Here is a 61,512-nt window from a genome sequence, read left to right as displayed (position 1 = left end):
TCCCAGCTACTCAGGAAGCTGAGGCAGGAGAATCACTTGAATTGGGGAGGACGAAGTTGCAGTGAGTAGAGATGGTGCCACTGCACTCCAGCCTGGACAACAGAGCGAGATTCCATCTCAAAAAACAAAAACAAAAACAATACAATGAAATATTATTCAGCCACAAAAGGAAGTACTGATACATGCTACTATATGAACTTTGAAAAACACTTGCTAAGTAGAAACCAGACACAAAAGGCTACACATTGTATGATTCCATTTATACAAAATGTCCAGAATAGGGAGATTTATAGAGACAGAAAGTATTAGATTAGTGTTCTGGGGCTGGGGAGAAGGGGTAGTTAGGACTGATTGCCAGTAGGTTTCTTTTTGGAGTAATGGAAGTGTTCTGGAATTAGATAGTGGTGACAGCTGCACAACTTTGTGAATAACTAAAATCTACTAAATTTTACTGTTTAAAATGGTACATTTTCTGTTTTACAATTTTTTTTTTTTTGAGACAGGGTCTCACTCTGAATAAACAAACAAATCCAGAATCACTGTGTCTAGCACTGGTTCCACAAACAGATAAAACTTTGAGCCCTTTCCTATAACTTACTCCCTCCCCACAATTGTTTTCTTTTTTTTTCTTTTTTTTTTTTTAGAGACAAGGTCTTTGTTACCCCAGCCAGAGTGCAGTGGTGTTATTAGAGCTCACTGTAGCCTTGACCTCCTGGGTTCAAGTGATCCTCCTGCCTCAGCCTCCTGAGTAGCTGGGACAACAGGCACACACCACCCCACCCAGCTAATTAAAAATAAAAAATTTAGTAGAGACAAGGTCTTGCTATGTTGCCCAGGCTGATCTCAAGCTCTTGGCCTCAAGTAATGGAACCCCCACCTCAACCTCCCAAAGTGTTGGGATTAAGGGTGTGAATGAACCACCTCGCCTGGCCTGTTATACAAACTTTATCTCAATTTTAAAAACTAGTTTGGTTAAACACACACACACATGCCCCACTGTGCCTGCAATCTAAGGATCAGAAAGTCACCCCTGCTGCTGCCAGCCCTGCTTTTCAGCCTCCACGAAGCTAGTGAATGGACGCTAGAATTCGCAGCTCAACTACTGCTGCTACTGCACCTGCCTCTTGACACCCACAAAACCAGTGAGTGGACACTGAGCTGCTGCTGAAGAGTAACCTAAGGTTGTAACAAACCTGCAGCAACAACCGCACAGCTGAGAGATGTCTTTGCTCTCACTTTCTCTTCCCAACTTTTACATAAATGGATGCAGTTGGTCAAGCTTAATTTTTTTAGGTTTAATTAAATTAATTAATTAGGTCAGGTGTAGTGGCTTGCACCTGTAATCCCAGCACTTTGGAAGGCTGAGGCAGGCAGATCACTTGAGCTCAGGAGTTCAAGACCAACCTAGGCAACATGGCAAAACCCTGTCTCTACCAAAAAAAAAAAAAAAAAAATTAGCCAGGTGTGGTGACATGTGCCTGTAGTCCCAGTTACTTGGGAGGCTAGGGTGGGAGGATCACTTTGAGTCCATAAGCCAAGTTTGCAACCCTGGCCCTCTGGCCTGGGCAATAGAATGATAAACTATCTCAAAAAATAATGATTTTAAATTTTCATTGTGAATAGACAAATTACAGTTGTATATATTTATGGAGCATAAAGTGATGCTATGATTTTGAATACAATGCAGAATAATTAAATCAAGTTGATTAATATATCACCTAAATACTTATCATTTTTGTGCTGAGAACATTTGAAATTTACTCTCAGTGATTTTGAAATGTACAATCGGCCGGGCGCGGTGGCTCAAGCCTGTAATCCCAGCACTTTGGGAGGCCGAGACGGGTGGATCACGAGGTCAGGAGATCGAGACCATCCTGGTCTACACGGTGAAACCCCGTCTCTACTAAAAAATACAAAAAAAAAAACTAGCCGGGCGAGATGGCGGGCGCCTGTAGTCCCAGCTACTCGGGAGGCTGAGGCAGGAGAATGGCGGGAACCCGGGAGGCGGAGCTTGCAGTGAGCCAAGATCGCGCCACTGCACTCCAGCCTGGGCTACAGAGCAAGACTCCGTCTCAAAAAAAAAAAAAAAAAAAAAAAAAAAAAGAAATGTACAATCATATACTATTGTATTAGGCCATTCTCAAATTGCTATAAAGGAATACCTGAGCCTGGATAATTTATAAAGAAAACAGGTTTAGGCCGGGCGCGGTGGCTCAAGCCTGTAATCCCAGCACTTGGGAGGCCGAGACGGGTGGATCACGAGGTCAGGAGATCGAGACCATCCTGGCTAACACGGTGAAACCCCGTCTCTACTAAAAAATACAAAAACTAGCCGGGCGAGATGGCGGGCGCCTGTAGTCCCAGTTACTCGGGAGGCTGAGGCAGGAGAATGGCGTAAACCCGGGAGGCGGAGCTTGCAGTGAGCTGAGATCCGCCACTGCACTCCAGTCCGGTCTACAGAGCGAGACTCCGCCTCAAAAAAAAAAAAAAAAAAAAAAAAGAAAACAGGTTTAATTGGCTCATGGTTCTGTAGACTGTGCATACATGGTACCTGACATCTGCTGGGCTTCTGGGGAGGCCTCAGGGAGCTTTTATTCATGGCAGAAGGCAGAGCACTTAATAGCGGTGAAAGCAGGAGCAATAGAGAGGTGGGGGAGGTGCCACACACTTCAACCAATCAGATCTCCAGACTCACTATTGTGAGGACAGCATCAATCCGTGAAAGATCCACCCCCATGATCCAATCACTTCCCACCAGGCTCCATCTCCAGCACTGGGGATTACAATTTAACCTGAGATTTAGGTGGGGACAAATATCCAAACTCTGTCAACTATTATTAACTATATTCACCATGCTATGCTATAGATCTCAAAACAAACAAACAAACAAATGTATTCCTCCTGGGGCCTTGTACCCTTTGACCATCACTTCCCCTATTCCCCTCAGCCCTCAGCCGCTGGTAACCACCATTCTACTTTCTGCTTCTATGGATTCAATTGTTTTAGATTCTACATGCAAGTGATAACGTGTGGTATTTGTCTGTGCCTGGCTTATTTCACTCAGCATCATGTTCTCCAGCTCCCTCCATGTTGTTGCAAATAACAGAATTTCTTTCTTTTTCAAGGTTGTGTAGTATTCCATTGTTTATAGATACATTTTGTTTATTTGTTCATCTGTCGATGGGGTAGACTCCAACTTGTATGCGGAATGTTAGCTGCATGGGAGTCGGGGAAATAGAGTGCTTATCTCTGCAGCCTCTGCAGTATGAGGAAGTGTTTGGAATGGATGCTGAAAGTCAGTTCACCATGTCTACACCAGTCTATCTTTTTGGACTTTTAGGGACCTAAATCTGCTCCTTAAAATAAGAGACCCCAAATCCCATCAGTCACACAACTGATCCACCCTGGGTGATTATCATTCTAGTTCAGTTACAATTCTACCTTAACAGCATATAATCTAAACACTAAATTAACAAGTTACCAACAAGAATACATCTCATTATACTAGGGAAAATATGGGAGGGGAAAATGAGTTAATATCTATAAATTAACACAATAGAGCAAGGAAGAAAATATGAAATACTAATATAATGCCCATTTCTCAGCTTTTCATGAGTTAGTTGTTTATATTTATATATTTCTTTCTCCACTATCCAGTCCATGATCTTTCTTCCTCAGCCAGTACATAAACTGGATTAAGTCCTTTTTTTTTTTTTGATACGGACTCCCTCACTCGCCCAGGCTGGACTGCGGTGGCGTGATCTCCCCTCACTGCAAGCTCCACCTCCTGGGTTCACGCCATTCTCCTGCCTCAGCCTCCCAAGTAGCTGGGACTACAAGCGCCTGCCACCACGCCCGGCTGATTTTTTGTATTTTTAGTAGAGACAGGGTTTCACCATGTTAGCCAGGATGGTCTCGATATCCTGATCTCGTGATCCACCTGTCTCGGCCTCCCAAAGTGCTGGGATTACAGGCGTGAGCCACCGCGCCCGTCCAGATTAAGTTATTTTTCTGGTGGGGTGACCCAAATCACAGAGGTAGACATTCTCTTAATTTCCACAGGGATTATCTCCTATCTTTAGAACACATGTTTTTCCAGGGCATTTGGACACCTGCTACTTCTTGCTTACGAGGTTCCAGAACATGTAGAGAAATGTTCTGGGAGATGTGAGATGATTAAAGTGCCTGCAGATTAGATTGCAACAGAGCTGCAAGGGTGGTATAACCCAGATGCAGGGCACTGTAATGTACTGTTGACCCTGACAAGTGAAAGTAATCTGTTTTTGATGCTTTCTGCTATTTGGGCTAGAGAAAAAAGCATATTCCAGGTCAGTACTCATATTGTTGCCTGACTGCAGGTGCCAGGGGCAGGTGTTGATTTGCTTCATAAAGAGATTATATCTAAAATCACAGCTACAAATCAAGTCCTGCATAGGCCAAACAAGTAAATTAAATGTGGATATGATAGGAACCATCATTCCTGAAATTTCTGTCTTTGATGTGGACACTAATATCCATCATTCCCTTAGGGATGCACTATCACTTTTGGTTTACGTTTTTGGTGGGAAAGGGCAATTCCAAGGCTTCCCTTTGCTCTTCTTACCACAGTAGCTTTCAATCCATGAGTCACTCAAGGTGCAGATTCTATCAGTCGCCGAGTGCGTCTACTACAACTGTGCCTACAGGAACTGGGAATGAGTATGTGAGATTGATGCAGGCCAGAACTCCTTTTTATCACCTGACCCCCATATATTAGTTTGCTAGGGCTCTCATAAACTGTACCATAAAACTGGGTGCCTTAAGTAACGAAATTTATTATTTCACAGTTCAGGAAACTAGAAGTCCTAGATTTTGGCAGAGTTGGTTCCTTCCGTGGGCTGTTGGGGAGGATCTGTTCCTTGCCGCTCCCAGCTTCTGATGGTTTGCTGGCAATCCTTGGCATCCCTTGGCCTCTGCTGTATCACCCCAGTCTCTCCCTTCATCTTCACATGGTGCTTAGCCTACGTGCATGTCTTTGTGTTCAGATTTCCCCTTTTTATATGTACAACAATCGGATTGGGGGCCACCCTTCTCCAACATGACCTCATCTTAATTCTATCTGCAACAACCCGCTTTTCCAAGTAAAGGCGCATTTTGAGGTAGTAGGGGCTAGGACTTCAGCATATGATTTTTGGTGGAGGGGACACAATTTGACCCATAACACCACGAAAGCCTCTATTCTAACCAGTGGACCACAAAGGCTTTAGGTCTTGGGATTTGTGCTGGCTTAGGGCCAATCTCCAAGTAATCCCTGAAAGCCTGGGTATTTCCATTTCCCTAAGCACACATGCGTAAATGGCTTGAGATCCCTTTGGGGAAAGCTAGAAGATTTATGGTATAGTTACGGTGGTGCTGCTGGGTGCTTCCTCCAGGGCATCCTGCACCCCCTCTTTCAAGGGCTTCAGCTCTGAGGAATTGAGTGTATGTAAATCTTCATTTTGGTGACTCAAAACAGGCCTCTATTTGCCAGATCTGAAGCTTTGTTTTGTGTACTATAAGCCAAATAGAACCTTGGTAGGTAATCCATATTTTCATCACTCCAGCTTTGTTGCCTTGGTACTAGCCCTTGGCCCCTGGCACTGCAGGATTCCATCATCCCTACTGATATCAGGGATTCCTTTACAATGGTAACATCTCTTAGCTTCATTTCCAGCCTAGGGAAGGTACACACTACACACTTTTCAAGATAAAGTGTTTCCCTTATTTAATGTAGTTTTCAATTCCTTGCTGAAAGGAATAACCTCTTGGCAATGCTGAAGGGCAAAATTAGGAGGTAAGCATATCACACCTATGATAAATCTACACATCAATGTTTTCAGTGTCATATTTTGAAATTAATTTATTTGAGAGAGTCTTGCTCTGTCACCCAGGTTGGAGTGTAGTGGTGCGATCTCGGCTCACTGCAACCTCTGCCTCCCGGGTTCAAGAGATTCTCATGCCTCAGCCTTCCAAGTAGCTGGGACTACAGATGCGCACCACCATGCCCGGCTAGTTTTTGTATTTTTAGTAGAGATAGGACTTCACCATATTGGCCAGGCTGGTCTGGAACTCCTGGCCTCAAGTGATCCACCCACCTCAGCCTCCCAACATTCTGGGATTACAGGCATGAGCCACCATGCCCAGCTGATTCTCTTTTTTGAGATGGGGTCTAGCTGGGTTGCCCAGGCTGGAGTGCAGTGGCACGATCATAGTTCATTGCAGCCTCAAATCCCTGAGTTCAAGGATCTTCCCACTTCAGCCTCCTGAGTAGCTGGGACTATGCAGGCACACACTACCATGCCCAGCTAATTTTTAAACTTTTTGTAGAGATGGGGTCTCGCTATATTGTCCAAGCTAGTTTCAAACTCCTGGCCTCAAACAGTCCTCCCCCCTCAGTCTCCCAGAGTGCTGGGATTACAAGCATGAGCCACAATGCCTGGCCTTGATTCTTCTTCTAATGCTACACTAAGGAATTTTGCCATCTCTGTATAGGCCACTTTTAAGTCCAGGTTTCATCCAACAACCTGTTAAGAGCCATTCTTGGCTGGTCGCAGTGGCTTACTCCTGTAATCCCAGCACTTTGGGAGGCCGAGGTGGGCAGATCACCTGAGGTCAGGAGTTCAAGACCAGCCTGGCCAACACGGTAAAACCCTGCCTCTAGTAAAAATACAAAAAGTAGTCGGGTGTGCTGGCATGTGCCTGTAATTCCAGCTACTAGGGAGGCTGAGGTGGGAGGATTGATTGAACTTGGGAGGCAGAGGTTGCAGTGAGCCGAGATTGCGCCTCTGCACTCCAGCCTGGGTAACAGAGCAAGACTCTGTCTCCAAAAAAAAAAAAAAATTCTTAGCTGCTAAAGCCAATATGCTGAGTCCAGAACCTCTAGTATCCCCATATTGATAAATTCAACTCAAGTGAAAATAAATATATATTCCTATCTTCCTGGTCCAACATCTTTGGAATACACTCTACACATTTTCCCCTTGTTTCTGCTGATACAAATTAGCAAAGTCTTACAACTCTTCTGTAAGTTTTCTCTCAGATCAGACTTTGGGTTTGCCTTCCAGAAGCATACTGGGATCTGACTCTAGTTAGAGCTGGTAGCAAGAAGGGGTAGAGGGTAGGACATGAGAAGTGTCAGTATTCCCTTTTAGGACAACTACCCCAAGATCTTCAAGCAGCAGAACCAGCCATATGTATGAGGGGAAGAAGGGCTGCTTCTGCTGCTTAAGAGAAGTGGAGTCCGTGAGCTGACAGCACTAGAATTTATCCAAATCCACTCAAGGGTCCCCATTGCTCATTTCAGGGCCCCACTTTCACATAAGAGGCCTGGTAAAGCTACGAATTCAACTTATGTTGTATGTAATTCAGTGATCCAGAATCTCCCTTTGATTTTGATGTACCTCTGCCACCAAAGGGGAGATGAGGAATTAGGAGGCCACTACAGGTTGACTACAAGAAAACATCACAAACTGCTATCTATGGATCCAGACACCCTTCAACACCCACAAAGCTACTGATGGATATTAGAATGCAGTTAAAGAGAAACCTACATCTTGCAGGAGCAATAGCCAAAGTAGCTAAAGATAACCCCTGAATCACTCCTTCTTCCACATCTTGTTTGTGCATCTAATTGGCAAAACTCAACCTTAGGTTACCTTCAGAACCTTGGTTTCAAGGAAATCTAAGACATGAAGGTTTTAGTTTTCCAGCCTCTGCAGCATAAGAAGGTACCTTAGGTGAAAATAAATGAGTATTCATTTACCATATCCACAAGCTTCTTCACATTGGCCTGTCCAAGTAGTACTAGTGATCAGACATGCCCCCTCCCAGTTTCAGCCCCTTTGAAAGCTGGCTGCAAGCACTGCATCTGTCTGGCATTGAAGACTACCTCTTCCTGGCCCAGAGAAATCTAACATTTCCTTGTCTTCAGAGTTGTTTGGCTAATCTACACAATCTTGCCCCAGCTACATCTTTGACCTAATCCACTTCTCTCCCCATCTTGGTCCACTTTGTTCCAGCCATATAGGCCTCTATACTGTGCTTTTTTGGAAACACACTAAGGATGCTCTACCAAAGGGCCTTTGTACTTTATTCCTCATGTCTGGTATGTGCTTCCCCTAGATATTCACACAGTTATATCTTCGTTGCTCCATTAAAGGCTCTAATAATATGGAACCTTATCAAGGAGGCCCAACCTGGTCATGTCAAGTAGCACTATCTACCACTCTGTCTTCCGTTTTTCTTCAGAGTACTTACCCTCAATCCAGATTATATATCTGATTGCTTGCCCCCACTAGAGTCTAAGTTCCATGGGGACAGGAACTTGGAATTTTAGTCATTGCTACATCTTATACCTGAAATGCAGTAGGTATTTCAGAATGAATGAAGGCTGTATGAAGAGGAAATTAAACTTTCCCCATTTTCTAAGCTACTATAACTTTTCTAATGCATGACTTGTGTTCGCCTCTAGGTGGTGATGATGGGCCGTTTCATCTGCTAATGTGTTGCTAAGGATTAGAATGAATTTAAATGTTTCATAGCCTCCGGCCTAGAGGTCTAGGCTTCCTTTCTTATTTGATATCTAAAATCTCCTTTAACTCATTTCTTCTTATTCCTGCAGGAGGAAAAAACATGGGCCTTTACCAAAACATTTTCAGTATACCATCTCAGTCTTTACAACCCCATAACTAGGATCATCATCTCCATTTTGGCTAATTGAAAACAGACTGACAGTAAACTGCCCAAATCTCACAGCTGTAGTAAGTGGAACCCAGATAAGAAATACAGGTTTGGCCATAAACTACTGCCCCTCCAACAGACTTCTTTGATTTATCAAAGAAGTGAATTGTTCTCTTGAGGCTTCAAGAGAATTCCAAGTTTTGAGTTGATAATTCGTTTCAGAGATCTCCTGGCTGTCTGCCTCTTTTTCCAACAAGTTCTCTTTTTCACACAAGTACACGCCCCCTTCAGGGAACATTCTTCCAGAAATCCAAAGTCCACTAACAACATTTCCTGTCCTAGGTGCAGGGAAACGTGTGAAGTCTGGGTGCAGTGCCCAAGAGATAAGAATCTTCCAAGCTGGCTGTTGTCCAGACTTGCCCTCCTCATTGTAGTAAACCACTGCCCAGGAAGACAAAAGTGCATCTGTGAAAGGAAACAGAAAGCCATCTGGTCCTCAGGGAAAGGAGGATTTCAATTTTTCCTCTGGGCCCAGGGCTAAGGTGATAGAGGTCTGACACTGGAAGCTCTTTAAATGCAATCTGAGGGCTGGGTAAGGTGGCTCATGCCTGTAATCCCAGCACTTTAGGAGGCCGAGGGTGGGGGAATCACTTGAGGTCAGGAGTTCCAGACCAGCCTGGCCAAAATGGCAAAACCCCGTATCTACTAAAAATACAAAAATTAGCCGGGCGTGGTGGCACGCACCGGTAATCCCAGCTACTCGGGAGTCTGAGACTTGAGAATCACTTGAACCCAGGAGGCAGAGGTTGCAGTGTGCCAAAATCATGCCACTGCACTCCACCCTGGGGGACAGGGCCAGATTCCATCTCTAAATACATAAATAAGATCTAAAAGTTGGGGAAGTTAGGGGCATGAAACGGACTCATGTAGTCAAAGTAAGTCACTGCAAGGTTTGGAATCTGACATCAGGTTTCATAAGTCTTCTAATTTTCTTGCTATAGTGTATATAAGCTTTAATTTCTAAGGATATTATTTTATTTTTTCAGACAGTCTCACTCTGTCGCCCAGGCTGGAGTGCAATGGCGCAATCTTGGCTCACTGCAACCTCTGCCTCCTGAGTTTAAGTGATTCTCCTGCCTCAGCCTCCTGAGTAGCTGGACTACAGGCACCTGCCACCATGCCCAGCTTATTTTTGTATTTTTAGTAGAGACAGGGTTTCACCATGTTGGCCAGTATGGTCTTGATCTCCTGACCTTGTGATTCACCCGCCTCAGCCTCCCAAAGTGCTGGGATTGCCCACATGAGCCACTGCCCCTGGCTCATTATTTTTTTATTTTATTTTATTTTTGAGATAGTCTCCCTCTGCCGCCCAGGCTGCAGTGCAGTAGGTGATCTCAGCTCACTGCAACCAGCACCTCCCAGGTTCAAGCGATTTTCCTGCCTCAGCCTCCCGAGTAGCTGGAGTTAGACACATGCCACCAGGCCTGGCTAACTTTTGTATTTTTAGTAGAAATGGGGGTTTCACCATGTTGACCAGGCTGGTCTCGAACTCCTGACCTCAGGTAATCTGCCTGCCTCGGCCTCCCACAGTGCTGGGATTACAGGCATGAGCCACTGTGCCTGGCCAGGACATTATTTTACACAGAGCCAAAACTCCTCGTAGTACAAACTTAGCTCAATTTTGACAAATTTGTAAGATCAGATAAATACGTTTAGAGATTTTGAGGGCATATCCCCTCCTTTCATTATAAATCTCACATTCCTTAGTCCCTTTTATTTAAACTAGATTAGAAAACCTGAGAAAGTTTTTTAGAACATGGAGTGGTATACCTGAGAGCACAGCAAACACGTATGTCACTGCTTTGTGATTATATGCATCAGTATATTTCTTCCTCCAGTAACAATATTCTGTTCTCCAACTTGTAACCATGCAACATTCACTGAGAACTCTTTTTTTATGAGACAGGGTCTCCGTCACCCAGTCTGGAGTTGCAGGGATCTCAGCTCCCTGCAACCTCTGCCTCCCTAGGCTCAAGCGATTCTCCTGCCACAGCCTCCTGAGTAGCTGGGATTACAGGCATGCACAACTACTACCTGGCTAATTTTTGTACTTTTAGCAGAGGCGTAGTTTCACCATGTTGGCCAGGCAGGTCTCAAACACCTGACCTCAAATGATCCACCTGCCTTGGCCTCCCAGAGTGCTGGGATTACAGGCGTGAGCTACCATGCCTAGCCACTGAGAATTCTCTTAAGAGCTACCTGGGACTGCCACTCCTTCCCTTCTCTGAAGTATATGCCTAATAGTGACTATAATGAAGAAAAGGGTAAAGCTTTAAGAGTAAATTGCACAGTTGCCTCTAGAGGGCAAGCAAGGTTAGTTTTAATCTACTGCTTCCCTATTCAGCTGACTCAGCTAATAATTCTTCAGTCTGACTACAAAGTCCAAAACAAGCCTAGCTTTGCTTCCTGTCATGCTAGGAGTCAGGTTTATAGATGACTACTGTGGTTGGATTTGAATACAATCCTTCTTCCCTGGGATTAGAAAAATTCAGGTCTAGAGACTGTCAAAGATGGTGCTCTGTTTCAATCAAACACTCGGCTCTGTGGGACTATCCAAGCCAAGGAAAATGAGTTAAGTTGAATTATGACAGAAATCTTTATTAAAATGTGTCTTTCAGTAATATGTTTAACATTCAATATACACACATACATATGTACACTCTTTGACACACCTCACCGATTGCTGCCATCAGTTTAACCAATAAATTAAAACTAAAAAGAGGGAGGGGAGGGGAAGGGGACTAATGGCAAACTTTTCATGTTTTATCTGGTAAGAAATTGTGAATTTCTCAGAATTTCCCTGGGTGAAAACCTGTGACCAGAGAATCTCTGAAATAAAATACATAAATCCCTACCCCTTGGAAAAAAAAAAAAAAAAAAAAAAATCCAAAAGATGCAGTTACAAGTGTGCTTCTCAGAACAGGAGCATACATTCCACTTCATACTCTGGCTTCTCCACCTTCTGGCTTCAAGACAGTTTGTCCCTCGGCTAGGGCAGAGAGGTTCATATGGGCACTTGGGCTCGGTGCACCTTGGGCTCTGGGGGTCGAGGGGCAGGCTGCAGTATGGGAGCGGGGGGAGCCACACTCATCTGAGGTGATGTCTGGCACATCGTCTGACTGTGTATCAGAGCTCTCTAGGTCACTGCGGATGCTTTCAGGCTGGGCCAGGCTGATGTCCCAAGGTTTGCTGGCCAGGCAGTCTTTCTGTTCACAGCTTTGGTGTCTGCAGGGGGGATCCTCTTCACCGCCTCCGCCACCACTACCTTCTTCTTCATTTTCTGCCATCTGAGCATGAACATGGAGCGAGTCCTCCGTGCTGCTTCCACTCACCAGCTGATAGTGGCTTGGTTTGGCTTCAATGTCCACTTGGATTTCCATATTGTTGCATTCTCTGTGGAGACAAAATCCACTTTGCTGAGTCATGCATGGGTCATGCTAAACCTGTTGGTAAAAGCAGTTTGTGGGTTCAGGATTAGGAATTTCAAAAAGATAGGTAAACAGTGAGCTAGAGCTCACTTTTTTTTTTTTTTTGAGACGGAGTCTCGCTCTGTCGCCCAGGCTGGAGTGCAGTGGCCGGATCTCAGCTCACTGGAAGCTCCGCCTCCCGGGTTTACGCCATTCTCCTGCCTCAGCCTCCCGAGTAGCTGGGACTACAGGCGCCCGCTACCTCGCCCGGCTAGTTTTTTGTATTTTTTAGTAGAGACGGGGTTTCACCGTGTTAGCCAGGGTGGTCTCGATCTCCTGACCTCGTGATCCGCCCGTCTCGGCCTCCCAAAGTGCTGGGATTACAGGCTTGAGCCACCGCGCCCGGCCTAGAGCTCACTTTTAACAGAAATAACATTTTAATCTAACACTCAAATGAGATGGAGGCTGGATGCGGTGGCTCATGCCTATAACCCCAGTGCTTTGGGAGGTCGAGGTGGGAGGATCGCCTGAGTCCAGGAGTTTGAGACCAGCTGGGGCAACAAAGTCAGACCCTGTTTCTAAAATAAAAAAACATTAACTGGGCATGGAGGCACATCCTGTAGTCCCAGCTACTTGGGAGGCTGAGTGGGAAGATCACTTGAGCCCAGGAGTTCAAGGCTGCAGTGAGCTATGATTGTGCCACTGCACTTCAGCCTGGTTGACAGAGCAAGTCCCTGTCTCTAAAAAAATAAAAATAAAAATAAATTACATAGAGAAGAGTAATTATGTCCTTTTTGCTGATTTAACAATACATGCATACGTGTGCTCAGATGCACACACACATATATCTCAGCCAATCTCTTTTAACATATAGAAAGAGCTGCCAAAATTCAACTAAGGGTCAGAGCCCCACACTAGCTTACTCAAAATAGAAAAGTAAAAGTTTTTTACTACCATGCCACAAGTAGAAGAAGCCAGAATACCTACCAGTGGGAGTACCACAATCACACCATCCCAGATACACTAGTTTCTCAAAATGAAAGAGAAAGAAGCTATGGGAACCCTATCAAGCAAAGGGCAAGCAGAAACCCTAGACTCGAAGACATCAATGAACCCCAATCTAGCTCTTTAAGTTCCATGTAATTGTACACTGTTGCAATAGCCAAAAAAGACAAAAAAAAAAAATGAAAAAAATATATAAAAGGAAGAAAGAAAGCTCTAAAAATCAAGTACTAACAAGAAGAATCAAGAGATGCCAAACACTCTAGTACCAAGAACTTGCTCAAATGAATTCACAGGTTACACTATATATCCCACGAAATGGTACACAGAACTCTAACATGAGGCATTGAACTTCTGAAGACCTAGTACCCAACCAAAAAATGCAACCTCTCCTGGACATCTGACTGTTCACATACCTGTCCTGTGGGTTGTAGGAACTGATTATGGAACCGGCCATAGCACGAGTGCTTGCGTTGTCACTAATTGCACCAAGACTGGCTGTGTCTTTGGGGAAAATTTCCTTTTGGACATCGGCTTGAACTTCTAACCTGTGTAAAGAGGGGACGTTCAAGTTAATATGAGACCTGAGTATTCCAAGACAGTCTGCTTCCTGGCACACGTCTCTTCCATTACTCTCTTGCAAACTATGGTTGTCTGATCGCCAATTGTCAAACAGCGCAAACAGATGCCCATACATTTTTTCTCTTAAATATCTATTGAAATCGTCCCCTCCTTTCTATCCCCACAGCTACTGCTTAACTTCAGGTTTTCATCATCTCCTGCCTGGATGACTACGATTGGGCTCCCTCTTCAGTAGCCCTTAAGTCCAAGTCAAACAACCTCTAGAACAGTGCCAGTGTGAATAAAGAACCAATCACTCTAACAGTTCTCTAACTCTTGGCTCCCTACTGCCAACAGGCATTTAAGATCTTCCTGATCTGCCAAGAAGCTCTCCGTCCAGTTCTATTACTCCCCATAGATCCGAAATCATAGTCACTCTGAATTTTTTCTTTCTTTAAATACCTATACATTTTATATTTCCATGACTTTGCACATGCTATTCCGTCTCTCTAGACATTTCCTTTCTCTACCAAACTTATACTCAGTCCTTAACAACAAAGGAAACATCACTTCCCCTCATTATCCCAGCAAACCATTCACTTCTTGCTAAGTACTCCCATAGCACCTGCCTACTTATTATTTTTTTTAGAGAAGTCTCACTCTGTCACCCAGGCTGGAGTGCAGTGGCACGACCTCAGCTCACTGCAACCTCTGCCTCCCAGGTTCAACTGATTCTCCTACCTCAGCCTCCCAAGTAGCTGGGATTACAGGTTCCCACCACCACACCCAGCTAATTTTTGTATTTTTAGTAGAGATGGGGTTTTACCATGTTGGCCGGGCTGGTCTTGAACTCTTAACCTCAGGTGATCGCCCACCTAAAAAAGGTGCTGGGATTACAGGCATGCGCAGGCCCTGCCTACTCATTATTATGCATCTCTCACTCCTCTGTTAACTCCACAAAAGGAGAAACCACAACTCATTCATACTTTACCTTTCCTGCCTTGCACATAATAGCAAATCAAACATGTAACAATCAGATTACCTCCAGGGAATGAGACTGAAGGACATATAGGAGCCAACCTCTTCCCTCCTCTTAGAGCAGCAAACTTTCCCAGTAATATCTCAGAGCCCATAACTATTTCCTTTCTTGGCTCCAACACCACTTTGTTGCACACTTAAGTATTTCCTCATAATGGGTTTCACAGTCAAACCCATCTGACTCATTCATTTCCTATAAAATAAAGGCTTTCACAGAACTAGAACAGCTGGACTAGCTAAGCTGCAGTTTCAGCAAGTCAGTCTCCAATTATGTCTGTCTGCTTATTTACAGGGGTGTTGGTTTTAAGAAAGCACAGCAGTGAATACGCCAGCATGTGGGGGCGGGATCCCCTGACAAGAGACAACCAGAGTCATGAGATGCACAGACGGGTCAGTAGCAGCCTGCAGCTGCACATTCAAGCAGCTTCCATCCTACTGCCTGAGCCTTTGCTCTGCTGCTCCAGCCTCAGGTGCCCTTCAAAAATGTGCCAAGGCCCAGGGAAATGAGGGAATGCATGGAAAGTGCATAGTGTCAGAGACCTGGGGTCTAGTTTCAGGTCTGCCACAGAATCACTCTGAGTTGGAAGAGTCTTTCAGAAAGGCCTCCTACTTACATGGTTCTCAGATGCTGGTTCATGCAACGGCTGTGCTAGAATTACCTGGGGAGCTTTTTCAAAACACAGATCACCCCCTAGGTGCCACTCCAGGAAATTCTAAATTATTAATTCTGGGATGGGGCCCTGAAGTCTATTTTTAAGAGGCTCCCAGGTGACTGACAGGCATTCAGGTGTGAGATCCAGTCCACCTGCCATCTGTTGCTTGAATCCTTCTTATAGTCAAATGGCCATCTGGTCTCACTGTAAACATTTTCAGGGATAGGCAGCTCAGTATCTACTAAGGTAGCCTTTTTCCTCTTTGGGCTTTCATGTTGCTTTTCCCTATATTCACTATACTGAACAAAAATTAGTTTCCCTTTAGCTTCTGCCAAGTCATAAATATACATGACTATAATCTACCTTTTGGTATGAGGCACAGAAGTCTAATCCTTTTCACAGTTGAAGGTCCTTCAGATAGCTGAAGGCAACCATCTTCCTCTTCCTATCCTGCTTTGTTCTACCTTTACCCCCACCAGGCCTTTCTTCTCCATTGCATTCAACTAACTGCTTCTCAGGCAACATGTTATGCTCCTCTGAAAATATATACTCTGGTCTGCCTAACTAGTGAAATAACCAAGCAAGTCACAATCTTTTTAGTTACAAAGCTTTACATATTTTCAACACAAGTACATAGAATTGATTTCCCTTATCTAGCAAATGGAAACAGAAAGGTAATAAGGATTGCAATATCAATAAACCAGCTGGGGGCAATGGTTCATGCCTATAATCCTAGCACTTTGGGAAGCCGAGTTGGGAGGATGGCTTGAGGCCAGGAGTTCAAAACAAGCCTGGGCAACAGAGCAAGACCCCACCTCCACAAAAAATTTAAAACGTTAGCTGGCTGTGGTGTGTGCACTTGTAGTCCTAGCTACTCAGGAGGCTGAAGTGGTAGGATTGTTTGAGTCCAGGAGGTTGAGGCTGCAGTGAGCCATGATTATGCCACTGCACTCCAGCCTGGATTACAGAGTGAGAAAAAAAAACAAAAAAAAAACCCCCAAAGCCCACTATCAATAAACCACAATGGGCTGGGCACACTAGCTCACGCTTGCAATCCCAGTACTTTGGGAGGCTGAGGCAGGTGGATCACAAGGTCAGGAGCTTGAGACCAGCCTGGCCAACATGGTGAAACCCCGTCTCTACTAAAAATACAAAAATTGGCCGGGCATGGTGGTACGTGCCTGTAGTCCCAGCCTCTTGGGAAGCTGAGGCAGGACAATCACTTGAACCCAGGAGGTGGAGGCTGCAGTGAGCCCAGATCGCGCCACTGCACTCCAGCGACAGAGCAAGACTCCGTCTCAAAAAAAAAAATAAGACAAATAAGCCATGATACAGCATAAATGCTACTGAAAGTCAATGACAAGCCTAATGGAGACCACAGCTTTAGGAATTCTATAAAAATGCCTACTCTCCCTTCCTGAAGCAGTCAGCCAGCCTCAGGCAGTCAAGGGAGAATCCGAAGTCAGGATTATTCTTTATATAGAGGCAGCTATGGTGCAATGGAAAGAACACTGAGCTTTGCATAACTGACGTAACCTTTTTTTCTAAGCTTGTTTCCTATTTGCAAAAGTAAAAAAAAAAGGCTGAGTGCGGTGGCTCACGCCTGTAATTCCAGTGCTTTGGGAGGCAGAGGCTGGTGGATCATGAGGTCAGGAGTTCAAGACCAGCCTGGCCAAGATAGTGAAACCCCGTCTCTACTAAAAATACAAAAAATTAGCTGGGCATGGTGGCGGGCGCCTGTAATCCCAGCTACTCAGGAGGCTGAGGCAGGAGAATTGCTTGAACCCAGGAGGCGGAGCTTGAGGTGAGCTGAGATCGCACCATGGCACTCCAGCCTGGGCAACAGGGCGAGACTCCGTCTTAAAAAAAAAAAAAAGTAAAAACAAAACAAAACAAAAACCGTCGACAATGAAATCAAAATAAGATGATATATGGCACAAGCCTGGCACAGAGAAATGGCTCAAGGTGTTACTTCTTATAATTCTAACCATTTCTGTCAGAAGTTATCTATTTGTTTACCTGCTGTATTTTCCCTTGCCACTGGAGAGAATGCCGCCACTTAGCGTGCCCCCTGAGAGGGCTGCAAAGCTGGCTGTTTCGCTGTAAGGACCTTGCATAACACTGAGTCCATCTGTAGGGCTTCCGCTAGTGCTCAATACACTAGTCAGGCCTTCAATGCTGCTTTCCCCAATGCTGGGATTCTTGAGGGCTCGCCAAGCATCTGCCACTGGGGATAGAACCAAACATCTCAAATCAAGACAGCAGAGCATCCAAACAGTGGGCATTTTCCTGCAATGACTTTTCAGAGTACTAATGTATTCACTTAATGAACAGGTACTGTGTGCAGTTGCCACATATCGAGTGTTTTAACATATGTTCATATTTAATCCTCCAAGTAACTAGGCATTAGTAGCCTCAATTTTAGATGAGAAAACTAAAATTTAAAACTAAATGACTTGTCCAAGGCCATGGCAGTTACACGAAATTATAACTCTGATTCCAAGTCCACTATTCTTTCCACTACACTGTTGCTTCCATGTAACCAAATGTGAAGATTTAAAAAATATGTTTGGGTCATGTGCTGATTTTAATAGGAAGCTTCCAGTAGAAAGCTAGAAGAACCTTTGGGGATCTCTGTGCCCTACGTTAGTTACTACGGTAAGCAGAAACCACATTAAAGTAAAAGTCATAAGACTTGCTCTAGTCTCAGCTCTGTGAAGCTCTTAACAGATAGTGAGACAAAAGCTTAAAGAAATTCCCATTTAGGCCAGGTGTGGTGGCTCACGCCTGTAATCCAGCACTTCGGGAGGCCAATGTGGGCGGATCATGGGGTCAGGAGATTGAGACTATCCTGGCTTAACACAGTGAAACCCCAAACCCCGTCTCTACTAAAAAAAAAAATTGGCCAGGCGTGGTGGCACGTGCCTATAGTCCCAGCGACTTGGGAGGCTGGGGCAGAAGAATCCCTTGAACCTGGGAGGCGGAGGTTGCAGTGAACAGAGATCCTGTCACTGTACTCCAGCCTGGGTGACAGAGACTCTGTCTCAGAAAAAAAAAAAAAAAAGAAATTTCCATTTAAATGGGGATAATAGCCCCACCCTCCCTAGTCAGAGAGCTGTTTGTTGTAAAAAGCAAGTGAGATAATTGTGTAAAATACTCTGAAAATTATCAAGTACTGTGCAGGCACAAAGACGTTATTATAACCACTACTACTACCAGCATACTTGGAGTTACTTGGACTCCTACTAGTTTGTACCTGCCACACAGAGGCAAGTACCAGGGGAATTAACCTAATAACTTCTGAACAAAGAAATGAAAAGCTAAAAATACTTTACCCCCTACAAAGCTCATTATCCAAAGTAATCCAATGACAATCTCCCTGTAAAATGTGCTGAATTTTACTGATTTTTATCTTGTATATCATAAATTCAAATGACAATAAACATCCTGCTTTTTACCTGTGATTGGACCATCATCTTCATCAAATTCAATTTTCACTCCTTTTCCGTTGGCTGTGCTAACTCCACAGCCACCTCCACGACAAAGAGAAATGGGCACAACCCCATAGACATATGCCAGCATAATGGGGACACCAATACCTGGGGGAAGAGAAGGAAATATGTCAGCTGGCTATTAGGTTGCAAGTGCCCTGAATTCTTCTTCCCAGTCTAGGCACGGACAAACTACTTTATAAAGAAAAAAAGACAGAAAATGGCTATCCCAAAAAGGTTGCCTGGTGTAACAGAATGATGATCAGGCTAGAAATCAGAAAGGTCTGGATTAGATTCTTGGCTCCATTTACTAGCTGTATAACCTTGGACCTATCTTCCAGGGTTGTCAATAATCAAATGAGAATGTTATGTACTGTGCCTTGCACAGTAAATATATGTTGCTTTCATTTTCCCCTCTTCTAATCACTGCTGAAATGCTAACCCAATCAAGAATCAAATATTAAATAAGTGACTACTGCTTGTAGTTTAGGATCTCCTCAGGATGTTAATTCCAAAATCTTACTGCTGTGTGAGGTAGAATGACTTACCTGTTAAGAGCACAGGATCTGAAGGCAGATTAACTTGATTCATGTCCCAGCTAAGTGACCTTGGGAAAATTACTGTACCTTTCTTTTTTTTTTTTTTGTTTTTGAGACAGCGTCTCACTCTGTCTCCCAGGCTGGAGTGCAGTGGCGTGATCTCGGCTCACTGCAAGCTCTGCCTCCTAGGTTCGTGCCATTCTCCTGCCTCAGCCTCCCGAGCAGCTGGGACTACAGGCGCCCACCACCACACCCGGCTAATTTTTTGTATTTTTAGTAGAGACAGGGTTTCACTATGTTAGCCAGGATGGTCTCAATCTCCTGACCTCGTGATATGCCCACCTCGGCCTCCCAAAGAACTGGGATTACAGGCGTGAGCCACTGCACCCGGCCAATTACTGCACCTTTCTTTTAAAATTGTGCTTCCTTTTGTGAGGATGGTGAGGATTAAATAAATTAATATATGCAAAATTCTCAGAACCACTCCTGGCACATGAAGAGCCACATTAAATGTTACACTACTATTATTTTAAAACAAACTCTTATGCCTCCCAAAGTAATGTGAAGCATTAAACAAATCAAAACAAAAGTAATTTTGTTTTGTGGATTTCATGGCAAGTAGAGAAGGAAGATGAAAGGTGAAAACTAGGGCTTAAAATAAGTTTATTCAACCTTTTCTATGTGCCAAATGCAGTTCTAGGCATTAACTTAAGAACAAAAGATCGCAAATCTGATAATTTGGTGTGGCTGAAAAACTTAAAAATAATCATAATCATGGTGCCTAATAGAATTAACTATCAAGGTGGGTTGGCATAAAATGTAGGAGTCTTTGAGAAACATCTGGCCATCTGGCTAAACTGCTATGGTCAGAAAGCTGAGAGAGAAGAGGTGTGTGGTCCTGACCAGCTTACCAACACTAACTGCAGCAATAACTGGGGATGCAATGACAGACAAAGTCACTCCTCCAGTGATAGCCAAATTCCTCTTGTGTTTGGAGGTTTTCCTTCCCTCATACCTGCTGTGAATCTAAGAATAAAAAAAGAAAATCCAGGTCAGCAGGTTAGGACATCAATCTTTTGCCAGAGAAAAAAAGGACAGATGACTGTTCATTTGTAAGTTATCTATATATTAAAACATATCCTCTACCCCAAATAGGCATCTTTCTCAATTTTTTTTTTTTTTTTTTGAGACGGAGTCTCGCTCTGTCACTCAGGCTGGAGTGCTGTGGCCGGATCTCAGCTCACTGCAAGCTCCGCCTCCCGGGTTCACGCCATTCTCCTGCCTCAGCCTCCCGAGGAGCTGGGACTACAGGCGCCGCCACCTCGCCCGGCTAGTTTTTTGTAGTTTTTAGTAGAGACGGGGTTTCACCGTGTTCGCCAGGATGGTCTCGATCTCTTGACCTCGTGATCCGCCCGTCTCGGCCTCCCAAAGTGCTGGGATTACAGGCTTGAGCCACCGCGCCCGGCCATCTTTCTCAAATTTTAACCTAACTCAGACCTGGAAGATATAAAGCAATACAGACAAAGTCAAACCAAAAAGAGACAAAATAACTCAGGGGAATGAAGTAAGCATTTTACCTTCTTCTTCTTCTTTTTTTTTTTTTTTGGAGTCTGTCACACAGGCTGGAGAGCAGTGGTGCAATCTTGGCTCACTGCAACCTCTACCTCCCTGGGTTCAAGCAATCCTCCCACCTCAGCCTCCCTAGTAGCTGGGACTGTAGGCACATGCCACCATACCTAGCTAATTTTTCTATTTTTTTTGGGCAGAGATGGGTTTGCCATGTTGCCCAGGCTGGTCTCAAACACCTGGGCTCAACCGATCTACCTGTCTTGGCCTCCCAAAGTGCTAGGCCATGTATTACAAATGTGAGCCACCATGCCCAGCCCAGCATTCTACCTTTAAGTCACTGAGACAAGCCAGGCTCAGGATGTTAATCAGAAGTTTCAGATCTCATGGGGGTTTATGAAAATCAATTTAAGAAAGGAAGGTTATTTTTATCTAAGAACCAGCTGGTTTTCAGGCAGCTCTGAAACACAGCTCCTTCCCATTTCCCTCAAACCTTCACCAACGAACCTAAAGTTGAAACAAGCACAGAAACCAGCATGTCTTTCTTACCTTCCTTCCAACATAAACAGGAATGCCAATGACCATGGCAGGAATGGCAATGCCAGCAATGAGAGAAATCCCCACTGGAGCACCAATCAACGTGCCCAGCTGCCAAAGAATTTTCTTCTTACGGCTCCATGGCTTCTTGCCCCAGAATGTACAGCCAGAGGGGCTGCAGGGGAAACAGACTGAAGTTAATGTCAACATTATAAATGTAGCTATTGTTATCAGAGGGCTTGATAACAGCAATAGCCTTCTTTTCAGTAAGAGTGATTAACAGAAAAGTTTACGGGAAATGAGTATATTACACAAGGGAGAGCAAAGGACAAGGCCAGACTATTAGAGCTCTGGGCTCTTTAACTTTTTTGGTGGTTGTTGTAAAGACAGGCTTCCAGACTTGAAACTCCTTTTCCATTCTTCTCTGCTGAATTCTGTCTTCCCTAACCCACCAAAACTGATCTAGCTTCCATGACTGACAATACTTGGGATGCTGCATAGCATTATGAACTTGACATCCCATCTAGACACACTGCACCCTTCAGCTAATGAACACTCTGATTTGTGTAGTTTTCTTGGCATATGTCCTATCACACCTAATAGATACTGCAAACCATGTTCCTGGGAGAGGATATAAAAAGACCTCATCATAACCTTTGTATCAGTTTGGTATTCTGAGTTTGGCTACTTTTACATTCAGCCCTTCTGTGTCCAATCATTTTTGCCCATTTTCTTTGTGCTATCTTCTCTATTAGAAGGGATAAGCAATTTTGAAAATAGGGATCATGTCTTATTCACCCCTATGTCCCCAATGACTAGTACACAGTAAGTACTCAAATGTTAGCAAAACTGGAAATGAAGGTGTTGTGTTTCATTTACATGATGAATGTTTGTAAATATTAACACATTTTTTTCTGTAAATATTAGCAAACATTTTGCTTGTAAATATTAACTCCTCCACAACAATATTTTAATATTCACTCAATGAGGCTGGGCGCGGTGGCTCACACTTGTAATCCCAGCACTTTGGGAGGCCGAGGCGGGCGGACCACTTGAGGTTCGAGTTGGAGACCAGACTGGCTAACATGGTGAAACCCCGCCTCCACGAAAAATACACAAATTAGCTAGGTGTGGAGGCGGGTGCCTGTAGTCCCAGCTACTTGGGAGGCTGAGGCAGGAGAATCACTTGAACCCGGGAGGCAGAGGTTGCAGTGAATCAAGATCTAGCCACTGCACTCCAGCCTGGGTGACAGAGTGAAACTCTGTCTTTAAAAAGGAAAAAAAAAAAAAAATTCACTCAATGAATTCCTTGGGAACTCACTAAATGCAAAAAACTGTAAAAAGGTCACAACTCTAGCCTCAAGATATTTACAGTTTAGTAAGATAAGACATGTACATGAAGTATAAAGTACTGATGATATTTATGACAAAAGATAAAAGAAAGTCAAAGAATGAGGCAGAAAAAGGAGAGGCATCATGGAAGAAATGGCATTTAAGTGGCCCTTAAAAGACAAGAACTGAACAAGTTGAGATAAAAGGAGGATACTGGAAGGTAGGCAGAAAGCATTCTAGGCAAAGGAAAGAACATGAACAAGTATGGAGGCAAGACAGCAAAGGGGAAAAGCAAGTCCAGACTACCTGGAATATGGCATGTATAAAAGCAAAGAAAGGTAGAACTAGAATAGTAGCTGGTGAAAATATAAAAGGAGCATATCAGAAGAACTTTTCACAGCTTCCTTAATCTGTAATGAGAGAAGGGCTGTGTCTTTTTGACATCCTTTTCCCTAAATCAGTAAAGAATAAGACTACGAAAGGAATGGATGCATTTCCCATCTTACCTGAGGTAATGCAAGTCTGAGATCTCTTTCATACAAAGCCAGCAGAATTCACAGCCACACACTGCACAGGTCATGTGATTACAGCTTCCATCATTCATCTTGATAATGTAAGCACTGCATCGTGGGCATGGCTTGATGTCATCTGCTATGAGTGTGGGAGGAAGAATGGGTAGAAAAACACCCCCAGTTAAATCCAGTTTGATTTAATTATTTCTAGGAGTATATATAAGAAATGAGGCAGCAGTCAAGAACTCTTCACTGAACACTCCAAATTGTACAATCCACTTTACTGGAAGGCTGGCTATGTCTAGACCTCAGGAATTTTCATAAAACAAATCCTATCTCTCATTGAGCTGCCTATCCCAACAACTGGCATCTTACACAGCACTTGAACCACATTCTAGCAAGGAGACTTCCTGAGGGAGAAAGAGTTTCCAAGAAAAATGAAATTTCTACCAGTTGATAGGCTGGCAGATTTAAAAGAAGAATCCTACAGAAAGAATAGCCTGCAGCCTGGAATTAGCTTCACATTTTTAAAAACTTTAGTTCAGGAAATTTATTTTTCAGGTTCAACATGTATCACTGTGATTTGCTGTTAACATAGCCCACAATCCCTTCCCATGATACTTTCAAATTCAAAACCTAAAAACAACTGGGTATGCTATGTAGCATATACACCTGGTAATTTTCAGAGCAAGTTATGAACTATCCTAATAAAATTACAATTTAGGAAATTATGCTGTGCCAGGAAAAAGTGAATGGCAAAATCTTTCCTACTAGCCTCTCCCAAATGACATCAGTAAAATAAAAGTACAAAGCAATAAATCCACTGACATTTTAAAATAGGTTTACTCTGACTGGTCAAGGTTGGAGCTGAATGTGTGACATTCCTTCTTTTGAGGTTCATCATTAATCTATACTAATATTATTTCCTTTTCTTCAATCTGTACTCTACTTCCAAAGGCAGTGAGGCACTTAAGTCAGCTTGAAGGCAAACAGTACAGGTTTAATACTAATTAAATGTCTTTCTGTTCACAATGAAAGTTGAAAAAGCCCCTAGCAAAACAAAACGAACTAATTGCTCTCCAATCTGAGACATATTACTAAGAAAGTAGGAACTACATAATTCAATTTTGTTGCATTTCAATTTTATATGGGTTAGATAACTTATAATGGTCAGAGAGGGAAGTGCTATCTCTTTTATAATACTGAAAGTATTACCAAATGATATTTTCTGCTCTCTGATCCTTTGGAGCACTTGGGTTATATTATACGACAAGATAATCTCTTTCAGCTTTGGGCTCACATCATGAAATACCAAATAAAGAGACAATGAGATAATGCCAACTTATACCTGGTCCAGATTCTTGCCCATAACTTAGACCTGAAGTGTGTTTGGTCCGAACTCGTAAAGTCTGGGCCCTCTGTTGACGGGCCATATCGCATGTCTGATTTGGATGCCATATCTGCTTGCAGTGGTAGCAGAACTCAGTCTGGCAACCTTCCCGCTCACAAGTTAGCTTCGGGCAGCTGGCACAGCCATAGGCAATAACAGCATAACTAGGTAAGGAAACAGTAAGAGATACCAGTAAGGTAAGAATGATCTAACCAAAAGAGACATTATTCATCAGAGTTAACAATGTTTGGCACTACCCCACTATCACATATGATACAGAGAAAAGAATACACATACACATACAAGCACATTTGACCAACTGTAAAATATATCCCATGTGAGAAAGTAAATTTCTTTCTTCCTTTTCTTTCTTTTTTTTTTTTTTGAGACAGAGACAAGATTATACCACTGCACTCACCCAGGCTGGAGTGCAGTGGTGTAATCTTGACTTACTGCAACCTCCACCTCCCAGGTTCAAGCAATTCTCCTGCCTCAGACTTCCTAGTAGCTGGGATTACAGGTGCAAGCCACCACTCCCGGCTAATTTTTTTTGTATTTTTAGTAGAGACGGAGTTTCGCCATGTTGGCCAGGCTGGTCTCAAACTCCTGACCTCAGGTGATCCACCTGCCTTGGCCTCCCAAAGTGCTGGGATTACAGGAGTGAGCCACCACGCCCAGCTGTAAATTTCTTGAGATTCCAAAAACACAAATCATTTATTTCCTTTAAAAAGTGGAGGTGGAGTATCATATTTATCCTGGATTTCTAGCATTTATTCAATCATAGCTGAAGCTGCTTTAGGAGTAGTTTGTCATAGTAAGTTTCATAAATAACAGGGTACAAAACTATTTCCTTTTGATAGTTTGCTATATTTAGAGAGATTAGTATTCGTTTGTATGAAGGAACAGAACATTAGTGAAATAAAGAGCTATGGCAAAAACGAAAGTTTATTTTTTAATTCTTTTTTTTTTTCTTTGAGATGGGGTCTCGCTCTGTCACCCAGGCTGGAATGCAGTGGCACAATTTTGGCTCACTGCAACCTCCACATCCCAGGCTCAAGCAATTCTCTTGTCTCAGCCTCCAGAGTAGCTGGGACTATAGGTGTGCACCACCACATTTGGCTAATTTTTGTAATTTCCTTAGAGATAGGGTTTTGCCCTGTGCCCAGGCTGGTCACAAACTTCCGGGCTCAAGCAATCAGCCTGCCTCGGCCTCCCAAAGTGCTGGAATTACAGGCATGAGCCACCATGCTACCTTTTCATTCTTTTTTTTTTTTTTTCTTTTTTTTTGAGACGGAGTCTTGCTCTGTTGCCAGGCTGGAGTGCAGTGGTGCCACTCGGCTCACTGCAACCTCCGCCTCCTGGGTTCAAGAGATTCTCCTGCCTCAGTTTCCTGAGTGGCTGGGACTACAGGCACACACCACCACGTGCAGCTAATTTTTGTATTTTTAGTAGAGACAGGATTTCACCATGTTGGCCAGGATGGTCTCGATCTCATTTATTTTATTTATTTATTTATTTATTTTTTTTTTATTTTTTTATTTATTTATTTTGAGACAGAAGTCTCGCTCTTTCACCCAGATCGGACTGCAGTGGCTCTATCTCGGCTCACTGCAAGCTCTGCCTCCTGGGTTCACGCCATTCTCCTGCCTCAGCCTCCTGAGTAGCTGGGACTACAGACGCCCGCCACCGTGCCTGGCTAATTTTTTATATTTTTAGTAGAGACGGGGTTTCACCGTGTTAGCCAGGATGGTCTCGATCTCCTGACCTCATGATCTGCCTGCCTCGGCCTCCCAAAGTGCTGGGATTACAGGCGTGAGCCACCACACTCAGCTGGTCTCAATCTCTTGACCTTGTGATCCGCCCTCCTCAGCCTCCCAAAGTGCTAGGATTACAGGTGTGAGCCACCATGCCCAGCCTTTTTCATTCTTAAGTTCCACAGTGAAGTCATAGTCACAGAGACAATAACCCTAAATGAACTTATGATCAGCATCCCTCTTGAAAGTTCATTTTATCTTTCCATACTTTTCCTTTTTTCTTTTTTTTTTTTTTTTTGAGACAGAGTCTCGCTCTGTAGCCCAAACTGGAGTGCCAGTGGACGGATCTCAGCTCACTGCAAGCTCCGCCTTTCGGGTTCACGCCATTCTCCTGCCTCAGCCTCCCGAGTAGCTGGGACTGTAGGCGCCCGCCACCTCGCCCGGCTAGTTTTTTTTTGTATTTTTTAGTAGAGACGGGGTTTCACCGGGTTACCCAGGATGGTCTCGATCTCCTGACCTCGTGATCTGCCTGTCTTGGCCTCCCAAAGTGCTGGGATTACAGGCTTGAGCCACCGCGCCCAGCCTCCATACTTTTTCAATTCAAATCGATACCTTGAATGTCTTGATAGGCTCCAGAATCCAAGAATACCATGCCTCTATCTTATAAATTAATACAGCATTAATGCCATACCTCCCTTTCTCTCTTCTGACACATATTCTTTTTTTTTTTTTTTTTGAGACGGAGTCTCGCTGTGTCGCCTAGGATGGAGCGCAGTGGCGTGATCTCGGCTCCCTGCAATCTCCTCCTCCCAAGTTCACGTGATTCTCCTGCCTCAGCCTCCTGAGTAGCTGGAATTACAGGCACCCACCGCCACGCCTGGCTAGTTTTTTTTTTTTTTTTAAGTAAAGACGGGGCTTCACCATGTTGGCAAGGTTGGTCTTGAATTCCTGACCTCTGGTGATTTGCCTGTCTTGGACTCTCAAAGTGTTGGGATTACAGGCGTAAGCCACTGCACTCAGCTGTGACATATATTCTTCATGTAAAGATTCAGAATTTATCAGCACTAACATCGACCATTTCTTGTAGTTCATGTTGATTTACCAAGAATTAGTCTCACACAAACAATCCAATGTATTTATATAACTATTAGCCTTTCTGATTAATTCCAAATATGTCAATTAAACGCTCAGATTACTCTAATAAGAAAATATAATACTTGTATAAAATAAAATTTTAGCCGGGTGAGGTGGTTCATGCCTGTAATCTCAGCATTTTGGGAGGCTGAGGCAAGAAGATCGCTTGAGGCCAGGATTTTGAGACCAGCCTGGGAAACACAGCAACAAGACCTTTTCTCTAAAAAAAAAATCAGCCAGGCATGGTGACACATACCTGTAGTCACAGCTACTTGGGAGGCTGAGGTGGGAGGATTGCTTGAGGCTGGGAGGTTGAGGCTCCAGTGAGCCACGTATGCGCCACTGCACTCCAGCCTGGGTGACAGAGTGAGATTCTGTCTGAAAAAAATAATAAATAAACTGAAAGTTGTGAAAGTTCATCGCACAATTTTTTTTTTTTTTAGGAGACAAGATCTCACTCTGTCGCCCAGCTTCTAGACAGTGGTATGATGATAGCTCACTGCAACCTGAAACTCCTGGGCTCAAGTGATCCTACCTCAGTCCCCCAGGTAGCAGTGCATACCACCATGCCCAGCTAACTTTTTCATTTTTTTTTTTTCTTCTGTAGAGACAGGGTTGGTCTTGCTATGTTGCCCAGGCTGGTCTGGAACTCCTGTCTTCAAGCAACCCTCCCACCTTAGTCTCCCAAAGCACTGAGATTACAGACGTGAGCCACCAAGCTTGGTCTATCACACACATTTTTAAAAAGAACAGTAACTGCAGGTTTCCGTGTTGCCATCTGCACTCTGTCCTCCATTCCACACTCTCCCGCAATATTCGAAGACCTCAAATAGCTTGTGCAAAAAGCTAATAACATTTTCTGGGATTTATTCTTCAGTTTGCTTGTTTATTTGAATGTACATGAGATGTTAATTATAGCAACTCAAGTTCTCACGTTTATCATAGATTCTGCAAATTGATTTGAGAATGACACTGAAAATACAAATGACAATGTATCCTCTATGTTATATAATACAGGCTGTATTAAAACTCAGAAAGAACAAAGTGAGAATAGGTCAACCTATGAATGCAAATGATTCATATCCTGTAGGAGTTCTGAGCAAATTTACCCCACCTAGCTGCAAAATAACTACTAAAGATAAACAACTGTCTCCTCAAGACAGTGACTAGCTTGTTATTTTGCATTAAATGGGAAAGTTACTGGATGACCTCAGAAAAGCATTAAGTCAACTTCTAAAGATACAAATCAAGTGGACAGCCAGTAGGGAGTCTTGAATACTTCATCATCCATTCCTACCTTATATGGCAGAAGTAAATGTTTATTAACATTCCCCCAGCCCCCAACTTTTTTTTTTTTTTTGAGACGGAGTTTCATTCTTGTTACCCAGGCTGGAGTGCAATGGCGCAATTTTGGCTTACGGCAACCTCTGTCTCCTGGGTTCAAGAGATTCTCCTGCCGCAGCCTCCCAAGTAGCTGGGCTTACAGGCGCCCACCACCATGTCCGGCTAATTTTTTTGTATTTTTAGTAGAGATGGGGTTTCACCATGTTGGCCAGGCTGGTCTCGAACTCCTGGCCTTCAAGTGATCCACCTGCCTCAGCCTCCCAAAGTGCTGGGATTACAAGCGTGAGCCACTGCGCCTGGCCCACTTTTTTTTTTTTCTTTTTTTCTTTTTTTTTTTTGAGACGGAGTCTCGCTCTGTCGCCCAGGCTGGAGTGCTGTGGCCGGATCTCGGCTCACTGCAAGCTCCGCCTCCCGGGTTCACGCCATTCTCCTGCCTCAGCCTCCCGAGCAGCTGGGACTACAGGCGCCCACCACCTCGCCCGGCTAGTTTTTTGTATTTTTTAGTAGAGACGGGGTTTCACCGTGTTAGCCAGGATGGTCTCGATCTCCTGACCTCGTGATCCACCCGACTCGGCCTCCCAAAGTGCTGGGATTACAGGCTTGAGCCACCGCGCCCGGCCTTTTTTTTTTTTCTTAAAAAGAGCATTGGATAGGATTGACAATGTCAATTTTGAGTGTTTAATTTGGTGCCAAGGAAGTAAAATAACCCCAAATATTCATGAATCCACAGCAATCTATTACTACGACACAGAATTACTCAGGGCATGAGATTTGGCATTCCTGTTTTTGGGTACCTGGTCTGAGCTCTTGCCTGTGACTCATACTGAATGACACGGAGCTATTAAAATATCTAAACCGGCCTGGCACAGTCGCTCACGCCTGTAATCCCAGCACTTTGGGAGGCCGAGGCAGGTGGATCACCTGAGGTCAGGAGTTCAAGACCAGCCTGGCCAACATGGCGAAACCCCGTCTCAACTAAAACTACAAAAATTAGTCAGGCGTGGTGTCACAAGCCTGTAATCCAGCTACTCGGGAGGCTGAGGCAGAAGAATTGCTTGAACCTGGGAGGTGGAGGTTGCAGTGAGCCAAAATCACACCATTTTACTCCGGCCTGGGCAACATGAGGGAAATTCCGTCTCAAAAAAAAAAAAATCTCCAAACCTTAACTTCTATTGCACCAAATGGAGGTATAGGTACTTGTCACATTCAAACGCAGCTAAACAAGTTCTAAAACTGCACGTGAGACCTTGTCCTGAGAGATGTATGGTGTAAAAACATTGCACACTATGTCCTACTTCCTGGCCTTTACATATTCTATTCCTTCTACCTAGAAATGCCTTGTCCTTACTTCTTGCCCTGACAAGTACCCATTTAAGAACCAACTCAAGTGTCATCTTCTCTGTAAAATACACTTAACCTCTCTAGGCAGCTGGTTGCCTACTTCGTGGGTGTGTACAATTATTTTATAACACTTATCACATTATTATAACTATCTGTTTATATGCTTGCCTCCCAACACTGGACTTAAGGAGACATATCATCCACTTTTTAATCTCAGTCTAGTACACTGAGATTCATGCTCAAAATAACTGTATTGCATGAATGACAGAGACCTTCTCTTGTTTTGGTTGTTTGACTTTCCCAGGGCATTCTAGGTCTTCTCCTAGGCCATCACTCTGCTCTAAAGCAATCTTTTTAATGTATCCATGTATCTATTGGCTTATTATACACCAGGTACTGTAACCTAATCCTAAAATTTCATATAAACCCACTTTAGTGGTAAACTCTTAAGTTCTGAATAGAGTAATCTTCTTCTCGAATAGTTGAAAAAAAAACCTTGCCTGGGCATGGTGGACCACACCTGTAATCCCAGCACTTTGGGACGCCAAGGTGGGTGGATTGCTTGAGCTCGGGAGTTCAAGACCAGTCTGGGCAACATGGCAAAACGCCATCTCTACCAAAAAAAAAAAAAAAGAAAAAAATCAGCTAGGCATGGTGGTGCATGTCTGTAGTCCCAGCTACACAGGAGGCTGAGGTGGGAGGATGGCTTCAGCCCAGGAGGTGGAGCTTGCAGTGAGCCAAGATTGCGCCACTGCACTCTAGCCTGGGAGATAGAGCTAGACCCTGTTTCAAAAAAAAAAAAAAAGAAAGAAAGAAAAGAGAAGAGAAAAGAAAAACCTCATCCTTGAGACCCAATCTGCCCTGTCCACCTTGTTCCTTCTCTTCCATGCTGGTGCATCTCTTACTCTGCTCTTTTAGCTTAACCAACCATTCAGGTTTGCTAATTAGAAACTAAAAGAAAGGTGTAGAAAATTACATGCTGTGAAGAATACAGACACAGCTAGGTGCAGTGGCTCATGCTTATAACCCCAGAACTTTGTCAGGCAAAGGCAGGAGGATCACTTGAACCTGAGAGTTCAAGACCAGCCAGGGCAACACGGTGAAATCCCATCTCTATGAAAGATACAAAAATTAGGCCGGGCATGGTGGCTCATGCTTGTAATCCCAGCACTTTGGGAGGCCAAGGTGGGTGAATCACCTGAGGTCAGGAGTTCGAGACCAGCCTGGCCAATGTGACGAAACCCCATCTCTACTAAAAATACAAAAAAAAAACTAGCTGGGTGTAGTGGCATGCACTTGTAGTCCCAGCTACTCCCAGCTACTCAGGAGGCTGAGGCAGGAGAACCGCTTGAATCCAGGAGGCAGAGGTTGCTGTAAGCCAAAATTGCGCCACTGCACTCCAGCCTGGGTGACAGAGTGAGACTCTCTCTTCAAATAACAACAACAACAAAAAGCCGAGTGTGGTGGGATATGGTGGCATGTGGTGGCACATGCCTGTAGTCCCAGCTACTTAGGAGGCTGAGGTGGATCACCCGAGTCTGGGAGGTTGAGGTTCCACTGAGCTGAAATCGCACTACTGCACTCCAGCACAGGCAACAGAGTTACAGAGTTAGACCCTAACTCAAAAAAAAAAAAAAGAATAAAAAAGAAAGAGACTACGGACCGCCCTCCCCGCCCCGCAGCCCTCGCTGCTTAAGCTCATACAACTTTTCCTCATTTTATTAATTTCCTAAATCTTCAGAAACATCATAAAGTGACAAGCTAGACCACAGCATTACTTAGCTTCAGCCCTGGAAAAAAAGATTTCCATTAGTATAAATTTGATTATGCTCCAACAGACTTCAGTGGTTAAAGAAATGTGTTCCTATATTATGTCTGTAATTTCCATCCCCAAGTCATGCAACATAACTAGGTTACCCATTTACAAATAGACCCCTAGTAGGCATCAGGGTGGTAGACATGCGCCAAGTTGTCACAATGAACTGCACCCTTACCATCTTCATTTTTCCTGCCCATTTAAGACCCATCTCTAGGCTAGACAACTCCAAGAGCCTCCTTATCTGGTCTCCCTATTCCCCACTCCATCCAAATTCCATTCTAGAAGGTTATACTCTTTTGCTTAAAATCCTTCAAAGAAAAAGAAAAATGAAAAAAAAAGTGCTTCAACCCAAAACTTACATCCACAGCTCACACAGGCCTATCAACCTGAATCCAGTCCACGTTTTCAGGTTGATCTTTAGTCACTTCCCAGGTATGGGGTCTTGCTATTACCCAGGCTGGTCTCGAACTCTTGGGCTCAACTAATCCTCCCACCTCAGCCTCCTGAGTAGCTGTGACCACAGGTGCACACCACCATGCCTGCTCCTCTGTGAAGTCTTTCTTGAAACCATCATGCAAAATCTACTGTTCTTTCATCTATCTAAGAACACCTGTATTTTCTTTAGTATTTATCACAGACATTTGTATAATTCTCTACCTATCTATGTATCAATCATCTATCTCCTCTACCAGGTGAAATTTCCTATCAAGAAGACCATGTCTAAGTTCTTTTTGTAATACCCAGTACTCACCCAGGGTTCAACATTGTATCATTCCAAAAATATCTGTTGAAGCCTGGTGTGGTGGCTCACGCCTGTAATCCCAACACTTTGGGAGGCAGAGGCAGGTGGATCACTTGAAGTCAAAAATTCAAGACCAGCCTAGCCAACATGGTGAAACCCTGTCTCTACTAAAAATATAAAAATTAGTTGGGCAGGCCGGGCGCGGTGGCTCAAGCCTGTAATCCCAGCACTTTGGGAGGCCGAGACGGGCAGATCACGAGGTCAGGAGTTTGAGACCATCCTGGCTAACATGGTGAAACCCCGTCTCTACTAAAAAATACAAAAAGCTAGCCGGGCGAGGTGGCTGGCGCCTGTAGTCCCAGCTACTCGGGAGGCTGAGGCAGGAGAATGGCGTAAACCCGGGAGGCGGAGCTTGCAGTGAGCTGAGATCCGGCCACTGCACTCCAGCCCGGGCGACAGAGCAAGACTCCGTCTCAAAAAAAAAAAAAAAAAAAATTAGTTGGGCATTGTGGCATGTGCCTGTAATCCCAGATACTCGGGAGGCTGAGGCAGGAGAATTGCTTGAACCTGAGAGGCGGAGGTTGCAGTGAGTTGAGATGGCGCAACTGCACTCCAGCCTGGGCGACAGAGCGAGACTCCATCTCAAAAAAAAAGTTGTGGCCGGGCGCGGTGGCTCAAGCCTGTAATCCCAGCACTTTGGGAGGCCGAGACGGGCGGATCACAAGGTCAGGAGATCGAGACCATCCTGGCTAACACGGTGAAACCCCCGCCTCTACTAAAAAAATACAAAAAACTAGCCGGGCGAGGTGGCGGGCGCCTGTGGTCCCAGCTACTCGGGAGGCTGAGGCAGGAGAATGGCGTGAACCCGGGAGACAGAGCTTGCAGTGAGCTGAGATCCGGCCACTGCACTCCAGACCGGGCGACAGAGCAAGACTCTGTCTCAAAAAAAAAAAAAAAAAAAAAAAAAAAAGTTGTCTGTTGAACTGAATGATCACCTGTCTATCCTATTCTTGCTTACCTCTCTCATCTCTATTCCTCCTCTGAGAACTATGCTGCTTATATTTCTTATCTTTCTCATCAAAATGCACCTATGTACCACACTCTTCTGGAACCTAATTGAAAGACTTTGTACACAGAGTTGTAGAAATGGTTGGAATACAGATATCCTAGTCTAGAGGCATGAGCTCTCAATCTATTCAGAGCATAAGGTTTATGGTTAAATAAGGACACTAACCAAAGGCAGACCAGCATGGTAACTTTAGGGAAAGTTTGAGTTAAGCCTTAAAGATGCTACAGAAAAAACAAAAACCTGTTTCCTGGTGCTCTAAATTGGAGAAATTATATTAAAGATTTATACTACATATTAGCATATTAGCATGTTCAAAGATTTAAGATTCTTAAAGATTTAAAAAACTCATAAACTTGTTTTATTTTGTTTAACCCAATATTTTCCAAGCTTATTTCCTTACAAAACATTTTTCTTTTAAGTAATGCCTGTAACACACCTTAGGAAATAGTGATGTGAGTGAAAAATAGAAAATAAAATTAAAAGATAGTTGGAGATGGCAGGGCGTGGTGGCTCACGCCTGTAATCCCAGCACTTTTGGAGGCTGAGCGGGGTGGATCACGAGGTCAGGAAATCGAGACCATCCTGGCTAACACGGTGAAACCCCGTCTCTACTAAAAATACAAAAAATTAGCCAGGCATGGTGGCAGGTGCCTGTAGTCCCAGCTACTCGGGACGCTGAGGCAGGAGAATGGCATGAACCCAGGAGGCAGAGCTTGCAGTGAGCTGAGATCGTGCCACTGCTTTCCAGCCTGCCTGGGCAACAGAGTGAGACTCTGTCTTAAAAAAAAAAAAAAAAAAAAAAGGCCGGGCGCTGTGGCTCAAGCCTGTAATCCCAGTACTTTGGGAGGCCGAGACGGGCGGATCACGAGGTCAGGAGATCGAGACCATCCTGGCTAACACGGTGAAACCTCGTCTCTACTAAAAAATACAAAAAAAAGCTAGCCGGGCGAGGTGGCGGGTGCCTGTAGTCCCAGCTACTCAGGAGGCTGAGGCAGGAGAATGGCGTGAACCCGGGAGGCGGAGCTTAAAAAAAAAAAAAAAAAAAAGATGGTTGGAGACTGTAAAGGAGCTTAAATGATAAGGATAGATCAAATAAGTTCTCAAAGACATAATGAGAAGTCATCTTATAGGTTAGGTAGTCAATGAATAGTTTTAAGCAGAGGAGCGATACAGATGTTCTCCTTTAGTACAAGTACTTTAGCAAATCTGAGACAGATGTATTGGGCTGGATGGAGGATGGTGTACGTGCATAAGAGGAGGGGTGATGTGGAGTTGGGGAATGCAGGGAAAAGTTGTGGAACACGAGATATGGAGCCAAATCAAGAGAAGAGGTTCAGGGAGGCTTCAGAAAGCAAAAATCCTCCTTCATCGACTGAAATTTGTCTTGTTCAAAGAGCTTGCTTGCTCTTCCCTAATAATTGTGCTAGGGATGAACAAAAGCTTCCTGTTTATGGAATGGTCCAGTCTAGCTGTCTGGAAAAGCCAATAGCTGATACTATTTCCTGGGATCAGGTGGGAGGAAGGATTCTGCAGGGGACAGAGGCAGCAATGAAAGGCCAGAGTGGTGGACCTGCACAAAGAATTTAGGTCGGCCGGGCGCGGTGGCTCACGCCGGTAATCCCAGCACTTTGGGAGGCCGAGGTGGGCGGATCACCTGAGGTCGGGAGTTCGAGACCAGCCTGACCAACATGTAGAAACTCTGTCTTTACTAAAAATACAAACTTGGCCGGGTGTGGTGGCACATGCCTATAATTCCAGCTACTAGGAAGGTTGAGGCAAGAGAATTGCTTGAACCTGGGAGGCGGAGGTTGTGGTGAGCTGAGATCGTGCCATTGCACTCCAGCCTAGGCAACGAGAGTAAAACTCTGTCTTAAAAAAAAAAAAGAATTTAGGTCAAGACAGCCTTATCCCTTCTTATTCATCTGTACAGAAGATCTGCCCCTGTATACCAGGAAATTTTCTGTTGCCTACTTTGCTCACCTGGCAGTCTCCTAGAGATTCTGAAAGGGTTTTAAGATTAACAACAGGACACTTGAGAGGAAAACATTACAGTTACATGGTTTGGGGGTTTCTGAACAGACATACTTGGGCAGAGACTCAAAAGGGTAAAAGATCAACTACATCAATTATTAGCAATGAAACACCAGGCCCCATATTTAAACTTCTCTGAACTGCTTTCTCGTTTATAAAATGCATTTGTCAATATCTACCTGGATGAGACTAAAATGAAATTATGTCTGAATGAGATTATAGTCTGAAGATTATAAAGAACTATAAAAAGTCATTTATTTGTATTTTGAACTAATTTTATCTCATTTGACAGCTTGTTTTAAGATTATACTAGGCCATATTGTTCTTAGTATATTAAATAATAATGCGAGGCCTGGTACAGTGGCTCACACCTGTAATCCCAGCACTTTGAGAGGCCAAAGTGGGCAGATCACGAGGTCAGGAGATAGAGACCATCCTGGCTAATAAAGTGAAACCCCGTCTCTACTAAAAATATAAAAAATAAAAATAAAAAAATTAGCCAGGTGTGATGGCAGGCACCTGTAGTCCCAGCTACTTGGGAGGCTGAGGCAGGAAAATGGCACGAACCCGGGAGGTGGAGCTTGCAGTGAGCGGAGATGGCGCCACTGCACTCCAGCCTGGGCAACAGAGTGAGGCTCCGTCTCAGAAAAAAAAAAAAAAAGAAATCATAATGTGAATGTTTTCCCACCGAAATTGGTTCCCTTATTTATGAATAAAATAAAATCATATTTGAGTATAAGAAAAGAAAAATCCAAATTTGCTCTATCCTACAAATATTCTGTAAACAAACCATGAATCTCTGAACGCATGGTGTTCTTGTTATTATAAGTAATTACAGTAAAACTAATGAATAGAACCTGTAAGATTGCTCACATGCCCCCCTCACACAAACAAGGCAGAGGGGAGACCTGATCAATTTGGCTGGCAAGAACTTTATCTGTGGGCAGTAAAGATGGTCAAGTATGGGAATAGGAGGTGACTGGGACTTGGACTTCTCTTCTAGTGTTTATCCATGACCTTTACCAGCCCCAGAAGAATAGAACAATTTGTTTAAAAAGTAAAACAAAGGAGCTGGGTGCAGTGGTTCATGCCTATAAATCCCAGTTACTCAGGAGACTAAGGTGGGAGTGAGCACTGCTTTAGCCAAGGAGTTTGAGGTTGTAGTAAGCCACGATCATGCCACTGCACTCCAGCCTGGGCACAGAGTTGAGACTCCGTCTCTAAAACAAAACAAAACAACACTGTTCAAAACAAAACAAGGGAACTATGACATCCGGTAAGAACACAGAAGCTATTTTTTTTCCTGGCATTAAAAAGAGGCAGCAATAATTCCAGCACTTCGGGAGGCCAAGGCGGGAAAACAGCTTGAGCCCAGGAGTTCAAGACCAGCCTGGGCAACATAGGGAGACTCTGTCTCTACAAATAATAATAATAATAATTAGCTGGGCTTGGTGGCATGCACCTGTGGTCCCAGCTACTTGAGATGCTGAGGCAGGAGGATCACCTGAGCCCAGGAGGTTGAGGCTGCAGTGAGCCGTGATTGCACCACTGCTGCATTCCAGCTTGGGTGACAGAGTGAAACCCTGTCCCCCCCCAAAAAAAGATGCAAAGCAACTAGCCACATCCCAAGGGAGAACTCAGGCATCTATTTGGCAACTAACAGAATTTTAAAGTTACTCCCTGTAACCACTTTCAACTGAAGATCTCAAAACACTGTGTAAACATTAATTAAATCTCTCAAGTCAGGAAAGAATTAGGCCTATTTCAGATAAGAAAAATAAGGTAGGTAGGAGGCTGTTAACAACAGGAATCAGAAAGGAAACTAGACTCTAGTATCTTTGGCTTTCTCAATGTTGTCCTCCGGCTACACTTAATGAAATGCACCCAAGCAGCAGCATCCTCAATAATGGGGCTATGTTGATAAGCCAATGCTTTTTAAAACAGGGGCTGAGTGGAAGGAACATTGGCCTTGGTTGGAATTAAGACCCCTGTTCTAAGCCTGGTTTCACCACTTACTAGTTACATGACCCTGAACAAGTCATTCAATTTCCTTAAACTTTAGTTTCCTCATTTGTAAAACTATATCAAACCTATCTCACAAGGTTGTGAGGATCAAATTAAATTATATATGCCTGGTGCACAGGTATTGAGAGGCCAGCTTTCTTTCTTTCCCCAAACTCCACCTTAAGTCTGTAGATGATACATATTTAAAAATACATAGCTTATATATATGACTATACATATGATTATCATTCTTTTAACTAATTAAGAAATAAAATCTGGAGGATACTAACATAATACTTGACTAAAATAAGAAATGGCCTAATTTTTTAATAACTTCCAACTAGTTGAGAGTTGTCACCAAGCTTGAAAATTATTTTCTGTGCATTTTTATTGATGTGAGCAAAGACAGAAACTGACTTTAGAAAAATTTTAAAAAGGGGACCTTTTCCAGAAAGATGATCTGCCACATTTCTTAGAACTCAAGGAAACATCTCAGAAAGGAATTAATGTACTATTCCAAAATTAACTATGCGGTGTTTTTTTTTTTTTTTTGAGACGGAATCTCTCTCTGTCACCCAGGCTGGAGTACAGTGGTCTAATCTCGGCTCACTGCAACCTCTGCCTCCTGGGTTCAAGTGATTCTGCCTCAGCCTCCTGGGTAGCTGGGACTACAAGTGTGCACCACCACCCCGGCTAGTTTTTGTATTTTTAGTAGAGACAGGATTTCACTATGTTGGCCAGGCTGGTCTCGAGCTCCTGACCTCAGGTGATCCGCCTGCCTTGGTCTCCCAGAGTGCTAGGACTACAGGCGTGAGCCACCGTGCCTGGCCTATGTTCTCTTAATATTCGTTTGGTTAAAAAAACAGATCAACAGTATCTGTAAAACTTTAATATCATATAAATTAACCGCAGAGGGCCAGTAAGATCACCAGACATAAACAGTTCCATGAACCTAAAAGGTCCTTCCTGATACTTATTAACTGAAAGTGAAAGTTAGCCACCATAAACACTATTCCTTTGACCACAACACTTCAAAGTAATTTAGAAACCCCATCTCAGTGAGGTTAAATAACACACCCATTTCTAAACAAGTTTGACAGAATTAAAAACAGAAGTTAACTCTTCTTACCCTTCTAGACACTCTAAGACAGCTCCTTTTGAAAGGAGACAACCAGCAGGATCATGGAGATCTCAAAACAACCTGGATATATAGGCTACAATTAAAAGTCCTTAACTCCTTTGAAGCTAAAGATCACACAACTTTTTACTAGCGTTACATTTACACACTGCAAGGAGTCCCTAGCATCTTTTTGTCGCCAAAACACGACACACAAGAATAAAATTATCTGCCCAAGGTCACAGAGCAGGTTAATGGCTGTCTGACTCCCAACTACTTAAATGAGCCCCTCTTCCTGTGTGCAACCATTCATGGGATATACTGACAGTAACAATCAGTTAAACTTCTAAAGGAGGGGAGGGCGAGGAGGGTCTCCACTGAATGCTTCAGATAGGAAAATCTGGTGTATTACGTCTCTGCAGATATTGCATATTTTAATTCACTGCCCTTTAAAATTCAGCATACATGGTGCATTAAAAAGACTGTCATCAAGAACTCAAGATCAAAGGGGTTCAGAAATATAATTTATCCTACCACACCAACCTCTGGACATTCTTCTTCTCAGTGCCCCATTGAGTCTCTGGACAAAGAACACGTCTGTCCATCCCTCACCCTACCCAAGGCAGTCAAGTAAGAACGACAGAGTGCCTCCCAATAACGTGGCACAGAGCACACAGTGCTCAGGGTACCCCAGAGCCTATTCCCTGGTCACCTCCATCCCAACTTTCTGGGAGAACACGCCTTCTTCTGCAATGCTGCTAAGTCTGCCCCTAGCCAAGTGGACACACCCCTCCGACGCGCTGCCCCCCTCAGAATATTCTCATTCCCTCCTTGGCCAAATATCCCTTCCGCGCTCTTACTGAGAGATACTCCCCACCTTGGCCGGGCGCAGTGGCTCAGCCTGTAATCCCAACACTTTGGGAGGCCAAGGCAGGCAGATCACCTGAGGTCAGCAGTTCGAGACCAGCCTGGCCAACATGGTGAAACCCCATCTCTACTAAAAATACAAAGAAATTAGCTGGGCGTGGTGGCAGGCGCCTATAATCCCAGCTACTCGGGAGGCTGAGGCAGGAGAATCGCTTGAACCTGGGAGGCGAAGGTTGCAGTGAGCCGAGATCGCGCCATTGCTCTCCAGCCTGGGCAAAAGAGCGAGACTCCGTCTACCCGCCCCCCCCCGCCAAAATAGAGATACTGCCCCCACCTCTGGACAGAGGGCATTCCCCCAACAAAAAAACCGCCTCTCCCGGTCTCCTAACTTGATGGACAGCTCCCTTCCCCTCACCGAAGGCTCAGCAGCCACCTCGAGCCCTGGGGCAGGGGGCGGGGTGTCGGGTGCGTTCACCCCACTAGTCTGGGCTTGCCTGATGGTTAGTTACCGGTTACCACCCCGCCGAAGCTGCCGCCTTGCTGGTTTCCCTGCTTGGGACACACACGCAGCGCCGAGGACCGCCCCTGGAGGCCAGCCCCACGCGGGGTCCCCGCTGCCCCAGCCACGCCCCTCGGCCGCAGCCCGCCGGCCCCCGCGCCACGCCCCCGCGCTCACCCGCAGTCCGGGGCCGGGCACCAGCGGCAGTCGGGGTCCGAGGCCAGGTAGCGACGCAGCATGAACTCCTCGTACTTGTGCATAAGCGGCGGGTCGGCGAGCAGCAAGCGGATGTCGTGAGGGTTGAGTCGCTCGCTGCACTCGGGGCAGCTGATGGGCACCCTGCTCTCGCTTATCTCCAGGCGCAGGTAGTGGCGGAGGCAGTCCCGGCACGAGCGGTGCGGACAGCTGAGGAGGCGCGGGGCCAGCTCGGGCGGCAGCCGCACCAGGCACAGCGGGCACTCCACCTCCTCCGCGCCTGGGCCGCCGCCCTCCGCCGCCTCCTCATCGTCGAACCCGGGCTCCGCCGCCGCCGCCGCCGCGGCCTCCACCTCGGCCTCGGCGGCCGGCTCGGCGGGCAGCGCCTCGGGCGGCGGGGCCTGGGCCGCGGCAGGGGCCGGGGCGGGCGGCGGCGGCGCGGCCGGGGGCGGCGGCTCGGCCTGCGGCTTGGCCCGGGAGCGGCGACCGCGGGCCGAGGCGGAGAAGACGCTGTGGAAGGTGAGGCGCCGGCGCCGGCCGCTGTTGCGGCACTTGGGGTCGGGCGCGGCCGCATGTAGGGATGTGGAGCGCGGCGACTCGGAGTCCTTTTCGGAGCCCATGGCCCGCAGAGGCCGAGGGGCCAGGGACGCCCAGCGCCGCCACAGCGCCCGCCTCAGTGCCCCTCAGCCAGCGCCCGGCCGCCGCCGCCACCGCCTCAGCCGCCCTCCCGGAGATAGAAGCCGAGCAGCAACGACGAAGTGGTTATAAAGCCTCCGCCCCGCGCGCCGCTGCCCTGCGCAGGCGCTTCGCTCAAACACCTCACAACCCTCGCGCCCCGGTCGAGGGGTGCGCTGGGCGGGGCCGAACGGGGTGGGGCCGGGCGAGCTGGGGCGGAGCTCCGCCTCCTGCCGGTCAGGTGGTTCCAGGGCCGCCATGTTGCGGAGACTGTGAGCGATCCTCGCCACTGCTCTCCCTCGTCTCCGCCCCCAATTCCATCACCTCGACACCCAAGGTGGACTTTTTGGTTTGCCGTTCCTCACAGGTTGATTGCCACTTCCAGTAAATGATGGTTCAGGTACATTATTTATAAAAAGTACACAGGGGTTGTTCAGATGGTGACTCCCAGCTGGTCCACCTTCCAACATTTCTGTTTATTAAGCAGACAGCATTAATTAATAAATAATATATTCATTCATTGAGCTTCTGCAAAGTGCGAGGCATTACTAAATGAAACAGACAAGGTCCCCTATTGCAAGGGATTTACAGAATAAAGTTCAAATTTCTTAGTCTAGCATTCAGTGTTCTCTATGTATTTAATAAACTCTATGTATATAATAATCTATTTCTAGGCTCACTTACCATTCAGTCCTCCTGGTATCTTGCTTACTTAACCAAACTTGTGGAAGGAGACCCAGCGTTTTCTTGCCTGGCAGTGCCTTTGACTTTCTTTTTCTAGTTCCCCATTCCTCTGACTGGGGGAGGATCTGGACCCTTCGGCTTCCTAGTGGGAGGCAGGCAAACAGATTCAACAACAGGAATGTATCAGGATTACATTCAGTTGCAAATAACAAAAGAAAAAAATAGCTTACGATTGAAATGTATCCTTTTTTTTTTTTCCCCCTGAGACAGTTTTGCTCTGTCACCCAGGTTGGAGTGCAGTGGCATGATCACAGCTCCCTGCAGCCTCAACCTCCCAAGCTTAAGCAATCCTCCTACCCCAGCCTCCAGAGTAGCTGGGAGCACAGGTGCACCACCAGGCCTGCCTATTGTTTTTATTTTTTTCATGGAGATGAGGCCTCCCCGTGTTGCTCAGGCTGGTCTTGAACTCCTGGGCTCAAGTGATCCTCCTGCCTTAGCCTCTCAAAGTGCTGGGATTACAGGCATGAGCCACTGCACCCAGCCAGAAATTTCTCTCTTTCCATGAAATTTAAGTCCAAAAGTAGGCAGTTCAGGGCTGTTCAGCCATCCTCAGTATTTGGCTTCCAATGTTAAGGTCACCTCACTATGGTCCATATTCCAAACAGTGGGAAGGAAAAAGGGAAGAAAGATGCATCCTTTTCCTTTTAAGAAGACTGCCTTGGGGCCAGGCGCAGTGGCTCATGCTCATGACTGTAATCCCAGCAGTTTGGGAGGCCGAGGCAGGCAGATCACAAGGTCAGGAGATCGAGACCATCCTGGCTAACATGGTGAAATCCCCTCTCTACTAAAAATACAAAAAATTAGCCGGGCGTGGTGGCGGGTGCCTGTAGTCCCAGCTTCTCAGGAGGCTGAGGCAGGAGAATGGTGTGAACCTGGGAGGCGGAGGTTGAAGTGAGACAAGATCGTGCCACTGCACTCCAGCCTGTCCAACCTGGGCAACAGAACGAGACTCTGTCTCAAAAAAAAAAAAAGAAAAAGAAAAAAAAAGAAGACTGCTTTGGAAGTCCCGCACATTTTTGCTCACATCTCATTGGCCAAAACATATTTACATGGCCATGCTCAGCTGCAAAGGAGCCTGGGAAACATTCTCTTAACTGGGTACAGTGTGCCCAGCTAACAATGACTGTTCTGTTATTAATAAGGAATGGTAAGATGGGCCAGGCGCTGTGGCTCACAACTGTAATTACAACACTTTGGGAGGCCTAGGCAGGTGAATCTCTTAAGCCCAGGAGTTTGAGGCCAGCCTGAGCAACATGGCAAAACCCCATCTCTACAAAAAATAGAAAAATTACCTGGGTGTGATGGAGTGTGCTTGTAGTCCCCGCTATTTGGGAGACTGAGGTGGGAGGAATGCTTGAGCCTGGGAGGTTGAGACTGCAGTGAGCTGTGATTGTGCCACTGCACTTCAGCCTGGGTGACACAAAAAGACACCGTCTCAAAAGCTGGAAACCAGCTGTGATATTTAAAACCAGGTCTCCAGAACTTCAAACTTTTGACATAAAACAAGAAGGGGAGCCAACAAAGAAAACTGAAAAGCAGCGGCCAGTGACATAAAAGAAAAATTAAGCAGGCATGATGTCACAGACACCAACATAATATGTTCCCAGAAGGGAGTGGTCAATTGTGACAAATGCTGCTGAGAAATCAAGAAAGATAAAAACAGAGATGTGACCACTGGATTGGGCAACACCAACTAGTCCTAAAGGAGGGGGAGAGTTTAATCCTCAAATAGGAAGGAGGTTTGGTGCTGGATGGCTAAAACAACAATTAGTGTCTATATTAATCTGGCGGAATAGGGTAGACTTGGCTATGGTAACAAACGAGCCAAATATCTCAATGGCATAACACAACAATGATATATCTTTTCCACTCATGCAAAGCTGGCTATGGGTTAAGGCACTCTCCAGGGTAGCTGTCCTCAACTCTCCTGGGTAACTCAGAGATCCAGACTACTTCTGTCTTGGGCTCCACCATCTCAATGCAAAGCTTTCAGTATTGCCTCAAAAAGCTGGAGGCTGGGCACGGTGGCTTACGCCTGTAATCCCAGCACTTCGGGAGGCCGAGGCAGGCCGATCACCTGAGGTCAGGAGTTCGAGAACAGCCTGGCCAACATTGTGAAACCCCATCTCTAAAAATACAAAAGTTAGCTGGGCATGGTAGGGGCGCCTGTAATCCCAGCTATTCAGGAGGCTGAGGCAGGAGAATTGCTTGAACCCGGGAGGTGGAGGTTGCAGTGAGCAGAGATTACACCACTGCACTCCAGCCTGGGCAACACAGCAAGACTCTGACAAACAAACAAACAAAAACAAACTGCAAGGGAAGCTGGGAAATGTAGGAAGAAACTGTAAGCCATTTAGTAAGCAGTAGTATCATCTCTGCCACAGTTCTCTATAGTCATATTTGACTCTGTTCTCAGTGCACAAGGTCCTAATCAATTGCAGAGCCCCCTTAGAGGAGGTATATATGGTGGGAATGGAAGGTGGGAGAGAAGGCCGCCTTGTTTCTTGGGTCAGATTGTGCTAAAAGATATGGGGACCCCACAATTCCAGGTAGACCCAGATGCGTTTTAGATGCTTCTCATTGTGCAGCTGACAGAAACAGCTGTCAGAATCCCAGCTTGCTGGAAGGCTCAACACTACCAAATGTTTGCTTGTCTTGGCTCTGGCTTCCAAACAAATTCGGCCTCAGTTCAAAGCTGCCACCATCAGTGCTTTGGGGGAAATCACCTCTCTTAAATGCCACTAGACTTTGCAATGGCCCCAATTCGATTGGGTTTTCTTCTTTCCTGAGACTATCACCCTTGAATAAAGGGACTAAAACAATTCCTCCCACGTTTCCTTATGTGTCTCTTCTTGATAGAAACTGAGTAGTGACTCAGAGATGGCATGAGGGAGAAAAAGATTCTCACTCATCTGTACATTCATTCAGTAAAGATTTATTATACTTACTTTGTGCTAGGCTCTTTGCCAGCTACCAGGGTCATGGATATGAAAAACATAATCTACTGGGGGTTGCAGACAAGATGGCAGATCACTGAGATACCAGGTGATGAGGACAAATACAAAAAAGCTATGACAGACCAACAGAGGGCATGGCAAGCTCTGCTTAGGGTGGTCAGGGATGGCTTTCTTGAGGAGGAGCCCTTTGAGCTGGATCTCGAATGATGAACATGATGAGTTGACAAAGTCATAAGAAGGGGAAAGGACATTCCAAGCGTGGGGACCAGGGAGGAAAGGCATAGTGTGTATAAACACAGGCTAAGTCTGAGGAAGTATGAGCAGCAGGGTTGACAGGAGAAGAGAATGTTTGAAAGGATATGAGTGAGAAATGAAAATGGAAAGCTTCTGGCCAGGCACAGTGGCTCACGCCATAATCCCAGCACTTTGGGAGGCTGAGGTGGGCAGATCGCTTGAGGTCGGGAGGTTCGAGACCAGCCTGGCCAACATGCAAAAACCCTGTCTCTACTAAAAATACAAAAATTAGCCAGGCGTGGTAGCACTCACCTGTAGTCCCAGCTACTTGGGAGGCCAAGGCACGAGAATCACTTGAACCTAGGAGGCAGAGGATGCAGTGAGCCAAGATCGTGTCACTGCACTCTAAGCCTAGGTGACAGCGTTAGACTGCGTCTCAAAGAAAAAAAAAAGAAAAAGCCAAAAAAGAAAATGGAAAGGTTCTGTATTATGGCTCCATTGGATGCAATAACCAGAAGCCTAACTTGAGTGAGGCTAGGCCAAAGGAGTGGTTTTTGGCTTCTATAACATTTTGAACCCTATGTACCACAGCAACTGCACCCAGGAAAGCCCCCAGATCCTGCACTCCATCATTCATCTTTGCTTCTCTGCATACTAGCTTCTTTTTGTGTGTGTGGTAAAATATACATTTTAACCAATGTATATTTTATATACATCTACCATTTTAACCAATTTTAAGTGTACAGTTTGCTAACATTAAATCAATTCATATTATTGTGCAACCATCACCACCATCCATCTCCAGAACTTTTTCGTTTTCCCAGCTTGGAATTCCATAGCCATTAAGCATTAACTCTCTCTTCTCCTCACTTTATTTTTTCAGTCTACTTTTCTCTCTTGCTGGAACTGTAGAATCCCTAGCTTACGTGTCCTAGCTTCCTCACCAGAGAGGAGTAATTATCTTCACTTTGTTCCAGATTCTCAAAATTCTTCAGAACAAGTGTGATTGACGAGATTTGGCTGCATACTCACTCACATCTGTGGTCATGGGGGATGGAATGCTATGATTGATAGGCCGTACCTGAACCATACGGCTGGATCAAAGGGAGGAGCAAATCTCCAAAAGGAAGGAGCTACTCTTTCATAAGGAAGGAGGGAGGGGCCAAACATGACTAGATGAAATATGAAATGTTCATCAGAGATAGGCTGAGACCCAGCTACAGGAAGCCTTGAGTGCCAGGCCGAGGAGCTCAGCCTTTAGTCTATGAGGTATTATGGGACAGTTTAAATCAAGGAGAGCCATACATACAATGAAATTGGACTACAAAACCTGCTTTTTTTCTTACTTGAGGCTCTACTTTTCTACTTTTGAGCTTTCTCTTGTGTTTTTCAAGGTGTTTTTTTTTTTTTTTTTGAAACGGGGTCTCGCTCTGTTGCCCAGGCTGGAGTGCAGTGGTGTGATCTCGGCTCACTGCAAGCTCTGCCTCCTGGGTTCACGCCATTCTCCTGCCTCAGCCTCCCGAGTAGCTGGGACTACAGGCACCTGCCACTGTGCCCGGCTAATTTTTTGTGTGTTTTTTTTTTTTTTTAGTAGAGATGGGGTTTCACCGTGTTAGCCAGTATGGTCTCAATCTCCTGACCTTGTGATCCACCCGCCTTGGCCTCCCAAAGTGCTGGGATTATAGGCAAGAGCCACCGCACCTGACCATTTCTTTTTTTGAAACAGAGTCTTACTCTGTCACCCAGGCTGGAGTGCAATGGCGTGATCTCAGCTGACTGCAACCTCTGCCTCCGGGGTTCAAGCGATTCTCATGCCTCAACCTCCAGAATAGCTGGGACTACAGGCGCTCATCACCATGCCTGGCTGATTGTTTTTTGTATTTTAGTAGAGATGGGGTTTCGCTATGTTGGCCAGGCTGGTTTTGAACTCCTGACCTCAAGTGATCTGCCCACCTCTGCCTCCCAAAGTGCTGGGATTACAGGTGTGAGCCACCACGCCCAGCCTTTTTTTTTTTTTTTTTTTTGAGATGGAGTTTCACTTTTTCGCTTTTGACGGAGTGCAATGGCGTCATCTCAGCTCTCTGCAACCTCTTGTCTCCCAGGTTCAAGGAATTCTCCTGCCTCAGCTTCCCAAGTAGCTGGGACTACAGGTGTGTGCCACCACGCCCAGCTAATTTTTGTATTTTTAGTAGAGATGTGGTTTCACCATATTGACCAGCTTCATCTCAAACTCCTGATCTCAGGTGATCTACCCGCCCGAGCCTCCCAAAGTGCTGGGATTACAGGTGTGAGCCACAGCGCCTGACTTCAAGGTTGCTTTGAAAGCTAATTTTAAATAGATGTCACATGAATATTGAGGCTCCTAGCTCCTTCCTCTGGCCTCAGGAGTCACCTCTACCTGATGTGATCTCCATTTTTCCCTCTGGATCATGAGCTTCTGTGCCTAGTCAGCCTGATCTGGGTCACCTCCTATTTTCTGGGTCTCCTGGCCTGTCCTCTCTCCGCCTGCCTCAGGGAGTGGCCTCTTTATCCATCTGGAAGTCTTCCTGCCTCTGACCTGTCCTCTGATGCTCACATCGAAGTCCTATCTGTTTTATCTCCAAAATGCTTATGGAATCTCACCCTTTCTCCCTGGGCTTACATGCACTGCCCTGTTCAAGCCTTATTATCTCTTCTGCTTCAATTTTGACCCCAGCCCCTCAATTGGTCTCTTTTGTGAAGCCATTGGCTCATGTCTACCCCTACTCAAAAACTTTCTCCAGTTCCCACTGCAGAAAGCCTCATCTTCTTGCATGCCTCCTGGACTTAAGCCATTTTGCCTTCTTTATGTTATCTAACTAAATATGCCCAGGATTGTTAAGCCTTGCTTCTTTGCAAATGCTGGTCCCTCTGCTGCTTATGCCCTTCCTGTCCCTCTTCACTTGGTGTAATCCTTTGCATATTTCAGGCTCATTTCCATGGTTACCATCCACCTTTCTACAGTCAGACCCACCTCCCTCCATCCTTTGTGTCCCCAGGGGACAGTGTAGATAACTCTAGAGTTACATGTATTACTAGGGTATCCACATACTTTACGGTCCAAAGCAGGACATTTGGAAGGAAGAAAGGGAATGCTATTAATTTGCACTGGTTTAACAGGTGTCAATCGATCTGTTCCAGGCAAACTGGAAGATATGATCACCTACCTACACCCGACATCACTGTAAAACCCGCAGTTGGTGCTTTCATTTATCTAATTCATTGCTCTCAACAGCCCTGTGAGCTTGGTATTGCTATCCCGTTTTCAAGATGAGAAGATGGAGCCTCAGAGAGAGAAGACTTGTGGTCATACAGTCAGCTCATCAGATTCTAAATCCTGGACCCCGACTCCACCCTTGGCACCTCCAATACCACAGGGTCTTGTCTGGGTTAGTGACATGTGAACTCTTAAGACAAAGAGGGAAGGTAGAAATGGAATCTTACTCATTGCATGCACTGGTCTCTGTCCAGGGCCTTGTGTAGCAAAGACCTCAGGACATGTTTGTTGGATGGATGACTTCTTTTTTTGTTTTGTTTGTAGACAGGGTCATGCTATGTTGCCTAGGCTGGAGTGTAGTGGCCATTCACAGGCAAAATCATAGTATGATACAACTTCAAACTCCTGCGCTCGAGCAGCCCTCCTGCCTCAGTCTTCCAAGTAGCTGGGACTACAGGCTTCATGACACCAAACCCATCGGATAGGTGACTTCTTAGGGACAGATACTGTGTGTTTTATCTTAAAATCTGTGCCCCTCCCAAGGACTTGTTATACATGGATTCATTCATTCAATCAATTAACATTTATTGAGTACCTACTATGTGCCTGACAGTGTTGGTGATACAGCAATGAGCAAAACAGATAAGGTCCCTGCTGACATGGAGCTTATAATCCAGTGGGAAAAAAACCCTTACAAAAACAACCATACAAATAAACATACAGTTACAAATCAGGATAAATGGTAAGAAGGAAAAACACTTGGTGTGAGGTGTAAGAAATATTTTGGAGGTAAATTTAATAGGTTTTGTTCATAGATTTCATTGGGGACAGCGAGATGGAGATGGTTCTCAGGTTTTTGCTTGAAACAGAGAAGAGCATTTTGGGGAGATAGGTGGGGCCGGATGTGTGGGACTTGAGGCATCTGTGGGATTTCTCTTTTAATCTTTGCCACCTCCAGCAGGTCGATTTACTCAAAGCTGAAAAATTAGAGCAAATAATGGAAACCTGCAAATAAAGCTGGCCTCCAGGTAGGTAGGGTAGAAAGAGGGGCAGGTGTGGGAAGGCAGGAGAAAAGCAGAGAAGGGAAGGGGGACGAGAGGTGTTCATGGAGACAATAATCAGACCTCCCAGATAATAATCAGACCTCCCAAGACAATAATCAGATGATAATCAGACAATTGCTCCCACACAATAATCAGACGTCCCAAGCTCCCAATAATCAGACCTCCTTAGGACTGCGGCGATACCGTACGTTTCACACTGCGGAACGAGCACGGCTCGCGTCTTCCCTTGCCCGGGGCAGAGCCAGCGCTTTCCTCCGGCGCTCGAACGAGGGGAGGGGGCCGCTCAGTGCCTGGAAATCCAAGCAGCGTTGGCTTGCTTGGCTGCGCAACCCGCCAATCCGGCTGCGCCCGGTGGCAGTGCCATGTGACCAGCCTCCCCTTCCCTCCCTGGCCTTCCAGGGAAGACCGGCATCCCCGCCACCCGGCCACCCTCGCCATCCCGTCCCCGCCCCTCGCGTGCCGCATCCGCGCGGGAGGGCGCCCGGCGAGGGGCCGGGATTCCGCCGCAGTCCGCAGCGGCGCAGGGGACGGGAGGGGAGCGGAGCGGAGGCCAGCGAGTTGCTGCCGCAGCTCCCTCAGTGTTTTCCGTCAAGGTCAAGCATACCCACTCTTTGACAAGGCTGCCTCCGAAATCCCTCCCTTGCAGTCCTCCCAGCCGTTCCCACCGCCTTTGCCACTCATCCGGAGGCAGCCTTCCTCGGACCACTGCCCCTGTCTCTCACTGGGCTTCCAGCAGATACAGCGGGGGGATGGGAGGGTTTCAATAGATTCTGCCCCGCGAGCTTCCCAGCCACCTTTCTCATACGTACAGCTCATGGTGTGTCGCCCTGCCTTAAACCCCACGCTGGCTCCCCGTGCCCGATGAGAGAGCATTTGGAGCCTTCATAACCAAGACTAACCTCACCCTCACCAGTCCCACCGCCTCCTTACACGGGAGACCCCATCCCTCTGGACCCCTGGCCCTTCCAGGGATAGCCATCACTTGTATACTTGTGACTGCTCTTGCTGTAGGATCCCCTTTCCCCCCTTGTGAGCCTAGCGAATTCCTAGACCCTACCTAATTATAATAAAGCAACAGAGGGTAGAAACTGGCACTAAAATGCCGCTTAGCAAAGGTCACAAAGGTGAAAGCCTGCAGGAGTCAAGCAGGAGACAGAAATACGCTGGTGCATCAGGGGCATAAGAAAAACCTGTCTTATAGCATGAAGTACAGTATTTAGAAAGAAAAAACAAAGGAAAAACCTGTCAAAAGGGCAGCTCTTCATTTAGGCCAATATGCTCCTTGAGAGAAATGTGGGTCCTATGATGCCAGATTTTCTGAATTTATAAGACAAGTCACAAATCTGGACTTTTATGTGTAATCCATCAATTTTTATTTTTTATTTATTTTTTATTTATTTTTTTTTTGAGACGGAGTCTCGCTCTGCCGCCCAGGCTGGAGTGCTGTGGCCGGATCTCAGCTCACTGCAAGCTCCGCCTCCCGGGTTCACGCCATTCTCCTTCCTCAGCCTCCCAAGTAGCTGGGACTACAGGCGCCCGCCACCTCGCCCGGCTAATTTTTTTGTATTTTTTAGTAGAGACGGGGTTTCACCATGTTAGCCAGGATGGTCTCGATCTCCTGACCTCGTGATCCGCCCGTCTCGGCCTCCCAAAGTGCTGGGATTACAGGCTTGAGCCACCGCGCCCGGCCTAATCCATCAATTTTTAAATGTTGATTTGACTTTTTAAAAACACCCCTGTGAGCCAGATGCATGTCATAAATCCTCAGCGCATGACCTCCACCCTTAGAGAAGAGGATGGCTTTTGTTAGGAAAATACTTTGGAAAACTAGGGTAAAGGTGTGGTCTTGAATGTCTGAGAGGCAGCTGTTCTGGGGGCAACGAAGAAGAGGAGGCCAGGCACGGTGGCTCACGCCTGTAATCCCAGCACTTTGGGAGGCCGAGGCGGGCGGATCACGAGGTCAGGAGTTTGACACCAGCCTGGCCAACATAGTGAAACCCAATCTCTACCAAAAATACAAAAAATAACCGGGTGTGGTGGCACGTGCCTGTAGTCCCAGCTACTTGGGAGGCTGAGACAGGAGAATCGCTTGAACCCGGGAAGCAGAGGTTGCAATGAGCCAAGACCATGCCATTGCACTCCAGCCTGGGTGACAGAATGAGACTCCATCTCAAAAAAAAAAAAAAAAAAAGAAGATAACTTAGATTTGGATCTGTTCCCCAATGGCTCTGGATGTTTTAAACAAGAGGTCATACATACACTGAGAAGCTACTGAGGGCTCAGAGATTCTACCAGAATCTGGAGGACTGGATTTGGGACATGGGCAGGACCCGAGGGCTCTGGGGAGGGGTGGGCAGCAGGAAGCCAGAGAGGGCCAGAATGACAGCAAATGTTTCCTCCTATCCTTGTGGGGACTACATGAAGGCCAAAGAGGAGCCCTGTAAAGCTTTCACTTGATGATGGTGGTGATGGGGAGATAGGAGAGAAAACCAACCCCCTAACCCTGAGGCTTCACACAGTGGGATAATGCCTGGAAGAGAAATCTGAGAGGTCCTTAGGAAGAGAGAGTGGAATGAATAGCCAAAGGCAAATGTCCTTTACCAGAAGACAAGAGCTGGCTTGTGGCTGAGGCTGGGCGCTATGGAGGAAAGTAGAAAAGGCTGTTTTGGAAACCGAGAGTTGTTTTTGTTTTTGTTCACCCTGAGATGTATAGCTATGATGTGAATGTCTCTGTCTCCTATCCCTGGAAATATTCAAGAAAGATCTTCTATATTCATGGAGGCTGCCCTGACTGGGGTGTTGGTGGAAACAGCTGAAGGGACTAACTTTTACATCTGTTTTGGTATAGAGCTGACCAAAGACAGTACAGGCTGAAGTAGGAATTGGAGCAGGAGAAACAAAGTCTCTCAGGAATTTGCAGTAATCCTTGGAAAGGGGTTTTGTAATGGGTGCTTGGGTCCATCCTTTGAAGGTTTCAAGGGGTCAGAAGGCCCCTGGCTGACATCCAGGTTACATTAATAAAAGACCAACTACTATTAACTGAGTACAGTCACCACCTTATGATTTCTTGACTTTACAATAGTGTGAAAGCAATATGCATTCAGTAGAAACCATACTTTTTTTTTTTTTTTTTTTTTTGAGACAGAGTCTTGCTTTGTTGCCCAGGCTGGAGTGCAACAAAGTGACACTGAGTGACAGTGAGTGTCAGGATCTCAGCTCACTGCAACCTCCGCCTCCCGGGTTCAAGCAATTCTCCTGCCTCAGCCTCCCAAATAGCTGGGACTACAGGTGGGCGCCACCACGCCTGGCTAATTTTTGTATTTTTAGTAGAGATGGGGTTTCACCATAGGCCAGGCTGGTCTCGAACTCCTGACTTCAAGATCCGCACGCCTTGGCTTCCCAAAGTGCTGGGATTATAGGTGTCAGCCACCACGCCCGGCCTAGAAACCACACTTTCAGTACCCAACCATTCTGTTTTTCACTTTCAGTGCAGTTTTCAATATATTACACGAGATATTCGACACATTACTTAAAAATAGGCTTTGTGTTATATAATTTTGCCAAACTGAAGGCTAGTGCAAGTGTTCTGAGCATGTTTAAGTTAGGCTAAGCTAAGCTACGATGTTCGGTAGGTTAGGTTTATCAAATGCATTTTCTGCTTACAATATTTTCAACAGATGATGGGTTTATTGAGACATAAGCTGAGAAGTGGCTGGGCGCAGTGGCTCACACCTGTAATCCCAGCACTTTGGGAGGCAGAGGTGGGTGGATCAAGAGTTTGACACCAGCCTGGCCAATATGGCAAAACCCCGTGTCTACTGAAAATACAAAAATTAGCTGGGCATGGTGGTGGGCACCTGTAATCCCAGCTGCTTGGGAGGCTGAGGCAGGAGAATCACTTGAACCTCCAGAAGGCAGAGGTTGCAGTGAGCCAAAATTGTACCACTGCACTCCAGCCTGGGCAATAGAGTGAGACTGTGTCTCAGAAAAAAAAAAAAAAGTTGTATACACTTGCTTGTGCAAAACACTGTGTTAAATGCTACATATATTTTATCTGTTACCCTCACAGTGATTTTTTTTTTTTTTTTTTGAGACAGAGTCTCACTCTGTTGCCCAGGCTGGAGTGCAGTGGCTCAATCTCAGCTCACTGCAACCTCCGCCTCCTGCATTCAAGTGATTCTTCCATCTCAGCCTCCCAAGCAGCTGGGATTACAGGCACCCGCCATTATGTCCAGCTCATTTTTGTATTTTTGTAGATATGGGGTTTCACCATGTTGCCAGGCTGGTCTTGAACTCCTAACCGCAGGTGATCTGCCTGCCTTGGCCTCCCAAAGTGCTGGGATTACAGGCGTGAGTCACCTCACTCGGCCCCCCACAGTGATTTATGAGGGAAGTACTATTATTATAACTCCCATTTGGCAGCAGAAATTAAGGCCCAGATAGGTGAAGTGACTTACCCAAGGCCAGAGATAGCAAACAGTGGATTGGATCTGCTCTCCAGACAACTGCCCTCAGCAGAAAGTGTCATCTTGTTTGGTGTTTCTGCCCATTCAATGACAGCACTTACCATCTTACCACGAAGAGATATAGATGATGTTTTGATTTGGTCGTCTGTCCTCTCCACTACCATATAAGGGGACAGGAGCTGCTAATTGCAAATGCCCAGAATACCAGTGGGTGCTGCATACATGTGAAATAAATCCCTTTAGGAAAGCTAATAGAGGTACCCTCGAGTCTCAGATCTTTGTGCCCTTGGGCAAGTCATTTTGGGTCTCAGTTCCCTTATCTGTGAAATGGGGATTATAATATACATCTCACAGGGTTATTGCAATATTTAAATGAGACCAGGCCATGGAATTTCTATAAATTGCCATACAAATGGCAGCTGTTGCTGCTTCTATAAAGATGACGAGGATGATGATAACTGCAGAAGGAGCAGGGAAGGAAACCAGGATCTAGAAATCCCAGAACTGTATCAGCTCAGACAGGAAATTCTCAGAAGACCTAGCCAGTTTGCAGTGTTCCCAAAACTACCATATTTTCATTCATTCTTCATTGATGGAACACCTATGTACCAGTGCTTGATCTCATTTCATTCAAAACTCTGCAAAGCAGACACTCAAATTACCCTCATTTTACAAGTGAGAAATATAAGGTTAGAGAGATGATATGACTTCCCCAAGGGAACACAGCTAGAAAGTGGCAGAGGCAGGATTTGAACTCCGATCTGTGTGATTCTAAATCCTTGTTCTTTCCATTTTCTACTCCACAGTTTTTTCAGTGTTCGCTTCATTCTTCAGAACATTTATCAAGCATCAATTAAGTAAGAGGCCTTTTGCAGGGGCCAAGAGATACAAGCCCCAGACTCTGGTTTCTGGTTTAGCTGGGGAGGTAGATAACTCAATGGATATTTACATTTCAGCATGATAAACTCTCTCTGTTGCAGGCAGGGTAGTGCGGGTGATGGAGGAGTGGGCCATTGCTTTAGACTTGCTTTTCTCCTTGGTCTACAAGACCCCCGAGGCACATCTCACACTTTCCAAATGGCTCCCTTCACAAGTTCCCCTCACCCCTCCTGTCTGGGGGTGGAGGCGGGTGATGTAGTGGGGAACATAAAGCAATCAACAATTTGGTCCAAAAGAGGCCTGCTGCGGTGGCTCATGGCTGTAATCCCAGCACTTTGGGAGGCCTTGAGGGGATGATTGCTTGAGGCCAGGAGTTCGAGACCAGCCTGGGCAACATAGTAAGACCCCATCTCTACAAAAAAGTAAAAAAAGCTAACTGGGCGTGGTAACAGGCGCCTGTAGTCCTAGCTACTTTAGAGGCTAGGTGGAAGGATCACTTGAGCCCAGGAATTCAAGGTTGCAGTGAGCAGTGATTGCGCTATCACACTCCAGCCTGGGTGACAGAGACTCTGACTCAAAAACAAAACAAAAAAACATAATTGCCTCTAAAATAAATCTCTTTCAACTAGCCCTCTTCTCTCTTCTGTCTTCTCTCTCTCTCTCTCTCTCTCTCTCACACACACACACACACACAAACACACACTCTGGGGGTGATGGGATTAATGCTGGTAGAACTGGTTTCTCCTTCCTTCAGCATGCCTGGATGTAGTAGTCCTTGCCTCTGCCCCAAAGCCAAAATGACAGGAAACTTGCATTTAACATCTTGTTACATATGCATTAAAAAGAAATCCAGGAGAGTTAACCCAACTGTTAATAGTGATTATCTCTAGGTGATGAAGTTATATGTAATCTCTATTTTCTTATTTTTACTTATTGGCTTGTTTTTTTCTGCCATGAATTTATTAAGTTTTTTAATAAGTAAAAATAAATACATAAAATTATTCTCTATTTTAATAATTATTTGTGGTCCCACAGATGGAGGTATTTCTATTAAATACTCAGAAGAAGGCCGGGTGCAGTGGCTCACGCCTGTAATCCCAGCACTTTTGAAGGCCAAGGTGGGCAGATCACTTTAGGTCAGGAGTGGGAAAGATGGTGAAATGCCGTCTCTACTAAAAATACAAAAATTAGCCTTTTCCTTTTGCAGGTGGTGGCGAAGGTGGAAAGAAAGCCCTGAAGGCCTCGGGCACACAACGTGAGTACAAGGTGGTGGGTCGCTGCCTGCTTACCCCCAAATGCCAAACGCCGCCCCTCTACCGCATGCAAATCTTTGCGCCTAATCATGTAGTTGCCAAGTTCCACTTCTGGTACTTCCTATCTCAGTTAAAGAAGATGAAGAAGTCTTCAGGGGAGACTGTCAACTGTGGGCAGGTGTTTGAGAAGTACCCACTGCGGGTAAAGAACTTCAGCATCTGGCTGCGCTATGACTCCCAGAGCAGCACCCACAACATGTACTGGGAATACCGGGACAACCACCACGGGCGCTGTCACCAGTGCTGCCGAGACATGGGCGCCCAGTACCATGCCCGGGCCCACTTCATCCAGATCATGAAGGTGGAGGAGATCACGGCCAGCAAGTGCCGGCGGCCGGCTGTCAAGCAATTCCACGACTCCAAGATCAAGTTCCTGCTGCCCCACTGGGTGCTGTGCCATCAGCAGAAGCCATGCTTCACCAGGAGACCCAACACCTTCTTCTAGGTACAGGGTGCTCTCCCGGGTGTGCCTCAAATAAACTCAGGAACACCTCAGTCGGGGGGAAAAATTAGCCAGGCATGGTGGTAGGTGCCTGTAATTCCAGCTACTCGGGAGGCTGAGGCAGAAGGATCGCTTGAACCCAAGAGGTGGAGGTTGCAGTGAGCCGAGATCGCACCACTGTACTCCACCTTGGGTGACAGGGAGACTCTGTCTCAAAAAAAAAAAAAAAAAAAAAGAAATACTCTCAGCAGGGGTTTGTCCTGGGCACTGGCAGCACACAGAGAAGAAGTGAGAGCTCATTCAGGATTAAAAACAAGAGTCACCATTCCTGAAGGATTTCTTTTTTTTTTTTTGAGACGGAGTCTCGCTCTGTTGCGCAGGCTGGAGTGCAGTGGCCGGATCGCAGCTCACTGCAAGCTCCGCCTCCTGGGTTTACGCCATTCTCCTGCCTCAGCCTCCAGAGTAGCTGGGACTACAGGCGCCTGCCACCTCGCCCGGCTAGTGTTTTGTATTTTTTAGTAGAGACGGGGTTTCACCGTGTTAGCCAGGATGGTCTCGATCTCCTGACCTCGCAATCCGCCCATCTCGGCCTCCCAAAGTGCTGGGATTACAGGCTTGAGCCACCGCGCCCGGCCATATATGTTTTAAATAGAGACAGGGTCTCACTACGTCGCCCAGGCTGGGCAACCCGAAGGATTTCTCTGAGCCCAATTCCTTGTTCATTCATAGCCATTGATATGCATATCTCAGTTAATCCTCAAAATCAGTTTAGGAGAAACATTATTTCACAGCTGAGGAAACCAAAGATCCTGAGACTCAGAGAGGTTCGTTCCGTTATTTGCCCAGGGACACACAGCTAGAAAGTGACGGAGGCAGGATCTGAATCCAGATCTGAATGACTTCATAGTTTGTAAATTTTTAAGCTCTGAACTTTGCCCTTCCAGTTGCAAGATGCTGATGCATTCTTGTATTTCCAGCTCTTCACACACAGGCACTCATCGATATTAGCACTGCCTGAAGAAGTCAGTGAGGTAAAGATCATTGTCTCATTTTCCAGATTAGAAAATTAAGGCCAGAGAGGGGACCTGCTCAGTGTGGTCAGCTGAGAAGTAGTGGCATTCCTTCTAGAATCCAGGTCTCCTTTCTTGCCTTGGGCAGCCCTCCTCCTTCCGCTACTTTCTGCCAACTGCTGAGGCTTCCTTCTCGAAACAAATGACTCAAGGTAAATCACTGGTTGGACTTCCCCTTTCTCAAAATACAGGAAGTCTGTGTTGTTTGCAATCCCTGTGGGTGAACAGTTTCAGCTCAGTTATGAAGTAGGCTGGGCCACATAGAGGACTGGGTCCTGCTGGGGCAGGGCTCCAGGCTACTGGGGATGGCACAGCTGCATTTTTCCTTCCTGAGGGTCATGTCAGTGTGTCTGTCAAGTCAGGTTTGATGTCTTACCCCAAAGAGCCGGCTGTAATATTATGAAATTTAGAAAAATGAGCCCAAGAGGGAGGGGCCTCTCAATAATTAATAATGACGATTACTATTATTTCATGTTTATGGCACATTAATCTTCCAACCAGGCACTGTGCTAAGTGGCTGACACGTGAACCCATTTGAGCCCCGGAACAGCCCTAGTAATAAGGTTCTATAGCTTTGGAGCCAAATAACACTAGATACAAATCACAGAAATGCCACTTTCCAGCTGTGACAACAGGGACATTATTTACATTCAGTCAATAAATACTTTTGAGCACTTACTACGTGCCACGTTTCAGTGAACAGAACAAAGATACCTGCTCTCTTGTGATGTTTACATTCTACAAGGTAAAGCAAATTGTAAACATAATAAATATAATAAATTATAAATAAGTATAAATAAATTGTGTTAGAAAGTGGTAAGGGGGGCCGGGCGCGGTGGCTCAAGCCTGTAATCCCAGCACTTTGGGAGGCCGAGATGGGCGGATCACAAAGTCAGGAGATCGAGACCATCCTGGCTGACACGGTGAAACCCCATCTCTACTAAAAAATACAAAAAACTGGCCGGGCGCGGTGGCTCAAACCTGTAATCCCAGCACTTTGGGAGGCCGAGACGGGCAGATTACGAGGTCAGGAGATCGAGACCATCCTGGCTAACACCGTGAAACCCCGTCTCTACTAAAAAATACAAAAAAAAACTAGCCGGGCGAGGTGGCAGGCGCCTGTAGTCCCAGCTACTCGGGAGGCTGAGGCAGGAGAATGGTGTAAACCTGGGAGGCGGAGATTGCAGTGAGCTGAGATCCGGCCACTGCACTCCAGCCTGGGCGACAGAGCCAGACTCCGTCTCAAAAAAAAAAAAAAAAAAAAAAAACTAAAAAATACAAAAAAAAACTAGGCGGGCGAGGTGGCGGGGGTGCCTGTAGTCCCAGCTACTTGGGAGGCTGAGGCACGAGAATGGCGTAAACCTGGGAGGCGGAGCTTGCAGCAGTGAGCTGAGATCGGGCCACTGCACTCCACCTTGGGCAACAGAGCGAGACTCTGTCTCAAAAAAAAAAAAAAGTGGTAAGGGAAAGATACAGTAGAGCAGGGAGGAGACAGGGAGTGCTGATGCAGCATCAGTGCAGGCAAGAGGCAGGATGAGTTATTTAATAGTGGTGTCAAGGAAAGTCTTGCTGAGAAGGTGCTATGCATACAAAAGAGAGGTGAGGTTAGCCATGCAGGTAACTGGGGAAACCCTTATTAAGCAGAAGGAACTGCCAAAGCAAAAGCCCTAAGTGTGCTTGGTGGTTTCAAAGAGTAGCCAGTGCCAGGCGCGGTGGCTCACGCCTGTAATCCCAGCACTTTGGGAGGCCGAAGCGGGCGGATCACAAGGTCAGGAGTTCAAGACCATCCTGGCCAACACGGTGAAACCCACCTCTACAAAAAATACAAAAATTAGCTGGGTGTGGTGGCACGCCCCTGTAGTCCCAGCTACTCGGGAGGCTGAGGCAGGAAAATCGCTTGAACCTGGGAGGCGGAGGCGGAGGCGGAGGCTACAGAGAGTGGAAATCGTGTCACTGCACTCCACCCTGGCGATAGAGCAAGACTTTGTCTCAAAGACAACAACAACAACAAACAAACAACAAAAAAACAAAGAGCAGCCAGGAGGCTAGTATGGCTGAACAGTGGCCAGGGAAAGAGTCCTCCCTACCCACAATGTTGCCCCAGTCATTCTTTCTCATACCTTGTTCTGTGCTTCCTTCCTTGCTCTTCTCATAATTTCCAAGTATTTAATTTACTTGAGTGTTTGCTTATTTCTTGTTCATTTCCTCCACCAGCCCTAAGTTCCTTAAAGTCAGAGAACACGTTAGTTTTACTCGGTGTTGACCACAGAGCCTGGGACATGGAAAGCACTTAAAGTTGAATTAATGAGTAAACCATCCATCCATCCATCCATCCATCCATCCGTCTAGTCACAGTTATGACAGAATCTTCCCATAATGTAGACTACTATTTCTCAGGGTAGCGCTGGTTACCCTGAGAGTTCTAGTGCAGGACATTAGCAACAGAGTTAAACTGCATGGGTTCCAGTTCTGGTTCTACTGTTTACTAGTTGTGTGATCTCAGGCAAGTTAAGAAAAACCTCTCTGTGCATCATATCTATCAACTGGCAAAACAGTAGTATCATTCTCTAAGGGAGGGTTGTAAGCAGTGTAAACAGCACCAGGGGTATAGTGCTTATGTATGTGTTTTCTCTATGCAGTCTAGCCATGAGCGTGAGGAGACCACTTCCTTCCTCCTGTACCAGATCCTAAAAGAGCAGAGAGAAGGGCAAGGGGTGCTATGGTGAGGCTACAGAACATCCCTAATGTGTGCTGCCACATCTCTGCTGTGTGCTGGCAACTGGGGGTGGCCCTAGGGTCTTCACTGAAGTGACATTCTGGGGTTACTGTTCTTGCTGTGTAGCCCCCCAGCCTGATCCTCTGGCCTTTTGCTGCTAGACAACCTTTAGTGGAATCTTATTGCTTGCAATTGAGAAAGTTGAATGATACAGATATTAATACTGAATACCTATTTCTTTTTTTTTTTCTTTTTGAGATGCAGTCTGGCTCTGTCACCCAGGTTGGAGTGCAATGGCGTGATCTCAGCTCACTGCAACCTCCACCTCCCAAGTTCAAGCGATTCTCCTGCCTCAGCCTCCCAAGTAGCTGGGATTACAGGCACCTGACATCATGCCCGGCTAATTTTTGTATTTTTAGTAGAGACGGGGTTTCACCGTCTTGGCCGGGCTGGTCTTGAACTCCTGACTTCAGGTAATCCGCCTGCCTCGGCCTCCCAGAGTGCTGAGATTGCAAGTGTGAGCCACCATGCATGACCCTGAATACCTATTTCTATGCCTGATACCTTACATTTTATTTTATTTTATTTTATTTTTTTGAGATGGAGCCTTGCTCTATCACCCAGGCTGGAGTGCAGTGGCACAATCTTGGCTCACTGCAAGCTCCGCCTCCCAGGTTCACGCTCTTCTCCTGCCTCAGCCTCCTGTGCAGCTGGGACTACAGGTGCCCGCCACCACACCCGGCTAATTTTTTGTAGTTTTAGTAGAGATGGGGTTTCACCATATTAGCCAGGATGGTCTCGATCTCCTGACCTCGTGATCCACCCACCTCGGCCTCCCAAAGTGTTGGGATTACAGGCATGAGCCACTGCGCCGGGCCTCCATTCATTATTTCATTAACTCTTTACACAGACCTGAGAGGCAGACATTAACCCCATTTTACAGATGAAGGAACCAGCTCAGAGAGGTGGAGTAACTTGATCAAGGTCATGTAGCCAATGACTGGCAAAACCAGGGT

General features: G+C 45.8%; 2 protein-coding genes across 6 annotated transcripts; one reads left to right on the top strand and one right to left on the bottom strand.

Moving 5' to 3' along the window:
* Positions 1–11,334: 11,334 nt before the first annotated feature.
* On the bottom strand, positions 11,335–41,640 carry RNF19B (ring finger protein 19B). Of its 5 annotated transcripts, none has more exons than XM_033227227.1 (9): positions 40,684–41,640; positions 24,744–24,949; positions 23,390–23,534; positions 21,564–21,726; positions 20,360–20,474; positions 18,877–19,017; positions 17,438–17,645; positions 13,583–13,714; positions 11,335–12,150 (listed from the first exon to the last, which is right to left on the bottom strand). In XM_033227227.1, exons 1-9 carry the CDS (start codon positions 41,319–41,321, stop codon positions 11,697–11,699), a joined length of 2,202 nt encoding a protein of 733 aa, XP_033083118.1. In that variant the 5' UTR covers positions 41,322–41,640; the 3' UTR covers positions 11,335–11,696. The 5 variants fall into 5 exon arrangements, with proteins under 5 accessions (XP_033083118.1, XP_033083123.1, XP_033083119.1 ...); XM_033227232.1 differs by having other exon boundaries at positions 11,335–12,200; positions 23,390–23,531; XM_033227228.1 differs by having other exon boundaries at positions 23,390–23,531.
* An 8,069-nt stretch (positions 41,641–49,709) lies between these two features.
* On the top strand, positions 49,710–56,875 carry LOC117093563 (60S ribosomal protein L18a-like). Its single transcript, XM_033228876.1, has 3 exons — positions 49,710–49,917; positions 50,010–50,203; positions 56,147–56,875. Exons 1-3 carry the CDS (start codon positions 49,710–49,712, stop codon positions 56,711–56,713), a joined length of 969 nt encoding a protein of 322 aa, XP_033084767.1. The 3' UTR covers positions 56,714–56,875.
* The last annotated feature ends 4,637 nt before the right edge of the window (positions 56,876–61,512 follow it).

Source organism: Trachypithecus francoisi, unplaced genomic scaffold (genome assembly GCF_009764315.1).
Source record: "Trachypithecus francoisi isolate TF-2019V2 unplaced genomic scaffold, Tfra_2.0 Lachesis_group12, whole genome shotgun sequence".
Classification (NCBI taxonomy): Eukaryota; Metazoa; Chordata; class Mammalia; order Primates; family Cercopithecidae; genus Trachypithecus; species Trachypithecus francoisi.
Note: the sequence above shows the minus strand (reverse complement) of the source record. Positions and strands in the feature narration are given on the sequence as shown.

Excerpts from the sequence above, each read along its gene's own strand:
- RNF19B (XM_033227227.1), bottom strand. The coding sequence starts at position 41,321 with ATGGGCTCCGAAAAGGACTCCGAGTCGCCGCGCTCCACATCCCTACAT. Across the intron at positions 17,646-18,876 it reads AGATGATGGTCCAATCACAG|TGGCAGATGCTTGGCGAGCC; the intron begins GTAAAAAGCAGG and ends TTCTATCCCCAG. Across the intron at positions 12,151-13,582 it reads TCCTACAACCCACAGGACAG|AGAATGCAACAATATGGAAA; the intron begins GTATGTGAACAG and ends TTGTCTCCACAG.
- LOC117093563 (XM_033228876.1), top strand. The coding sequence starts at position 49,710 with ATGATAATCAGACAATTGCTCCCACACAATAATCAGACGTCCCAAGCT. Across the intron at positions 49,918-50,009 it reads TGCCTGGAAATCCAAGCAGC|GGAAGACCGGCATCCCCGCC; the intron begins GTTGGCTTGCTT and ends CTGGCCTTCCAG. Across the intron at positions 50,204-56,146 it reads CCTCAGTGTTTTCCGTCAAG|CCTTTTCCTTTTGCAGGTGG; the intron begins GTCAAGCATACC and ends TACAAAAATTAG.